Source organism: Phyllostomus discolor, chromosome 12 (genome assembly GCF_004126475.2).
Source record: "Phyllostomus discolor isolate MPI-MPIP mPhyDis1 chromosome 12, mPhyDis1.pri.v3, whole genome shotgun sequence".
NCBI lineage: Eukaryota > Metazoa > Chordata > Mammalia > Chiroptera > Phyllostomidae > Phyllostomus > Phyllostomus discolor.
In genome coordinates, this window is record NC_040914.2 from 56877724 (window position 1) to 56949812 (window position 72089).

Genomic DNA, 72089 nt, shown 5'->3' on the forward strand with positions numbered 1-72089 from the left:
ACACAGCACAGTGTGGGGGGCTGGGGTTCCACCAGCAGACCGAGTGGTACTTGTACCCTTGTGTCCATTCTGGCTGCCATCTTTCACACACACACACACACACACACACACACATGCACACACACACGCACACAGCTCCTTTTTGCACAAATTGCCTAAGGACCTATTCAAATTGGGCTCTTTTATTTACTATACAAACCAGCACCGGCCAAATCTCTCCTCATGCCGTCAGAAAGAAGCCATTCATAGTTCTACCCCCAGGGAGTGGAGCCAGTGAGGTGGACTGGGAGAGCCAGGTGCTCCACCCCGATAGCTGCGGGTCCATTTTCGGCATGAATACAAATGGCTCTGGGCAACCAAGATGTTGCCTGAAACTCTGCTAGCACCGAGGTTGGTTTATTTTTCCTCCCTTCCGTGCGAATGTAGTAAATGCATTTCGATAGAATTGATGTCATTAATTTATAATTATTACTTTCTTTAGTTGGAAAATATACATGCGAAAGTTTTGGCCGTAGTGCAATCTCAGGAGGGGAATTAGAAGTCTGGGTAATCAATAGCACAGGGCATTCTGAACCTCTCCTTGGTTTTCATTAGCTGGAAGGGGAGCGCATTTAAAGGAATGCTAACAAGTATCGATGTTTACATTTGATTTATCAATGCTATTTAAATGTCTGTCTCTGTGCTGAGTTTATTTTTCTACATTGAAAATTATTCTGTGATACCTCCTGGGTTAAGGCAACTTCTAAACAAGATAAAGCACCCCGTGGATTAATCTGTTTCGGAGAAACAAGAAAACGTAATTTGTGTCTTTTCTTTCATTAAATTATCCTTTAGTATATCGATTGAACAGAAACCGAAAACTTATTTAGCTAAGGAAACAAAACATAGATGGAGCGCTCCGTCACTTTGCTGCTCCTTTTGTGCTGAGAAAAAGGAGGTAGGTGTGGGTGTGTGTTCGTGTGTGTTTCTCTGTATTTTCATGGTATTACAGGTGCTGTTTTATAAGAGAAAAGCACTGTTGAGTTCCCTTCAGAAACAGACAAAAGAAGCAGTCAGTTAAGGCTTACCACCTGGCTCTTTACATTTTGACTCTACTATACATAAACAATGCAATTATTGTGATTAGGCCATCAACTCCAGTAATACAGACTGAAGAGCCATTTGCAAGTGGAAGGTGCACAGACACCCTAAGGGGCCAACTGAGTAACCAAATAACTGCAATTTCCCAACCCTTTAAATCAAGTCGATGGCGAAGGCTGATATGAGAGAATTTAAAAGCTGAGACAGACTTAACGCTGTAAGAAGGGCTGTTTCTTTTGTGTGTGCACGTGTAGGAAGACTTCATTAATCTGTTAATTTTATCTGTGCCCGAAAAGATGTGAATTACTATTTACCCAGGACATGTTTAGTCTTGTGAACCTGAATAGATGAACGGTTATTAAATTTGGTCTCTGAAGAGCCCTTACGTTCTGATGGCAGCACAGAGACTGAGCCTCTATAAGCTATCATTACATGTTGAAAAACTAACCTCTGTAATTAACTTGCAATATTATACATCGGGCTCCAGTTACAGTAAAATCCAATCTTCCATAGTATACACACCAGGCAGCTTTGCTGAATATTAGATTTTAATGAGATTTATGACCTTATTCATAATTTATTCTTTAAGTTGGGAAAGTTTTGGTTAAAGTTCAAAACAGTATCTCGAAGCAGGAAAATAAAATCTACACCAAGCTTCTCCTGGAGACATTTATGCATGGATTTTGAAACCCCCCCAAAAAGGCTTATCTGATTCTTGGGGCAGTTTGTAGGAACCATTCTGACTTGAATGGGAAATGATCCCCTGTCACTGAGAAGGTGTTCCCTGCTCAGTTTAAGGGTGATTGTTTATGACTGTGCACTTTCATTGGTTACCGGCAACTTTAATTCATGGCATAACGTATTCCAGCATGTCTGAATCTTCAATGGACTTAGAAATCACTTGGAGATATTGCCAACATCCTGATCCCAATTCACTAGGCACTGGTGGGACCCACAACTCTGGTGTTGCTGGCTCATCACAACTTTGATTCTCAAAGGTCAACTCTAATGGAGTTGGTTCATGATTTCCTCTTCTATTTTCATGGGGAAAAAAGCGAGGCTCAAAGGTAGGAAATATTTTTCCTTAGGTTAATAACTCTTAACCAGGGCTGATTATTGGACTTGCCTAGGGATTTGTTAAACCTTAAGATGCGTGGGCTCCATCCCAGACCAATTAAATCAGAAACCCTGAGGATGTCGGTGTTTTCAAAAGAGCTCCTATGCCGGGGAGGTTAAGGACCACGGCTAAGGTCTCACAGCCAATTAGTGGAGGGGCTGAGTCTCGTGCTAGGCTGGCTGGCTGGCTGGCTGGCAGACTGATTGAATCCATGATTGATCCCTGCTTACACTCACCTCAGGGCACACTTGGGGAGCCACACCCAGATGGTACTCTGTCCCTTCACCACACACAGCCCTCTCATTATGTGGGTCTCAGAGCAGATGCTATCAACTCAGAAAAGGCCTCCTTTGCTCCTGTCTTATCAGGCTCTCCTATGGTTCTGCTTTTTTTCCCCCAAATTTGTCAACCCTAACTGAAACTATGTTGTTTGTTGGTTTCTTTCCTATTTGAATGCAACCGACATTCAAAAGGAGAGACTTTGTCCTCTTCACCTCTGTGTCCTCCCATTAGTAGTCCCAGAACAAGTGTTTGTTAAATGCACTGGATGAAAGGGACACAATACAGCTCAGGCCTGTGAGGGTGAACTTTGAATCTAGGTCGCCTGGCTGTGCTTCACCGGGAACTCGGCTCCCACAAAACCCTGATATTCTCATTGATAAATAGACAGTAGCTTCTGCTTCGTAGATTCTTTTTGTAATATTAAATGAGATGATTCAGGCACAGCACTGAACCCAGTGCCTGACACACAGAAAACATTCAGTAAATAGCTCTGTTATAGTATTATTTAATATCCACAAAATTGCCGGGAGTTAGATATTGAGATTTGCATTTAGCAAGTTGGGAAATGAACTCATCATTAGAAAGAGATCATTCGCCCAAGACCACAAATATAATTGTTGAAAAGGCTGGACCAGAATCAAAATGCAAAACTTTGTGCACAACCCTTCCCCAGCTGTTGCCTCTTATAGCCACACATCCAGCTTTTCCGCAGGTGCACCAATCAGTGGAGCCACCTGCAGTCGTCCAGTTCCAGGATTCACTTGTGAAACCAAGGGTTGACTGTGCTGGCCAAGTAGTTTGCTATAACATATTCAACTTCTGCCACATTTCAAGCCCCCAGTAGTGCTCACTAAATCCCTGTGCTATGAGTCAGTCATTCCAAATTTAGAGATGAAGGTATCAGATGTCAGAGCAGTGAGGAAAACCAGGCAGGCAATTAGAACTTGTAAGACCCAAGGTGGGACTGGAACTCACAACTGAGTAACAAAAACGAAGTATGGAACCAGGGGGGCATGAATGCCCTGCATGGATAGTAATGGTCTCCTCTTTCTGAGATGGCAAACATACTGGTTTTCCTTTTTATTTATTTATTTTTTTAACTCTGGGGTGACTTTCTCTAGAGCTGCTTACAGTACAATAAAATCCTTATAAAATGTGATTGTCTCCTGACTAGAAAGCCAGGAGGGTCCAGGAGAAGTGTTGAAACTCATTCATCAGCATCTGTGTGTGTGCGTGTGTCGTGTGTACATATACTGAGTTTACACTAGTTGTCAGCCCCAGAAGACGGCTAATGTAGGAGACACAATCCTTGGACTGAGCAAACCCAGAGGAATGAGCGCTACATGATCGAAATCTATCTGGAGTGCAGATGGAAGGATGCGGGCTGCTACAGAGGCAGAAGCAGAGTGAGAGAGCATGTCCGGTGCAGTGAAGGCTTTTGGGAAGGTCTGACAGAGGAAGTGACATTCTCTCTGCCTTTTAAATTTGGAGCTGGCAGAGCTCCTGGTAAGGGTATCTCCTTTAGGAAAAAAAAAAACATGTGCAAAATCACAGAATATGAACGAGTCTGGAGTGTTTGGGGAATGGCAAGAAATAGTCCGTGGCTCGAGCAGAGGGTACGTGGGGGGCGTGCATAAAAATGAAAGAAAACTCAGAATTTCATCAAAAACGTACTTTTTAAGTTAAAAATAATTCCCACTGCAAACTTGTAAGTGAGATGCTTCCTCTCCTTTCCTCCTGCCTTGAACAGCAGGAAGGCTCCACAGGAAATGTGCCTTGAGCTCCGCACGCATAGGTTAGTGTTACTTCACAGTTTCGAGAGCTGCTAATATGGCAACATTTTAGAATGTCTTAAAAGATTTTTTAAAATTTATTTTTCATATGTAAGGGATTGACATTTCCCCCTTTTCTTTGCTTTCTGCTTGCCGTTGAGTGAGCATGTGTCAGTATTTACCCAGCATGCTTACAGTTTTGAAAAGTCAGTTTACATATGCCCAAGGAAGAAGAGAAAGATTTAGGGAGTCCGTCCCTGAAGGAGAACCAAAAACAAATCCCACTTCTCGCAGATGCTGAGAAGGTCTGCAGCTGGAGGGTAGTGGGAGGTGGTTCTGAGAGCTCCGCTTGCCGGAAGAGGCCACCTCGCCCTGAAGCCCCGCCCCAGCGACTGCCCTCGGGACATCCCGTTCCCGAAGGACGCCTGTGTGTAAGCAAACGGCCATCCTCATCCCTGTGTGTGGGTTCTGCCATGAGCCCCACTGCCGCTGCGCGGAGAGGCAGCGTCCCTGGTGGGAACCACATTTTCTTTGTCTCTCCAACCTACAATAATTTACTTTGCTACCAGAAAAATTAAGGTTTTAACTATGGCTATTCCATGTTTTTTTTTTTACTGGATGATTTCAAGCAGCCTGAATAACTACTCTGGAATGTTGTTTTATTATCTATCAAAATAAGGATGATACATTTCTTGAAAGGTTGTTCTGAGTGCTAGCTCATAAGGAGAGTGAGAGTGTGTGTGTGTGTGTGTGTGTGTGCGTGTGTGAGAGAGAGAGAGAGAGAGTCTAATGCACTACTAGTCGAAGAATAAGGTACTCAATGGTAATTGTAATGAGAACATACTGAAGATAATGAGAAGGATGAAGGCGGAGGGAAGGGTGAAGAAGAAAGAGAAGGAGGTGGAAGAAAGCTGAGTACTAATGTAGTACTAGAAGGTGAACTTATATTTTGATAAATGTTTGTGTAAACTGGACTTCTGCCTTGGTTTCTGAGTATCAAGAGCCCCCAAGAGTCTTGTCCTGAAAACCAGAATATGCTACATTCTCCTTACCTTCCTCCTCTTGCCGACAATCTGTTCTCTTCTTCTCAGAGGTCGTATCTCAATCTCTGGGCCCATAATACTAGTTGGACCACACAGCTCCTCTTCCCAAAGGCTTCTGAAAGGCACAAATCATTATTCAAATCACTTTCTTATATTAGGTATTATTTTAAGCCTGTTGTAGAAATGAATCATCTGATTATCACAACAACTTGTGATCTGCCCATATGTGTAAAACAAAGGGACTCGCTGGCATGCAAAACTGTGACACCAAAGAAGTTAACACCCTTTCATTTTATCATCCTTCACCTTTACTTTCCTATAACTTGCTTATTCATAATAGGTTTGCACCTTCTCCTGGAACTGAGCTTTATGTCTTTTGAAACCAATGTATATATATTATACACATATACATATATATATATATATATATATATATATATATAGTGTATAACAAAAGTAGGTTTTACAGTTGTGAGCATACAAACTATAATATATTCTTATATTATTATTTCATAATTATTATATTATTTCCCACATGAATAACCATAAACCCACTTTTGCCCCACCTTTTATACATATATGTGATAAGGTATCAATTCTTTGCTATATTACCACACTACTTTTTCTCATTTTAAGTGTTGAATTTGAGACAGAAGGATATTAAGAAGCTTCCTAAAAATCACAGGTTGATCAGTGGAGTGGCGAGTCTACAAAGGGAAGTTCCAGACAATGGACAGGCCACAGCTGCATGGCCTCGGTGAGGCCCCTCAGCACTCAGTGGCCAGCTGACCTTACCGTACCCTCTGCCTCCACGCACCTTTCTTTCCAACAGCATCGGGAAGGCGAGTGACCCATCTTAAAAGAGGCATTCATCTTATCAACATGCACACTGATACAACAAGACTTAAAACCCCCACAAGAGTTTGAGATACTGCCCCTGTTAAAGACTGAAAATCAGTTCCGCAGACCAGTGTTCTCTGTGGGTGTATTGGTAGTTTTGAGAGTGGGGGATGAGGTGACAATGACCATTGTCGTCAAACACCCGTCAAGTTTATTTTAGGAAGCTTTGTCTTATGTCATTTGATTCATTGGTTCTTGATCATTAGAGCAATGCATTTGCATTTTAGAATTGTTGGAAAGCAGATAATATATAAATATGAAAATACTTATATTACCATCCAGAGTCAATCACTATAAGTAAACCTTGTTTACACGTAGGACACATTATTTTTTCATTTTTAACAAAGTATGATTCATAAAGGCAAGCTGCGATAAACGCAAACCCATAAAACTCCTAAGGGCTCCCTATCCTTTCATGGCCAGCGCTAATGGGGCAAGCGTGGTGGGAGAACAGGAAATCGTTCATCCAGCACGGCACATCACCCAGCCTAAACAGCTCTGTTTATTGTTCCCTCTCTGATCACTTCAATGGCTGTGGAAATTTCTCCGCCCCCCAAAGCTCCATTTCAATATATTATAAAACTCTTGGCCTGCTGAAGGAGTGATCCTTTCTCAGCGATCCGGAGCCATGACACACAGAGCTCAGGTTAGTAGACAAGTCTGGGGAGGCCCCAAAGTACCTTAATAGGAGTGACAAGAATTAGATCCAACCAGAGTGGAGCGGCACTTAGAGGTGGCTAGTGTACAGTCCACCCACCGGCTGAGCACAAAGGAAGTAATCTTAAGCTAATAAGAGCCCGCATGAAATAGCTGCTCAATATTGCGGGGTTGGTGGGGGGGGAGCTGGATCCACTTAGCAAGGAAAAGAGATGGTGAGGCCATATCATTTCATTCCGTTTCTGTTTTGATCACTACCCGTTCTCAAAAACCAGAGACCCTTTTAACATTCCCTTGACCATGTGTCCCCAGCATCCCTTCACAGATATTTGTCCTGGCAGGTTGGGTGACTTTCCATTGTCCCATATTATACCCTGAACCTCTTTTTAGGCCGTCCATGAGAAGAGAAAAAAAAAAACAGCCATCTGGGGCTGGCCAGAGGTTTAGCTCTGAACCACTGTCCTGGTGTGATTTCTTCCCCCTCACCTGCTCCTGCTTCTCTGCAGGAGGAAGATAGCAGTCCACTTTTCAGGCCAAATGTCTTTCTGTCAATGTCCTTTACCCCTCTTTGCGCATGAGCTAGGCTCTCCTGTTCCACATGCACGCACACGCACACACGCACACACACTACCCCATTCTCTTCCGTCTCGAAACCTCTGAATCTCCAAGTCAGCACCACGGACAGAACCCACATGGACCACACAGTTTTTGACACCAAATCACACATGCACATTCCCGTAACAGAAACTTAAGAATATATTCAGTAAGAAGTTACAAATATATTTGGCTGGAATAGCAATCCTATTCAAGTTCTAGATCAGGTCTATATCATGACAGCAAATTCACGAGAATAATTTCTGAGACATATGCGAGCAAAGAGTAAAATGAAATACTGTGAAGTATTAGCAAAGCCATTTGATTTCCTGTGACTCCTTGCATCTGACAACTCAGCTGCACTATGCAAGGGGCACACAAGGGGAATAAATATCTTTCCACACGTTAGTTTAATAAAGCTATGTATAGATACTTATTCTGAAAATCCTCAATTCGCATAATCCATAGAAAGAGTCCCTACCACCCAAGGAGAAATCATACTGTGACAGGCAATTTTACAAGGAGAGGACTAACTGAAGGAAGAGGGAGAATTTCCATGTTGAACTGAAGCATTTACATCTAATACTGGTTTTCTTCGCCCTGAGGATCATGGAATCATTCTTTTTTAGAGGGGACAAAGGAACTTTGAGATTCCTCTGGAGTTTATAATGCAGTCGAGAGGCAGGATTTGAAAGCTGTATTAAGTTTTTTGGTTTGTTTTCAAAGAGGTGAAAGTCAGGATGGCCAGGTGCTACCGAGAACTATGCTGAAGGTGAGAAGTGTCACAGATTGTTAAAACTAACAAGAATTAAAGATACAAAATGAACTCAGGGAGTGGGCAGAGGGAGAAAGAGTGAGAGAAAGAACAGTGAGGGAAAGAAAAATACAATGTTAAAACCAAGTCAATCTATGTTCTTTATTTCTATTATTTACTCATAACTAAGTCGCATAACATATATAAATCAGGATAAGACTATTCAAGGAGGGAACTGAAGATAATAATTTAAATATTTCAATTTATTTTTAAACTTCAAATTTACATTTTTTAATTTTAAATTAGATATATTTTTAAATATTTAGATATGGAAATTAAATATATTACTTAAATGTAAAATATTCCTACCCAAAATGCAGGGCTCTGCCATTTCTAGCTAACAAAAACCTTTAGAGATTTACAGCAGAGGAAGGAATTTAGGGGATACTTTTCTTCAGCAGAAGAAAGTCAAAGTTTTTGATCACACATTGAGAGATAATGAAATCTTAGGGGATGTCAAAAAATCACTCTCCTGGGAATAAAAAATCTGGGTGCTAGGTTGGTTGTATCATGTTGGGCTGTAGGTTGCTTATCTGCAAGTAAAAACTGGAATACAGAAAAGCTTGTCTAGCTTTAGGAAATGCTTGGAAATTCCTCTTACCATTCCCTGTCTTCTGCTGCTTTGTAACAGACCTTTATTTTATTTTCATGGTGAGAGAACCCCCAAGAGCAACTGGGGAGCTGTGAGAGTTATCCAGACATCAGGTATCAATCACCTTGTGTCCTGTGTCTTATCCAAATCTGATTCTCTGGCTTCTTCCTCACCTGGAAAAATAGAGTCTTCTGTCTGAGCATGAGCATGAGCAGAGATGGACCTCTCAAAGGCGGTCCGCTGGGGAGAAGGGTTAAAGGATGAACAGCACATGTCTTTACCTGTTACTGTATATTGGAGCTTCCTTCCAAAGTGGCCAAGAGATGTATGCAATTAATGTGGGAATGCCATTAGTATAATAAGCACAGCACAGGCCATTAATACTAAAAGCTAGCCCCAACTAAGCATCAAAAACTGGTTCTATAAAATTAAGAACTCGGATTGAATAATCTGCACAGGTATCTCCATCTTTCTTTATATTCTACACAGTGACTCATCTCATTGATTTTGCCCTTTGTTTTCATAAAGTTGATGATGCCAGATGTTTGCCCACCCTGTCGATTTGTTTCTTCAATTCCAATAACCCACAAGTGCCCATACCTCCCCCTCACACCCATCCCGGTCAAGAGAGACTGAGGGCAAGGACAGCAAAAACCACCTAGGAGTTCATTCTTGTGGTCAAGAAAGTCTGTTGTCTACACAAAATAGTAGAATGCAAACTGTTTGGCTATTTTAAAGAGAAAAAGTGTGTTAAGAATAATGTGACTATACAAGGCAAAAGGTCAAGAAGCACCTGAGAATGTTCTGAAGGCATGCTTAATGGCTCTGTTGAATCATAAAGCTGAATATTCTTTCAAATGTGGCTACAGTTCCTTTATGCATACCTTTAACAAGTTTGTAATGAATGCTCCCTATGTGCCAGCCTGTGAGTGTATGTATGTATCAGTTATCTATCTGTCTGTCTATCCAGCCATCCATCCACCATCCATGCATGCATAAATAAGGGAAGGGATACAGCTTAAATCAGAGGGTGTTGTGCTGGATCTTAGAACACTTCATCTGTCTGCAAAATGATAGCTGACAGCTGAATTCATCAGGCTCTTTATATTCAATCATTATTTTTTTTCAGCTCATTGCATTTTATGCCCCTACCTACCAGGCATTATGCTAGTCAATGAAAAATGCAGCAATAAATAAAAGAAAAAGGAAACAGGGTAATCACCAAAGGCCTTTTGAGGGGGGGAGCTATTTAAAGACGCTGCTTAAAGCATGAATAGGAAATGTGGAGAATGAGGGGACTATAGACATATGAAGTGTGATAGAGAATGAATGAGTGCATGTTCTCTTGAGCACACAGACAAATGAACTCTCCATGGTATGGGAGGTAAGAAAACAACCTTTCAGGCAGAATTGCCAAGTCTTGAGACAGGTGAGAAAATTCTGGGAAACAAAAGACATTAAAATGAAAGATAATGAAAGAGCCCGATCAACAGTGAAGAAATTCAGAAACATGAAATTAATGGAAGAGTTTTCAATCAAGCTTACAATTAGCTTCTGTCTTTTAACTTAAGTGGAATCCAGGCTATTAAGTAGAAAACTATTGATATATATATAAATATATATATATAAAATATGCTATATATCACATTATTTTTATAGAAATTATTTTTAAAGTAAGGCACAGAGGTCCTTGGGAGTCCTAACATCATTTTAGGTGGCTTGTGAGTTCATAATTATATTTATAAAGCAATTAAAGACACTATTCTCTCCTTTTACTGAATGGACACTAGTAGAAAGACAATAATGGGTAACACTCCTGGGGACTTGGCACAAATGAAGGCAGTAATATCCAGCTATACTCGTGACCGATGCATTCTCTACTGCCATTCATCTGTAAGACCACCCAGCTTGAGAGAGATTTCAAGTTCCAAAGTCCTGAAGACCACCCTTAGTTTCAATAATTTGCCAAAAGGAATCTCAAAGAACTAACTAAAAGTTGTGACACTCATGGTTACAGTTCACTAGCACTCAAGGATGCCGATAAAAATCAGCCATGAGAGGAAGCACATACTACGGCAGAGTTCAGGAAAATTCCATACACAAATCTCCCAGCGTCTTCTCCCCATGGACTCAAGGGCAGCATTACTTTCTGACATCAGTGTGTGGCATCATGAATGGGATATTTCCAACTAGGGCCACCCTAGCCTTAGGGTCCAGACTTCACTTGGACTTGGTCATGCAAACCTGGTTGGTTGTCCATGTAGATAACCTCAATCTCCAGCTTTTGGAACTTCGAACAGATATGGCATGACCCAAGGCTCCCCAAATCACTGTGTGAGCGTGCCCCAGAGCCCTGACCTGAATCACATGTTATTATGTGGCACAACCAAGGCCCCAAAGTAAACAAAGACACGCATGTAGGCATGAGAGTCCAGAGGTTCAGAGATTATTTTCAAGAACCTGAGGAAATAGGTCAGACCTCTTTGGGGGCAAGGTTGAATTCTTTACCAAATATAAATAAATTATGGCTGTTCAGATGTGGGTATATGGCTGATAATTTCTTAAAATAAATAAAGCAATCCTGGCACTTCAAGAAAAATAAGTGACAGCACCTTATCAAAAAAATTTAAAAAATCAAGTTTCAAGTAAACTTACATGTTAGTTAGAAAATGTGTATACACTCCTGTGAGGTTCACAGCTTCCTGATATTTAGAGAGATCAGTGATGATATGAACAGATGTTCATTAATATGGTTTTCAAACTTATAACTAACATTTAAGAAACTACTATTTATTAAATTTTAGTGAAGTATCACAAAAGGATATCCATAATTATCTGATAAGGCTATTAAAGTGCTCCTTCCTTTTTCAGTATATATGAGTATAAGGCCGTTTTCTCTTCATATCATTTAGCCAAAATAATGGGCCATGCTTCACCAGAACGAATGAAAAAATAGAAACAAGAATTCAGCTATGCTCTTTTAATCCAGATAATAATGAGATTTGTTCAAAGTAAAAGCATGTTGCTCTGTTCAGTAATTTATTTGTGCTTTGTGAAACAATTATTTTTTCATAAATATATATCATTTCCATTAACACAAAATGTATTATTAAAAATAGATTAATAAACAGATCTTTAAATTTCTCAGTTTTAATTTCTGATATGATAAATAATGATAAATATAACCCACATAAACATCAGTTTGTTTCAATAATTTTAAGAGTATAAAAGGTTCTAAGGCTGGATGTTGGAGAATAGCTACTTTTTGAGCAATATTTTTCAAACTGAGCTTTATGATTCCTTAGTCACTATGATCCACAGTGGGAAAAGTACTGTTTGTGAGTCAGATGTGATCAACTGTCTGCTTTTACAAATAAAGTTTTATTGCAACAGAGCAATCAATGTCCAGTTGTCCTGATTGATATGGCTCACAAAGTTGTAATATTTACTGTCAAGCCCTGAAAATATTTTTTCAACACTTGATTCTGTGAGCTATGAAATTAAATTGATCGTTTTAGACCAATGGTCACAAAATGAAGAAAATAATTAAAGAGAATGGAAAAATGAAGTAAAATAAATAAAAATAATGAGACAAAAAAGAATGTAATGGTGAGAATTACTATTATTGTAAAATATTTGTCTTAGTGAAGTGTCTGTAGGTCTTGGGTTTGGATTAATATATTTTCTTAACATATTTTTAAATTATATTTTATTGTTTATGCTATTACAGGTGCCCCAATTTTCCCTGTTTGGCTGCCTCTAACCAGATTCTCTTACTCCCTCAGGTAATTCCCACACCATTGTCCGTGTGCGCGGGTCAAGCATATATATTCTTTGGCTACTATATTCCCTATGCTGTACCTCACATCCACATAACTATTCTGTAACTACCAATTTGTAATTCTCAAACCCCCAACTTTTTCACCCATCCCTCCAACTCCTCTCCCATCTGGCAACCATAAAAACATTCTCTGTATCTATGAGTCTGTTTCTATTCTGTTCATTCATTTATTTTGTTTTTATTGTAGATTCAATTATGCATAGATATGTATTTATTGCCATTTTACTGTTCATATTTTTTACCTTCTCCTTCTTCTTAAAGAAGACCCTTTAACATTTCATATAATACTGGTTTGGTGGTGCTGAACTCCTTTAGCTTTATCTTGTCTGAGAAGCTCTTTACCTGTCCTTCAATTCTAAATGAAAACTTTGCTGGGTAGAGCAATCTTGGTTGTAGGTCCCCACTTTTCATGACTTTGAATATGTCTTGCCAATTCCTTCTAGCCTGCAAAGTTTCTTCTGAGAAATCAGCTGACAGTCTTATGGGAGCCCCCTTGAAAGTAAAACTGACTACTTTTCTCTTACTGCTGTGAAGATCTCTCTTTGTCTTTAACCTTTGGCATTTTAATTATGATGTCTCTTTGGGTTCAAAGTCTCAATACCTGCTGGAAATTACAGTCACAAGTTATGGGGACTTATCTTCCTGGCACTTGAGCCCTGGGCTTGGTGGCCTGGTGTGGGGCTGGGACCCCTTGCACCTGAGTGATCCCTCCCGATTTTAACGTGCCACACATGGGTGTGGGACCAGCTGATTCCGTGTCCCTGTCCCTCCTACTAGTGTTGATGTAGTTTCTTCTTTAATTTTGTAGTTGTAGGATTTCCATTCAGCTCAATTTCTGGTGGTTCTGAATAATGGTTTACTGTAGTTTAGTTGTCATTTTGATGTGGCCAGCCAAGGAGGCAAGCTGTATTACCTATGCTGCCATCTTGAAAGCAGAGGTATATTGTTAACATTGTAAACTGTGTATTAAGTTCTCCAAGGCAGTGTGAAGCATATAAATCCAAAATAAATAAACTTACACAGTTGCCATATTTTTTGGACCCTAAGATGCACCTAGGTTTTAGAGGAGGAAGACAGAAAAAAATTTGAAGCAAAAAATGTGGTAAAATATTTAATAACATAAATAACATAATATTTCACCAATGTGAATGTAAACAGAACTGAACAGCAGCACTAACAACCATTATTCCTCCCAAATTTGGGGTGTTGTGTCTTATTGTCTGAAAAATACGGTATATCAGTCTTATGAAAGGTGTTCGTAGATATTTATGGCAAAAACAACTTCAATATTTTTATAGAATGTAAACTTCCCTGAACTTTACATTCTTCATATGGTTATGGTTATGCTTCATAGCCTGTTATTTTAAGAACTCCACAGATGTCCTGTTCTCTACACATCATTGTAGATACAATGTTTGTTCCTAAACCTGAAATTGGTCTTTTGGGTGGTATGTTATGTTCTTATTGTTAATATGCAAATGCCTTAAAAAATGGAATACTTTTAACTTTATTCATTGATGTTTAATAAACATAATTTATATACAAAACTCAAAAGTATATACTTCCATGATTATTTTACAAAACTGAACAAATGTATATAACCAGATAGAGTGTGGATCTTTCATATCACACATTGGAACTTGGAAGAACTGCATTATTTATTGAGATTGTTCATTTATTGTTAGGTATTTTGAGATATAAAAACAAGCACAGAGCTGTTCTCTATCACCAAGGAGTTTGAAATTTGATACACCGGGATGACAGTTAAACTACAGTGTGCATCTGTGTTCGTGTGTACCATGCACAGTGTAGTTTTGAAATCTCATGTCCAACAGAAAGAGAACACGTTTCGGACTCAGTGTTCTCGATCAAAATCCCTGCTTAAGGACACACCTGTGAGGCCTTACAATGTGTGTAGCACCGAGCCTGGTACACCTTGTGCAAGGGACCAAATGTTTATGTCCCCCAAAATTCATGTCAGAACCTGAATCCCACCGTGATGGCATCAGAAGGTGGGGCCTGAGGCTGGGACAAGGTCATAAGAACGGAGGCCACATGAATGGAAGTAGTACCGTATACAAGAGAGCCCAAAGAGCTCCCTCACTCTTTCTGCAGTGGGTGTGATGGCCTGTGTGAGGAGGTAGGCAGTGCAGCTGTGACTGGCCTCTGAGCTGTGTTTAATTTATGGGCCAGATTGAGACTATACAACCCTGCTGTTTGCAAGGATATGTGAGAATGGCCTTCTTAACTTATAAAGAGAAATTAGGGGCATCTTCATTTTGTCATCACAAGCACTTATGCTGCAATAGGCAACCAGAACACATCAACATACCTGATACAAAAAATCACCACCACTATGGTCTCTGGTCCATATAAAATATCATAGGGGATAGATCAAATCACTGATGGACAAGTAGCATCTCACTACTTGCTTTGGAAGTGTAGCACCCGCTGGTTTAACATGCCCCCCGCTTTACCTTACCTATTTTCCGTTTCACTGAGGGTTTGAAGCAGGAGAGTGCTATTCGGTTCCTCTTTGATGTGCATCAGGAAAGAATATTAATTGCGGTGGGCTCCACAGGGCAAGGACAGAGGGAGGCGGATGAGACTGGAGATGGATCAAAGCTCAAGCTCCTGTGAAGGAAAATCTGCTGCTGGCTCTACAAGCCTGCATTTTGTCATGTTTTATTCCAGAGGACGACACAACTCTAGTGGGAACTGACTCACTTCCGACTGGCGTCTGAGGTCGTTTTACAGACGTAACGTGTTCTGCCCTAAGAACAGACTATACTGGATTATAACTAACCAGTCTGATCACATCCATTTCCTTGAGGAACCCGACTATGAGACATACAGGGAGATATTTTTGCATCCACAGCAGCAGAGAGACATATGGAGTTACGGAAGTAAGCAAAAGCCCTAAGATAACAGGACAACGAGTGAGCCAAAACCGTCAGATGGTTGTGGCAGGAAAGACTCAAATAACAATATTACTGACAGCTAATAGTTGTAGAAAACTTACAATAGCTGGGCACTCTTCAAAGAACATGTTAACTTTATTCATCTTTTTTAAAAGAATTTATTGATTTATTTTTAGAGAGAAGGGGAAAGGAAGGAGAAAGAGAGGGAGAGAAACATCAATGCGTGGTTGCCGCTCATGCGCCCTGCTACTGGGGACCTGGCCTGCAACCCAAGCATGTGCTCTGACTGGGAATTGAACCATTGACCCTTTGGTTCACAGGCCCGTGCTCAGTCGTCTGAGCTATACCAGCCAGGGCACTTTGTTCATCTTTATCGCATACCTATAATGCATGCATTACTCGCTCATGATTCTAATTTTAGATGCAGGAAAATAGGAGTCTAGGCAGACTGAACGTTTTCCTCAACTTTAAAGAATGGTATTGCATGACTAAGCTTCACATATGAGCAGCCTTACTCTTACTTGTTCCACGGCATGACCTCTCAGGTAGCCACGTGGGCAACGGAAACTGGCTGTGGCATCTTACATAGTTTTCTGTAAGTGATCCCGACCTGACATTTTCCGTGCTTCCTTGTTTGGCTCCTGTTTCCCTATAATAAGCCCCAGAGGCTTCCCTTCGTCTTTGCAATACATTTACGAGCTTCTGGACCAAGTACTGCTGCTCCTGAGAGGTCTGACCCTGGACATCATTGCCACACTCTGACCCCTGGCTTCTCCTCTATGACCCAGGTGCAACGACAATAACAACAAGGGCCTGGGGAGTATGTTGTATCCTAGGTGCTCAGCAAACTCTGTGGGATGTGGCTCCTTCGCCGTCTAACTTGAGACTTGGTAAAGGTGCTTCCCGCAGTTCTTTGATTAAACTCAAGAGAACTCAAGATGCTGAAGAAATAATAATAAATGTTCACTGGGAAACCAGAGCTGTTTCTTTGAACATCTTCTCTTCTTTTTTTCCCCCCTAATACATTTCAGCTAGAGAGTACTGGGGATTACTTCCCCTGGTACGGAATGAATCTTTCACTCAAAGGAAAAATGGAAAGTGATGATGTTTGTCACTTTGCTGGGCTGAGGCTTGTGCTTTCATTTTGTAGTGGATTTTTTTTGCGGGGGACAGGTGGGGAGTTTGGTTGTGCATTAGCTACATGGCATCGATATCACATTTTTTCCTGAAGGGACAGATCTTACAAATCACTCCTCAGTTTTGAACAAATATTGCAGTGAGTGAAGCTGCTGGGAAGAATCTTGCCTCAAGGGACTACTTACTGTCAACTAGCTTCCGGAGTAGCTGAAATAATGTTGCTTTGTTCAACTAATATCACCTTTAACAACATATTTTTGAAAGTAGAGGTGTAAACACAGTGGAGCAAGGACACTGCCTTCCTGGATTTCACAAACCTCTCCTCATGCGTGTGCGATCCCCCACAGTACACAATTCTGGAGCAAGAGCCTGAAGCTCTGAATGAGTTTTAAGATTTTCTTCATCTCTCCTAAGTTAATATAATTTTATTTCAGATAAAAATAAAAAGTGGCCATATCTATCTATCTACCTACCTACCTACCTACCTATCCATCATATACAGGCTCAGCGGAAGTAGGGTTTGCTTGAATGTGGTTGGTAGGGTATATGAATGTCTCACACGAGATGGACAGCAATTTGAACATTTCACCTAAAATGTCACACAGTGGGCTTAAGTAGGATATTGTTAGGTTACAGAATTACATGCTTATGATTTTGTCATAAAAACTGTGTAATAAAAAGGGGCAATATTTGTGCTGGACCCCGTATAAATGTACACACGCACAAACACACACTTATGTGTGTGGGCGTACACATGTGCCATTTTAAATCATCAGCACTAACGGTAACACGAAGTGACCATGGTCAGGGTTAGATTTTCCTGAGAAAATAACAATCATTTTATGCCCTCTTTGGAGCATCTGTCACTAAGCAGACGATAATGTTAGATGTCCTATCTTACTTCATTTCCAGAAATACTTTGAGTGAAACGTTTTAAACTCAATTTTACAAATGGAAAAAAAATGGCTGAGGAATGTTACTCCAAACGACATCAACAGGATAAACACAATGTTTAGAATCTGAATCCGGGTCTGTCTGACTCAGTTGTCTGCCTTCTCTCCTCATGACGTTTATTGATTTGCTAATTCATGTATTCAGGTCATGCACCGTGTATTTGTTACACAAACAGATACAGAGTTTTTATTTATAATCCAAATCAACTCTAGTCACTCTTCTGAGCCGAGTAGCACAATTTATATCATGAATAATTATAACATATAATACTGTCCCCAAGTTACCTTCCCTGCAGAGAATCAGAGGTGAATCTAGAAATTTAGAATGTTTGCCATGCTTTCCCTGTATGTCCTTTTTTTCCCTAAGGGACTAGGAGATAATACACACAAAACAGATGACCACCGCTGAGCACAGCTCCTCACTGACCCCTCTGGGTTCACACAGGGAGGTGTGGGATGAGTAAGGAGCTAAGTCTCTTAGCAAAACGAAGTAAAGGGACTGAGTTTCAAGTAAACCCAGGAGAGGTGTCTCAGTCACTTCTGGCTTCCATAAAAAAGTACCATGGACTGAGTGACTTAAACCAAAGGCATGTCTTTTTTGGAGGCTGAAAACCCAAGATCAGGGTGTCCGTGTAGTTGGCTTCTGCTGAGAGTGCCGTCTCGCTGCGCCCTCCCTTGGCTTTGCCTAGGTGTGCGTGGGAAAGCGGAGGGGGCGAGCGCTCTGCTGTGTATTCTCATCAGAACACTCATCTCACCGTAAGGGCCCTACCTAATGCCCTAAACCTCTGGCTCCAATGCCATCACATTGGAAGTTAGGGCTCCAACGAATGAATTTGGGGGGACACATTTCAGTCCACAGCAAGAAGGAGTACAGGGAGAAATATGGGGAGGGCATGGAATCATAGAGAAATTAGGGACCAAGTGAGATGCTTGAGACTAAAACCTACGAACCAAATGGGAAGGGTGAATTTAAAAAAATCCTACTGGCTGACATCAACAAAGGTCACGACAGTTTAGGACGCCTGATAGTTAGTCTGAAGCTCTTTACGGTGACTATTGTAACGTGATTTTCTTTTGCCTCAAATTCTCAGGTTGCCTTATATACGGATATCGTGGAGAAAATTGTAGTGAAAGGGAGTATGTCATTGGCAATGCCAAGAAGAGTACTCTCTAAATATGGAGAGAACAAGTCAAGCTGTATATCAAGTTACCTAAAGCAAGAGATCAGGAAGAACCAAGGAGGCCCAATGGACTCCATCCCTCTGTTCTTTAACCCCTGCATCTCTGGAGAGTCAGGAACAGTAATGTGTGTTCCACAGCCTTCACTGGACTTCAGAACAACAACAAGGTACTCAGCTGACATTTGGGTTATTCCTTTAGCATCTACTATTTTTTTTAGTCTAGTGATATTAGACCTAGAAGGTAAACTGGGGCTCTTCACAAGGAGCTTTCCTAACACAGAAGGATCTCAGCTTAACAAAGGTGTTCTTTAAGCTTAGGACCATTTTAGAAAAATACAGAGACAGAAGTTTATAACTGCAATGTCGTAGGAGTATTCATTTGCTAGGGCTGCGGAAACAAAGCGCCACAAACTGGGGGGCTGGCACAAAGAAACTCATCACCTCACAGACTTGGAGGCCAGAGATGCGCAGGGAGGGTGTCAGCTGGGTCGGCTCCTTCTGAGGGGTGAGAGGGCGAGCTCTGCTCTAGGCCCCTCCAGGCTGAGAGACGGCGGGCAGTCTCCGCTCTGTCTCTTCACATCAGTTTGCACACTCCGGGTGTCTGTCTCTATGTCCACACTTCTCCTAAATAGGGACACCAGTCTTACTGGATTAGAACCTAGCCTGATGACTTCATTTTAACTCCGTTACTTCATTAAATGCCTTATATTCAAATTGGGTCACATTCAGAAATACTGGGTGCTGAGATTCCTACATACCTATTTTAAGGGACATAAGTCAACCTGTCACAGCAGAGAATGAATATCACTGCAGAAAATCACTCTGCGTTAGAAAGGCTGCTTTGCAGGACCTTGCATTTACTTCATTGGACAAGACAGTGCTGAATGTAGAAAAAAATAAAGATTTGTCCAGGTATTAATAGATAAGAGTAATTTCTTTACCTTCCCCCAAATCACGAGACAATCATTTTGTTTCCGAAATTCATTTCTTAACACAACCCAAGCACTGCATATGTAATTGACTCTCAAAATTATTTCAACAGCACTAGAATGGGGTACATTGGAAGGAACACATCCATCTGAAATTCAAATTATGGCTAGTTTTCTGAAAGTTAAGGCCTGTTATTTTATACCGACACCCTGAATGCTGTGGCTTTCTCAATGAGGTTTCTGAATATATTTTGTGTTCCTGGAAATTTTAGTTTTGCATTTAATTTTTCCAATCAGGATTGCCTATCATTTAATTAGTGAGGTCTGCTCTTAAAATTTTATGATTAAAATTTTACAATTATTAGAAAACTTTACAAAACAGGGCATATAACAGTAGAGTGAAATTCTTTTTAGGTACAATAAGTGGTAAGATTAAACTTCAATAATTTTGTGTCTTTAAAATAGATTTTTTTTAAAAAGAAGAAGGTAATAGCTCATTGTCTTGGATGCATAGGAGCCGTCATATTTAAAATGTTAAAGTGAAAAATCTGCATTATAATGAAACTGGTATCTGCTCAACGTCTTATTCTAAACCACAAAGTTCAAGCATTATACCTTCAGGGCCAAGAAGTCAAATTTTCTACCTAAGATAAGGAGTTGAAAAAATTATAACATTTAAATGCCTTTCGTTTAAAATTTTTTAAATAGGTCTATCTCATATTTTCCTATTTCTACATTGTCTTCATCAATGTAAGCCTGTGACATAAATTTAAATACATGATTTATGGTTACAAATTTATTTTTTCATTCTCATTTATTATGGGGTGTCACATTTTATCACGCCTGCATTTAATCATCTCCTGTCTGCATATTAATGGTTACAAATATGATACCTGTGTAGGCCCAAGAAGCCAGGAGCTTAGCTGTCTCAGAGTGCAACGGTTGAGTGCCTTGAAAAGTGGGTTTGGAAGAAAAAAAAATAAACCTTTAGATGTTTTTGCACATGCATGTGCATTACAGAATGATTCATGTAGTGAAAAAGAGGATGCCCTACTATATAGAGTCAATTTGTGTAAATTGATTTTTCATGAGCCCTCATAATTTGTACATCTATAACTGCATTGCACATATAATAAGTTGTGCCAAAATCAGGAGAGATCATAAACGAGGCACTGCTAAGTTTTAGTGTCAAATGTACACAGAGACAAACAGCAAATACACACATGCCTCTAGGTGCATTCGTTCATACAGGCACATTCTGGGCACCATTGGCAAAAATACATAAATGAAAAGGCATGTTTTTAGGAAGTTACAGTTTATCTAAATTTGATGTCTAGAGAGCTCAGAAAGGAATTTGCAATTAAAAACAACTAGAAAACCTATTGCTACAAAAGTATGGGTGCTAACAAAAGGCATGTACTAAATATATGTTTGATTAATGAATAAGTATTTTATTTTCTCTTGCCAACATATAATACCTGGGAGCCACAGTTGGTACTAAAGCAAATGGAGCTGAACTACTGAGGTGGGAGAGAAAAAGTCAGGGAAAGCTCCCAACTAGTGGAATGAGGAAGTAGGAGTGGACGTTGCAGGCTGATAAGCCACTAGATCCTCTCCCCAGAGCCCCCACCTCTCATCAAGGGGAAACAGCTAATGGCAGGAGACTCCTGTGGGGGTCACAGAAGTCAACAACAGCAAGGACAGGCCCAAACCAGGTCAATCCAAGATGGAGGAAAAACTGAGTAGAGATCAACCCTTTGATTCCATTATATAATCATAACAATGAAAACTGACACCACAAGGAGAGGGGACCAATGGGTATGAATACCATGACACTTCCAGAATGTACCATATAAGGAAAAAGACCCACCTCCTTTCAGCCAGAAGGTGGAGGCAGAACTTGGTGCCAAAAAGTTCAGAAACAACCCACCCCTGGAAACACATAAAATCCCAAGAACTGACTGACTATATGTGCAACTCACTAGCAAGTTCTCCTACATCTACTCAGACATGTACTTTGGCTTTTTTCACAGTGGCGCCCTGTGAGACTTGCAGCTAGGCAGGCAGAGGCAGCCAGTCCTGGGCTCACCCCTCTATCTTGTCTCCAGGATCCCGCATCCTAGCCTCTTCCTTTCTCCCTACCGAAGTTAAACTTGCTTTTGCTCTCCCTTAGACTTGTTCTTGAATTCTTTCCTGCACAAGTCAAGAGCCTGGAGGTCCTGGACCATGCTAGGGCAGGACCAGCCTTCAGCATGGAACCTGTCTTGTGACAATACCATCCATAGAGCATAGATGTGGTGGGCTAGGTGTAGAGGAGGGACTGGGGTTGAGTTCTAAAAAGATAAACCTACAAGTAAATGAAAAACAAATCATGGGCAGAACATCAGGTGCAAAGAACAAAACTACACTAAGATCATGAAAAGCCAGAAATATATAGGAAGAAAAGGAGTTATGGTAAACTGGGGAGGGGAAGTGATTTGGGAAGTAAAGTACAGAGGGTTAATATAGTCAGGAGACAAAACTAAGTCTGTGATCTGCCACAGAGCACGTGCTGTATGCAAATTGAGTACACAGAGTGTGTATGTAAATTGAGGTTAAATGTGAGAACTTCAAGAGCCTAGGAGGGAATGAATTAATTAAGAGGAACTGTATGCATGATTGGTATCGTAGTAGAAAAACAGAAGTTGGATAATTTGTCATCCTTGGTTTTGAGTATGGCTGCAACAGACAATTCTTCTAACTCACAAAGCAAATCAGAAGGCTTTGAAATTATTGGAGATGTTCTGAAGTGTAGACATGTATAAAAAAGAGAAGGTGGCTTGTCATGGATATTTAGCAGCTATATTTATGGATTGATAATACAGGCTCCTTAAGCTCTGTTTTCAAAATAGAATATTGGTCTTGAAACAAACTGGACCAGTATCCAAAATTTGTTTCTCTAGTTTCTAAAATAGAAAAACTTCCTGACAAAACCTTTACTACTGAAAAATAAGGCCCTTGGCCAATCTACTCTTGATTATATTTTTCTGTCTTTTTAGGGAGGACTTTAAGGTTAAAACAACAACAGTAGAATAAAAATATTGTTTATGAAGCTGGTAAAGCTATTCTACTTACAGAAATGTAGATTTCTGAAAAAAAAGAGAAATTGTGCTTTCCTTGAGGTTCCTAATATTTATCTCTGTATTTTTAGAAATGATGAAGTGCATATGAATAATAATTCTTATAAATGTTAACAAAATCAACAATAGCTTTGCAAGGAAACAAATGGTACAATTAGAAATATCAACAGCTATTAAAAATATAACAGTGTTGCTCTCTAAGCAATGTGGAATTGCCCAACATATAGGTAATATGCATTTTCTCACATCCTATATTTAATACCTCTCCTGTTGTCTTTAAGAAAAAGCATCATTTTCACCTTTGCAGTTGATTATTATTATGACATTGATAACTTGAATCTGCCCTACTGTATAGGTTAAATGACATTGATTTCAAGCAATGTACTTGTGCCTATATAACCTACACCATAATATTAATGGCTGAATGCTTCCTCAAAGTTTCACTTTTTTCTGGTACAGAACACAATGAGATTTTATTAGACTTATTAAAGCAAATTGTGGAAAATATTAATATTTGTTTACTTTGGTTGACAGGTATATAGGTATTATTAAATATCATTAGATGCTTTGCCTTAAGCGCTTCAAGAACATACACACAGAAATATAAACACATCTTTTTATAAGAAAACAAAACTAAAAAACATCATTGAAATATTCATGCTTAAATATATAAAATATTTATCATATAAAATATTCCTTGAAATCTATTTTACCATATCCCTGTTGAATACAGATGCAAACATTCTCAACAAAATATTAGCAAATAAAATTCAAGAGCGCATTAAAGGGATTTTACACCCTGATCAAGGGGGATTTATCTCTGGGAGATGAGAATGGTTCAATATTACACAAATAATAAAGATAATTCATCATATCAATAAATAAAAATAAAAATTACATAATCATCTCAATAGATACAGAAAAAGCATTTAACACAATACAACATCCTTTTAGGATAAAACGGCTTAACAGATGGGTGTAAATGGAACATACCTCAACATAATAAAGGCCATAGACGACAATTCCACAGCCAACATTACACTCCATGGAGAAGAATTGAAACGGTTTCCTCTGAGATCAGGAATAAAACAAGGTTGCCCATTCTCACCACTTCTATTCACTGCAGTTCTAGAAGTCCTAGACAGGGCAATTAGGCTAGACAAAGAAATAGAGGAATCCCAGATGGGAAGAAGGAAGCAACACGGTTTGTTATTTGCTGATGAGACTGTCTTTTATAGAGAAAATCCCAAAGAGTCGATAAAAAAAACTGTTGGAAGTAATAAATTCAGTAAACTGGCAGGTTACAAAATCAACGAACAGAAATCAGAGCCTCAGTGATACAGAAGTGATGTTTGAGAAAGAGTGGCCTAACAACTATAAAAGCCAGTCCCTTAGTCTATTGGCCTATCAAGATAAATTTAGAGAGGTCGGACTCTCTAAATGAAGGAGCGAATGGTCGTTTCCGCTGATCCAAGCACACATGGACACTGACTCTCCTTTCCCCCAGGTGCCACATCAACTGATTCCTCAAGCAGCAGAATCCAGGCTTGCCCGACCGTCTAGGATGTGCCTCGCACACAAAACCACAGAAGAAGGGGCAAAGGTCACCTAACAGTCCCTGCGCCTTCGCCAGTGCACACACGCAAAAGCGACACGCCACAAAAGTCACTGAGCACACAATAATAAGCTACACAGTTAAATTCCTTTGGTGAGGAAACAAAAAAAATTAAAAATACCATTTCCTTGAAGCCTGTTTTAACAACAACATAAGCTTGCAGGAGACCTCTCAGTACCACTGGGCTTCATTAAGTCTTTGTTACTACTATAGAGGATAAGGAGGCTTATTTTTATTATTAATTATTTTGGATGTGCAGATAAAAATGTAGTTTAAAAACACAGAAAGCAATTCCCTGGCCAGGCAGCACAGTTGGTTAGAACATCGTCTTGATAAGCCAAGGTTGTGGGTTCCACCCCTGGTCAGGGCACATGCAAGAATCAACCAATGAAGGCACAAATGAGTGGGACGACAAATCTCCCAATCTCTTTCTCTCTCTCTTCCCCCTTCCTCTCTCTCTGAAATTAATAAAAATGTATTAAAACAAAAATAAAAACCCAGGAAATAAAAGAGGGGCAGGTGATTAGCCAATGAAACAACAAAACAACTTTTGATTTATTTGGCTCACAACAGAATCAAATGTATTTTGTAAGGCAGACTGATAACATATTTTTAAATGATTTGGTGGTGACCTCAACTCCAAAGCCTTTGGCTTTCTCCTTAGTGAATGGAACGGTGAGAGATAGCTCCAGAATCCTTTTGAGAACTCAGCGTCTTGGTATTAGGATGCAATTCGTTTTCATGAGACTACATCTGACTCTTTTTCCAGAAAGGCATTTCCTCTTGAAAGAGGTACTATTAGATGCTGTATCCTTTTCCCACAAAACAATAATATTCCTTTGACTGTAGGAGATTCTAGCCCAGCGCCAGAAAGCTACATACACACCCACGCACACCCTTGTACACATACTCACTACAGTATGTTTATAGGTATTTTATAGTTTCCGGGTATATAATACATATATAAATTATATATTCTATAACTTCCCGGTATATAAAATATAAAAAAGTTGTATTTTATAACTTCCAAATATAAAACGAATATCACGGGGATGTAATTCACAGCATTGTGACTATAGTTCATAATACCATATTGTATATTTGCAAGTTGCTAAGAAAGTAGACCTTGAAAGTTCTTACCATAAGAAAACAAGTATTTTGTAACTTTGAATGGTGACAGATGGGCACTGGACTTATGCTGGTGATCCTTGCACAGTATATGCAAATGCTGAATTACTGTGCTGCGCACCTGAAACCAACCACGTGGCACAACTGCCCCAGCACAGCGACCCCTTCTCTCCACTTGATTTTCCGACCAGATTCTGGCTGGGTCATCCGTTGCACTGACAGTCAGCTCATCTAGATTCTATTTGGCCGTGTCTGCTCCATGCCTTTGGGACCCTGGGATACCCGGGGCCTGTGCTTTTCACGGTGAAGGCAGAGACAAAACAAGACAAGAGAGGCTAAAGGACTGTCTGACAATAACTGATGCGGTCAGTTTCCTAGCATGCGGAGTAATTGGTCCTGTCCTCTTTTTTTCCCCAATTTTACTTTGTATTGCTTTCAGGTGTAGAGCTTAGTACTTAGACAACCATACACTTTACAGACTATTCCCCTTGATATTTCCAGTACCCCAGCTGGCATCATACATAGTTATGGCAACACCATGGACTGTATTTCCTATGCTTTCCTTACTCCCCTGGGACTATTTTGTAGCTGCCAATGTGTGCTTCTTAGTCCCTTCACCTCTTCCACCTATCGCCCCAACCCCGCCCCTTCTCTGGCACAGTCAGTGTGCTCTCTGCATCCACGTGTCTGAAAACTAGGGAACGCTCCACGAATCTGCGAGTCACGCACACGCAGTGGCCGTGTTCATCTCTGCATCGTTCCAATGTTGGCACATGTGCTGCCAAAGCAGCCACAGTCCCGTGACTTTTTGAAGGTTGGAAGATTTGCTAATAGGTGTACTGGGTACCACCAGGATGTCATCTCAGGTTCTTCAACCATAAAATGAGGATGATGATAACATCACTGGGGGATTATTTGGGGCATCACCTGTGAAAATGCTTCAGAAATTGTAAAATAAACCTTCAAGTACAACATGGCTGGCCCTTTGACCCATCTACCTCTCTATTACTTTAATAACAATTTTGCAGTGGAATGTAATAGATATGACATTTCAGTTTGATCTGTCTTGTTATCTCTCAGTTGTTGCTAATAGCATGCTACACATGAAATAAAATCATGAACTCAGATAAACACATATTTGAATTCTGCCTGCACCATTCACTTGTTTGAGATAATGATTAATTTCTAGCAATGAGCCTTGAAGAAACTTTCTCACAAAGATAGCAAACTAATGCCTATCTCACAATTATTTTAAATAGTAAAAGGGGCAGCATTTTATTTGCAAATCACTTAGTACCATATCTGGTGCATTAACATATATAAAACCATGAGCTTTCTTTACCTTCAGTTTAAAATATTTGTAACTGTAGAAGTGAATAATTTGTTGCATATATGTATTCAGGTAATAACTCAAGTCATGTCATCCCTGCATGGTAAGTTATATGTAGAGTTAAGTCTATGTTACGATATTACTTTTTTGCTATCAGACCAGCAAAGTGCTGAAATTCAATAGAGTTTTACGATGTGTTTTCTTTTCTAGGTTATGGATCTAACAGAAGCCTGATGAAGGCTGTTTGTCTTCCAAAACCTGCTGGGGAAGCAGGAATGACTGGATACTGGGGAGGGAGGGGGGGCTGTCACATAGTGACCAGGGAAAGATGCAAATCCATAAAGTCAAATAACATTCTAATTCCATTAGATGCAATATTATGCCATGTAGCTGAATTGGTTGCAACTTAACAGAGATTCACAATAATGGCACTTAGGACAATGCTGGGATGTTGACGACCATATGCTGAATTCCTCAAGGTGCAGGGAGAGGGGGGCTTCTGTGCTTGTTACGGATGTGGTAGGCCATCAGCAACATACGTGTTAGATGGCTTCTCAACACATGGACCCTCAGGGGAATCACACGCAAAAAAAAAACTCTGTAAGAGAAATTGGCATCCTCTCTCATACAATTGGAAAAATTATAGTTTTGTATTAAAATTCGACAAAGCCTCAAACTGCTTATTCTTAAGGGTAGACTTTTTCAGGCGTGTCTTTAGAAATCTTCAGAAAGATTGCCTACTGTGTTTCTCCCACATTGTGTCCATCTTATTGTTGGATGCAAGTGTGATGAAAGGTATTGCCCCTGTGAGTGCAGAGGTCATCGCCGTCATCACGCACATCACCCTCAATTTCAGGTCATTATTTACTTACTAAGAGCAGCTGCTCTGCTGGCCATTTTATGTGCATTATTGTATGTAATGCTCAGAACACCGTTATGATATTTTCATCTCCATTGAGCAGATCAGGACTGTCTGTAATCCTTAGAGAAATCAGGCAGCTCCCTCAAAGTCCCACAGCTAATAGATGACTGAGCCTGGCTTTTGCTCCTGATTCTGTACCACAGGGTCTTGTCTGTGTTCTATGTGAATAACTGAATAAAATACACATTTGGAGGAATTTTATGCATAATACAATGACAGTTAAACATGTCTATATCATAGTTTTGCATTAGGACAATGAGTCTTACAGAAACTTGAAAAATACAATTGCATTTGTTTGTCATGTACGTGAAAACATGTACGGCAGCTCTATGGTGATGAGAGGCCATGAGATCCTCAGAGTTTTACTCCCACAACCCCACTGTGTGCCTCCTGCCCTCACAGTCCAAGATAGCTGCCAGCACTCCAGCCATCAGATATGTAATCCAGGTGGCTGGGTGGAAAAAAAGTAGAGAAAGGGCAAATCATTCTTTTTAATATCCTTGATAGCTGTACCTCATAAAACTTTCCCTGATAATCTCTCTTGTTGGCACATGGCCTCATCTAGCTTCAAGAAATGTTGGGAAAATGCCAGGGTCGTGGCTTTGACTCCTGGTCAGGGCACACATGTGAAGCAACCAATTAATGCATAAAAGGTGGAACAAACTATACTATAAAGCATTGTGTAGCCTTGGTTGGAGTGGCTCAGTGGATTGAATGCCAACCTGCAAACCAGAGTTGCTGGTTCAATTCCCAGTCGGGGCACATGCCTGGGTTGCTGGCCAGGTCTCCAGTCGGGGCCGTGCAAAAGGCAACCACACAATCTCCCTCTTTCTCCATCCCGTCCCCTCTGTCTAAAAATAAATAAATAAAATCTTTTAAAAAAGGATATCTTAAACTCTTTACAGTATGGAAGAAGCAAGCAAATTCAGGCGTTGTAGAGAACAAAGTAAGTGAACAAAGCCCAGTAGCTGGCTAGAGTGCACATCCAACCTAAAGGGGCAGCTCCTGCTCAGCTGTGGCAGGTGATAGGGTCAGGGAATGTGAGGATAATGTTGCCAGATAGTTCCAGAAAGAATGAAAATGCATATTTGTGTGTGAAGTCTCTTAATTTTTAAACACTGGGTACTAATTATTAAAAATTTCCATCAACTGTGTCTGCTTAGCAACACGTGTCAGGAATTCAAATCTCTCCCACCAGATACCAGTGTAAGACCACTAAGCTAGAGTTTATATTTGCTGACTTTTTAAAAAATGTGGTTTCACGTGTATTTTCTGATTAGTTGATTTATCACATCTTTGACTTAAATTCATGCATTTATTTTTTCATGTGGCTCATTAAATAAAAGTATGTAGCCTAAAAAAACAGAAAAGAAACAAAAACAACATGAGAGAACTATTGGGGAAAATGCCCTATTATGAGAGAAGCATGGTGCCCCATTAAAAAGCATGACGCTGTACCTGAGGATGAAGGGGAGGATGGGTACGGGAAACCACCAGCAACAGACCACCAAACCTGGAGAAAATAGTTCACCCCCAAATCATCCAAAATTATTTTCATTTTAAGAATAACTTAGAACATATTAATGGCTATATAGCATGGATAATCTGGATGACTGGTTTATAAAAATATTTCCCAATTCTTAAAGGCTCATTGTACTCTTGCTTATGAAACTGTCAGTAAATGGCACAGTTTTGCTGGGCAGCAATAAAGGACTGTGGCATTTCTCTGTGCATATGAGTGATACCCATGTGCCAAGTGAGGCCAATCATGCCCCACCGCACTATGGGAACAATGGTTGCATGATAATCTGAATAGAGAAAAATGATTGCAATTTTGATTCCTTGTTAACGTGGATTTTTTAATATATGGTGTTCTGTATTAACTTTAAGTTTGTGGTTTTATATTTATCAGCTAGAAGCCCATGAATGTTCTTTGTTTTAAAAAAGATTTGTGTTTATTTATTTTTAGAGAGAGGGGAAGGGAGGGAGAAAGAGGGAGAAAAACATCAGTGTGTGATAGCCTCTTGTGTGCCTCCCACTGGGGGTCATGCAACCCAGGCATGTGCTCTGACTGGGAATTGAACCCATGACCCTTTGCTTCACAGGCTGGCACTCAATCCACTGAGCCACACCAGGGAGGACAGAAGCCCATGAATTTTCTAACTGATGTTCTGCGTATTACATAAATACTCTTATAGTAAAGTTATTTTAAATCAGAATGGATTCTGTTTTTCCTCCTTTCCTTTTAAACAAGCTTCCTTCCTTTTAAACAAGTACTTGCTAAATGTACATAGTTACTTCTAGTCAATGGTAGTAAAGTCGAGTTTACTCCCGTCTCCTCGGAAACTTCCTACTGCACTATGCAATCAGGCACTTTTCCATCTCATTCCCTCTCCTCAGCACGCATCATCCCCTTCTGTGCCTCCGGCCTGCCTGTGTCACTGACCAGGAATGCTTTAATACCAGCTCTCCAAACTGCTCATGTCGAACCCCTGTAAAATGCAGCAGCCCTGAGAGCCCATTCTGGTGTTTCATGGAAGAGTGACCCATGGACTGACTATGCCGTGAATGAAAGCACATGTGCCAGACAGGCTGTCCTTTGAGGAAGGACTTGCTGTCCAGTGTGGTCAGCTCCCCCTGGTCAGCCTCAGGCCCGCAGAGCTGCTTCATTGGATCCCCCCAGTCCCCCGCCTGGGCTGCCTGTGTCTCAGTGACGCAGCGAGGCAGGCTACAGAGGTCGAGCCAATTAAGTTTGCTGCAGAGTGACACTGGGTTGGCTGGCGTTTCACTGGGCTTGTGTTGCAGCTCAGCTTCCTCTGCCCCATCCTCCTGCCTTCACCTTCCTTCCTCATGGAAGGATCCTCAAGCTGCGTCCCATCCCCTGCCTCTGAGGAGCCCGAGCTGTGGTCCCGAGTAACTGGTGCGTGACAGGTGCGAGGTGGTTCGTCTTTCACCTCACTCTCCATTCCTGTCCTCTGATTCTCTCCCAGTCTTTTACACTAAGCACTGGTACTGTATTTTCCACTTTACATCTCAGGGTAGTGAAAGTCGGAGAAAAATCACTTAATTAAATGACTGGCTAAGCTGTAGAGCAAAAATGCAGTCGAGACTACAACTCCAGGAGCCCAGCTCTCATTTATTTATTCATTTAAAAATATCAGAGATAATTTAATCTGTTTAATTTATGCCAGATGCTCCTCTTGCCCTTAAGCAGGTGAACGGGGAGCAGTAATGAACGTGGAAACATACCCATGCCTTCCTCCCTCTAATTTTTTAAAACTTATCATCTTGTGGGGAAAACAAACATGTCCCAAATAATAAAATTTCAAGAAATCACAATTTGTGCCTTCCAAGAAGAGGCACATAGGGTCAGGATAACCTATAAAGGAAAACTGAGTTTATATAGGAGATTATTAAAATGTTTTGGTGAAAAAAAGTACTCAGGTATCTAATGGATGAATAAGATTTGTCTATGAACATAAGCAAGGAAAGAATATTTTAGACAGAAAATGGGGTGTGCAAAGGCCCTGTGACAGAAGTTAGCATGGTAAAAAGGGAGGCCCCCTGTAACTGGATCGTAGAGATGAAGAAACAAAGTGAGACCACAGAGATACACATGCAGGTTAAGGAAGCCCAAGGTAAGGAGCTTTGTCTTTATTGCATGCATTCTGAGAAGACTTTCAGTAATTTTAAACAGAGTCACATTTTGAAGTCGTCACTTTTCTTCATGGTGAAGGAAAGCCGTTAGAAAGGGTGAGGATAGATGTGAGGCCACTTGGAAGTTCAAGCAGAGTTGTCACAAGCTTAGAATGGGTAGAGACGATGGAGCAGACAGCCAAAGGGTCAACACTGAGGAAGTGGGGTGTTCAAGCCACCCGTGAAACGTGACATGAGGAAGTCTCCAATATGCCACTGGAGCATTGTAGCGAGGGCAAATCCCCACTGCAGGGGACAGACGGACACTAGAAGAGAGAACAAGCTAAGGTGGCAAAGCCTCGCACTCATGGGGAAAGGTGGATTCTGGCAAATAACCAGCCTTGGAGAAACGGTAACAGACATCATTCTTTTCCCTGGTCCAAATATGCTCAGACCTCCTCAGACTATGTGGATTGCTTCAAGTTTCCTTCTATTTTAGAACCCAACTCATTTGATTCATACTGGTTCCTGTAATTTATAAATGTGAAGTCTGTTCTTGATACTTTTATCAATCTCTGGCCAATAACTTAGGAGATGCTTTGATTCGTAAGATCGTATGGATAACTTTGCCCTGCTGCTAAATTATATCAGGGCTGCACACAGATCAATTCCTCAAGTGCGGAGCAGCACGCTTGTGAGGCTCCTCTATGGACACTTCCCTTTGTTTGCTGCGCATTGCTTATAAACTTGTTTATCAGGCTCGTCCAAGTGCTTGCATTTTCAAGTATTTTAGAGATTGTTTGCTCTCATAAATTACATTTTATTTCATTAAGCCACATAACAAGCTGGCTAAAAGCCTTTTCTTTTTGAAGCAGCACTCACATTTAAACTAATATGAAGAGTGTGGAAGAGCTACCAGGGATGGCTCAAAGAGATAAATCAATATTTTTCCCCAATAAATATGTCACTTTGCTCTCAAGAGGAGAATGTGATCATTTTTTTTCCTCTTCCTTCCTGTCTCTTTCTCTGCTGGCCTTTCCTCCACAAAGCTCCCAACTGATCTTTTCAAATCAATCTATCTGATCATGGCAAGCTCGTGATTAGACAACCCTACTATGGTGGCCCACTGCCTACGGAATGAGGGACCAACATTTGAGCCTGGAATTTAAGGCTCTTCAAAAATCTGATCCCAAGCAATGTTTCCCTTTTTGCCTCCTGCCATACCTCCCTGGGGCACTCTCTGTTCTCCTCCCAGAATTGCTCTGGGGTTCCCCAGCAAACTATACCAACATGCACCTCTTTGGTTTTGCATATGTTATCCCTCCTATTTGGAATCTCCTCCTTTTTCTTCTCTTCTGGAAAAACTTGCTCACGATTTAAGACTTGTTTCAAATGCCGCCTCCTCTGAAGAGCCTTCCTGGGTATTCCCATGCTTGCTCCTTTTCTTATCTCTACAGAGCTTTGTGAATATTTCTGTTATTTCCTTCCCCATAGCATTTTTTTATGTCCTCTTTATATGTCCGTCTCCCTAAAGTGCTTTTGGTGGATTAGAGAATTTGAGGAATAGACAACAGATACACTTTAAGGTATTTAACTTGGGGTGTAAATTACTTAAACTTTCTAACCTTGCAAATATGGATTAAAATAACTACTTCATTGGGCAGCTGAGGACCTTGTACACAAATGCTATTACAAAAAGGCTAATGGTGAAATACTATGCTCACAAGAACAAAGAGGCAGTGTACAAATGTGTGTAAAAGGTTCTCATTTCTTGTGGACAGTGATCGAAACTAAAATAAGATATCTAGCTATTTTTTTCTCAGAAACTTTGTAAAAACAACCCTATATCATCTCTAGCCTGGTTATTGGTCTCAGGGCAAAAAAAAATCAAAGGAAACCACTGTTTGGTTGAATTTTCCCAAGAGTTTGCTTCATTTAGACCACCAGGGTCTAAGATAAGGCACGGCATGTACTTAGAAGCAAAATCCTGAACAGTGTAGGTGCCCTCTTCCCTAATAGAAGTCATAAATTAAGTCAGAAAGTATCAACTTGTATGATGTCTGTCCTTCCTTCCTTCCTTCCTTCCCTTCCTTTCTTCCTGAAACATCAATCAATTGCCTCTCATATGCACCCTTACCAGGGACCCAACCCGCAGTCCAGACAAGTACCCTGATGGAAATCCAAACTGTGACCTCTTGCTTTGCAGGATGATGCCAAACCAACTAAGCCACACCAGTCAGGACCTTATTTCCTTTTCAAACTGAGAATTTTGACACTACTCAACAACCCATTAATAAATTGTCAATGGTGAACTCTGGATTATTATGGTGGGAGATGGAAAGATCTTTGTGTGCATAGCTAATAGTGAGCATTCCCCAAGTCATACTGTTATTATTATTATTCTTAGCTGCAAAGTGCTTATAATAAGAAATCTTGCATAGAAACATAATTCACACAACAGAGCGAATGGAAGATTCAAATAAGTGATACAAGATCCTTTTTGTCTTGGGTTTATTGATTTCTCCTACCTACCTCCTGCCCACACAGAGGACATCCTTAAATTCATTTTCTGACCAACAGGGACCCTCAGCAAAGAGTCTGGAAATGCCCCCTGTGGAGGAAAAAGCATGGAATTTGGAGGCAGAGAAATCAGAAATCTATTCCTGCTATGATCACACATACCCTGTGTTCGTTTTCCATGAGTACCTTTGTCTCCCTAGGCTCTGGTTTCCTTCTCCACAGAATGTGAATAATCAGAGCACTTTTACAGAATTGTTACCATAACTGCAAACTCATAATGAGAGCCAACATCAACTGAGCGCTTACCATGTGTCAGGAACTTTTAAAATGTGCTCCTATGTCTAAGGCATGCCCACGCTTTTGGCCCAAACTTTCACGAAAAATATCTTCCATTTTAATTTTTTAATTCAATTTTGTATTCATTTATATTTAGAAACTTCTTTTTTGTATTATAAAGGAATTTTAGCATGTATTGGTGAACCTATTATGGTACATGAAATTTTGTGTAGCAAACAATTACAAAACACAAGAACAGATACAAGGTATTTCAGGTACTACCCATGTATAACACACTTCCTTATTTTCCTTTCAAAAATGTGGGCAAAATAGTGTGCATTATACACAGCAAAATACAGTACTTCAATCCTCACAAAAGCTCTATGAAGTACATATGTTATTTTCTCTTGCCCCCTTTCTGTCTGCTTTACCACACCAAGGAGAGCCTTGCTATTCTTTAGAGAAGATGCCAAGGTAGCAACATTGGCATTTGCTGGGGTCAGGGTTCAAACACAGGCAGCTCTACTCCAAATCCCTTGCTGCGACCCAGGGGCCCCTCTGCTTACCCAGAGTGCTGCACATACAAAGCCCAGACTCTGGGACATTCTCAGTAAGGGAAAATTTTTCTCTCAATAGCTATTTTATGTTAAATAAATTATGGCAAGTAGTAATAGTTGTCATATCACTTATTGACATAACATGAGAATGACACATAATGAAATATCCTAGTTCACTATCATACTTCAAAAACCTTTGACTATTGATGGAATTATATTTGATGTGAAAACTATGTCAATTGCACTACCTAGAGTTCTACATAAAGGACTATTTTTATGAATATTCCCATGTTGAAAAGAGTCCATCCTATTTTTTTTTTTACAGAGATCAAACTAAGGATTCCAAGAGAGGATATCCAGAATGACATCATACTATACAAAATAAAGCTAGCATCTGCGGTCCTCAATGTACTTGGCCTGTCAGCGGTCTCAGATAGAGCGGACTGTCCACTGCGGCCCCTCTGGGTGCTGCGTGTTTTCTCCTGCATCCCCACCTTTTCCACCTCTGTCCTCTTTCCAGACCCTCTCCCCGCACATGTCCTTCAAATGCTCGCCTTTCACAGGGTTCGGCCTGAGGATTTACTCTCTAAAACTCACTCAGCTTGCTGTCGCCACAAGCATCCAGACCCCGCCTCGGAGACGTGAAGCCGTAGAGCCAGAAATGGGGAGTCCTCCCTTTAATCTGGCGGTTTGAGCACGCTGTGCAGTGTGCACGGTGGCTGGCACGGTACCGCCTGAATGTGTCGGGCTGAAGGTAGTAAGAAAGGTTTATGGGGGAAACACATCTAGTAAAAAACTCCATTTCAGATTAAACTGGAGAACCTGTGGTTATTTCTTCCTTTCCTTTCCATTCCTTTTTACCCTGCCCTTCCTTGCCCCTCCCCCTCCATTTCCATCTTTTCCTTTCCCTTCCTCCCCCGCTTCGCATCTCTCTTATAAATTCCATAACTTCACTTGATATCTAGTCTCTCCAATTACTTCAGACAAGCCAGGGATTAGTCATCTAGAGACGACCCCCTGTGCTGCTATGTCTCATTCCTCTCCTTCCTTTTGAGGACAAGGGCAGGTAACCCTTCCTCTCAACCACTTCTGCAGATAGGAAATCCCACCCGTCACACATTCCTGCCTCCTTTCTGATTTCCCATGGCTCACCCCATTTACCCCGAAGACATACCCCAAGCCTCCAGCCAGCCTATCCCGTCCCTTTACAAAGGCTGTCTACCTCTAGTCATCACTCAAGCTGACTTAAAAGAAAACTTCGCCCCCTGTCCCCCAGTTTTTAGTCCTTGGGGATTCAAAGACCATCTTTGAAGTCATCTAGTTTTACGCCACTTCTCAAATAAAATCCTTCTTGGCATCTGTTTGTCTCCAGAGTAATAGATAGTTAAGTCTCACTTCCCCCCACCCCAACCCAGAACCTATTTCCTTGCACTGCAGTAACTTCAAGCTAAGTGCAGCACTAGATGTGATGCTTGTTTTTATTTTTATAACCCAAACTAGATCATTCGCCATGAAAGCATTTTGCCAAGAGCTCATCAGAGTCCCGCACTAGGATGTTCCAGGGGAGATGGATTTCCCCGGGGAGCCCAGACTCATTCCTATACTTAGGAGCTTGCATCACTCACTCATCGCTTCTATTGGAAAGAGAGCTTCCTTCAAATGTGCAAAATCACAGGCTTGTGAGGCCATGATTTAAAGCTGCTTATGGTTCATCTGTACCATTGGCATTAAGGAGGAAAGGTAAGTGGCAGGAGTAGATGAAAGTGGAAGAGACAGACTTGGAAATCTGTCACAAAACTTTGGGAGGTAAATTGGGGTGAGAAAGGCTCATATGCATGGAAATCTCAAAAGCCAAGCAAACCACGATCAATAGCACAAAGAAAAGGGACACATCCCCAACTAGGATTCGAATTGTATTGATGGCATCTACTTTTCCTGCAAAAGGCATGACTCCAAACTAACGTGCCCAAGTGGCTATTTGATAATACCAGATGGATTTCTAGTATTTTTTCCCAGCCTTTTGAAAAAACACAACCACATGAAAATAGAATAGGCACCTCCCTATAAACTTACACTGTGATTTTGGTATCTTAGGTACCACCTGATGTTCTACAGTTAATGAGAAAATTAAGCTCTGGCTACAATGCCACACTCTCCTTTGTTCCTAATGAACACTGGCATTAGTGCGCAATTAACAATGACACGTATGATCATATGAGCCTTTGCTCTGAGTCCAACTCAGTGTGCGTGGGCCAGAAGGAGAGCTCCCTGTGTGATCAGATCAAAGCCCCTATGCAGTGTGTCTTTTCAGAGCATGGCAGAGACAAATTAATCCTATCCACCTGATTTTAAGTGGCGTGGCTGAAGAGCCACGGGGCAAAAGTCATGGCAGGGGCGTGGAGCGAGCCAGATGCCGAACAGGTTTATGTCACACAAGAGACGAGGTCGCGTGCTAGGCCATATCTGTTTGCGGTTTTCTGCGCTCTATTCTTTTTCTCATATTTAAAATTAAATTAGCACTTTTCTTTCTTCATCACAGATATAAAAAAATGTTCTTTGGTTATGATGCGTAGCACATTAAGTACAATTACATCAATATATCTTTCTCTGCCTCTTTACAAAGTTTTTTTTTTAATTTTTCTTCTTTCCAACCTCTTTGGGGAGCTCTTAAGAAGGAACTTTTGCTAATTATTAATAATGAGAGGATTCTCCAGAGGGAATTGTTTGAAACTGTTATGCTATTCTAATCATCATTTCAGAATTCTTATCAGTAAAATTAGAATTCCAAATGGTGATTACCCTGGCCCTCTGCATCTGGACTGACTGATATGTAAATGTACCTGATTCCGTCTTCAAAAGGCATAGAAAGCATCACACATACTTTTGCGCAGAAAAGGATTCACGCGCTTGGGAACTTTGAAAGAGGACCTGAGATTGAGATAGTAAAGGCGTATCTTGCAATCTCGGCATAAAGTGGTTTCTTAAATTCAATTGCACTTTATTCTTTCATTAGTCTCTGCCATAGCGGCTTCAAACACCCCGGCTCTTTCAACAATGTCACAACGCCTATGCAAATCACATCAGTGTTTATCTTTGTCTGAAATCGTGAGAGCACAAAGCTGCTGTCAACAGAGGAGCTGTAACTATTGTGCCGGCGCTTAGGAAAGGACCTCCAGTGATCCACAGGACAATGACCATCAGCAAAAGACCCAAAGGTTCAATAAATGGGCAAAAAAATCAAGGTCAGGGTATCTGAAGTGGACAATCCAATCCAGGCTCCTTTTTCATTCTTGTTTTGGGGATCACACACACACACACATTCATATAACAGGCTTTATTTTATTATACATATATATGACACTTTTGGTGATATATATACACATATACATGTGTGTGTATATATATACATACACACACACATACATACACACATACATATATATTTATAGATAAAATGGACTTTTCCAGTTCATTACGCTTTGCAGATTCCCATGGAGGCAAATTATAAACTTTATGTCCAAACATCATTCCATAAGATCTTAACAGCAGATTTCTCTTCAGCTCTTTCTGGAATGGGCAAGGTAGGCTGGTAGCTGTCAAATCTGGTTGCATGCTAAAAACACGCAAGGAGTTTATTGTGTTTACTTACACTGTTTGTTTTTATCTTGGCTCAAGTTCTACCCACGGGGAGTCTGCTTTAATTGGTGGATGGAGTGCTGGCATCTGCGCTTCTAAAGCTCCACTAATCATGTTATTTTGCAGCCGTGTGGAGAGAACCACTTTTAAGTTAAGAGATTAGTTTACTGTTTCTCAGATATGCCGAAGTGAACCTAAGATTAGGCTAAGCGAGGATGAATTCCTCACCTCGGAGACAAGACAGGACAATGTTGAAGTGAACATCCACCCACCGTGTATTCACTCAGCAAACATTCATTGAACACCTGCTGTGTGCCAGGCATGTTCTAGATGCCTCCCATAGAGCAGTGAACCAAGTAGGCGAGCCTCCTGCCTTCAGAGAGCTTTTGCTAGCTGGTGGGAAAGACAGAAAGTACACTAGTCAACAAACCAATGAGCCAACTGACCAAATCACCTCCAGAAAATGGAAAGTGCTGTGGACTGAATACAACACTTTGGTGAACATGGCACATGTCTGAGACATGGGTCTGCCGTGGGGAAGAGAGAGGGAGGGAGGCATCTCAGCACAGTGAGATGCACGTGAGCTGCAACTTGAATGGTGAGCAGGTGCCTATCAAGCGCAGTCTGGGAGAACCCTTCCAGGCTGGAGACACAGATGCAGGCGCCCCGAGGGAAGATCTGAGTGAGCACTTTAGAGGAAATGCTTCGGAGACCAGTGAGGACAACGTGAAAGAACAAAGCGGACGGTGGTGGAGGTGGGGCCATGGAGGAGTCATAGGCCTGTCAGGCAGAGCCTTTTCAGTGACGAGGAGGGGTTTGGTTTTTGTTCTGATTTGCAATAGGAAGTGTTTCGGGATGGATTAGGTAGGGAGGGCATCAGACCCATGTTGAATCAAGGTGGGAGAAAGAACCATGCAGGGTGGATCCATACTTTTCTATTGGTAATAATAAATAAAGCAATGGTTACAATCTGAAGAGTTTTTGTCTGAGCTTCAGGTTTTGTGGGGGGGTGTTTTGCCCCCAGCATCTTCAGAAAGGATGCTTTTTATGCCCTGCCAGTTCCCTCTAGCAGTTCCTTAGAAGCCAAAAGCATATGAGGGAATCCCAAAATCTACATGAGTCCCATCTTCTGAGTTCCTAATATAACTCCTTTCAGCAAGAAAAGATCGCGTCTGTCTCACCCCACATGTTTTGCAGTATTCCTCATATATAATTGAAGAGAATTAAATTTAGGCTTTTTTTCCATTGTCAGGAGATGATTAGGGAGATGCCGGGTGGGAGAAGAGTAGTCATCTCAGAAGAGCAGGAGAGAATTTATGCAGCCCCGAGAGACAGGTTTTTCTATCTTCAATTTATAGACCTGGTAGCTACTAAGAGTGGATACCGCATTGGGGCCCGGAACTTGGATTCTTTTCATTCCAAAAGCCATGCTATTAACCAGTGGAGCGCACTTCTACCTGGCAGGCATTTCGGTCTCCAGTTTGACGACATGAAAGGATCTCCAGGGGAAAAGGCACGTCCCCCTCATGGACTTTACTTTCCTCCCTCACCCAACCACAAAAATCACCTTCTTCACAGACCCATTAAGCAATCTGTGATGTATCTGAATGGGAAGATGGAGCCCACTGCCTCCCATTCCACAAGCAAGGAAACTGAGTCACACAGCTTGATGAAAGCAGAATCAGAGGAAGAAATCCCGTCCCCTCACTCTTCACCTAGTGCCCTTTCAAGCACGCTGGGCTGTCCTGGAAGTGATACACACTTCAACTCAGACTTGACCCCACCAACGCACTGTCAGTTCTACCATGAAGACCTTGAAATCTGTTTGTTTTCTAGATCATTACCACGCATGGATCCTGATCTAAGCATATTAGGATTCTCTACAGCCTCCACTATTCAAGAGTCAGAGATATCCCAGGGCTCCTGAATACACCAATGCTGAACCATGTAAACAGTCAGGGGGACTATGCTGTCTAGTAACACTGTGCTTGTCCACAGCACGTGCACCAGCCTTCTCGGAGCCGTGCCTTCTCCATGCCGCTATCCCCGCTGAGAACGCCCTCCCAGTTTCTCTTCTGCAAAGCAGGCATATGACCCAGGCCTTTGTCATTAGTTAACATCGTATGTTACATGGTCTTGGTCCGAGGCAACCAGTACTTTCTATGATATAATCCACTTTTCTCTGCCCGCAGGAGACGTGATCATTCATTTGTTTTTCATATCATCTGTTTAGGGCCTTTTATATGTTGAGTACAGGGTTAGGAATGTGGGACACTAGGAGTTGTTCAGGTGCAATCCTTGCCCCCAAGGAGCCAACATTCAAGGGAAGGATGAACAGCTTAACAGATAACTACAAATAATTTGACGACCCTCTGGAAACCTATCAGGACATGTTTGCAGTCAATTGAAAGCCAATAAATATTTAAAGCTATATACTATGTCAAGGGCAATTTACATTGAAATTTCCTTTTGGGTTCAGATGATGTCCTCCTGTGTGATATTTCTTTATATATCATTTATTTTTGCAACCTATTTAATAATATGTTGTGCTATCTTTGTATTATTTAAATATACTTATTTAACTTGATATAGTTGCATCTTATATCTGAATGAACCTTTGAGAAGAGGTATTGTATGTGCTTATGCTCTAAAAATAATTTACAAAATAAACACTATGGGAAATGTTCAATATTCTTGTTTTTATTTGAAAGTACACCACACAATGAATTCATCCAACTGTACATAAAATTGCATATTTTGTAAACTTAACAACCATTTAACAATGGTCTGAACCATTTATATGTCACAAATTTGATTTTCATCTCATAGTAACTTCTATCTGGTTGGTACTAATAGCTACGGATTTTATTTTCCCTCTTTAAAAAGTGTATTTATATTACATAATAAAACCATTAGTTAAACTACATTATCTTAGAATCCTATCTCTGTTATAACGTAATCTCCAGCCCCTCTTCAAAAGTGTCCATCACAATTTAGCAAGCACACAATAATCTGAATATGGGACACACACTAATTCAGCTGGAAGAAGTCTTGCATGCTAAAGCAATATTGTAATAAAAAATATCTTGTTTTTGTTTATTCTAAAAAACTTAAAAACACTTGATATTCAGTACTCCCCTCTCCCCTGCCCAGCTCTTCCAGTCCGGCTTTCCTTGGCCATACTTGTATGCCATGGGAGTTTGCAGTAATTGCCTACATGCCTCTTCCAATGTAACTCCCCAGGGTTGCTTTAGTAGCAGTCTATGCTTATGAAGGGAATCACAAGAGGACTCATGGTGTCTACCTCTGTATTTGAAGTTAAATGGTGTCGCAGGGGTGTCCAACCTTTTGGCGTCTCTGGGGCACACTGGAAGAAGAGTTGTCTTGGGTCATGCATTAAGTACATTTAGGCATATAATCGCAAAAAATTTTCATAATGTTTTAAGTAGATTTACGATTCTGTGTTGGGCTGCATTCATAGCCATCCTGGGCTGCACACAGCCCAGGGATTGGACACCCCTGGTAGGGAACACTGACCATCATGCCTTCAGTAGATTCTCAGGCCATGAACTTACTACAGAGTGATGTAGGAATTAACTGTCATAATTATGACCAAATTATAAAACAATACCTTTATTAATAGCTTTTGTTTAAATCAATGGCAGCAAAATTCCTGGAACACGGGCATGTTTGCTCTCTATATTTAAAAACTTAAATTAAAAGAAATGAGTGATTGGCCCATTAAACCAGTCAAGTAGAAGCTGAAACACAAAGTTTTCAGATTCCAAATTCATCTTATTTCTTCTGCTCTTGGAACATATAAGAAAGCATGGAATCCTGTTATGTTTCAGATTTTTTTCATGAGACATTTAATACTAGTGAGCAAATTAAGAACTAGGTAGAACAATCACCCTTAAATGCAGCCAATTCACTAGTGTGTATTTCTTATAAATTATATCATATGAGACGCACATTCTTCATTTCATCAGCTCGACTGGCATCCCCTATTTAACCAATGCTAAAATGATCTGACTGTGAAGGGACAGGGTCACTTGCCCTGATTCAAGGCCTCTGTCTTCTCCCCACTTTCTATGGGATCGGCTTCAGAAAATGGCAGCACAGTGCCTTCATTCAAGATGTAGCGTGCCACCCCTTTCTGTGATGAAAATGAGGAGGTGGTACTAGCTCATCCTCCAAAGTTCAAGATTCAAAGTGGGAGGAGCCATGCACCTCTGCTTAAGCACACTTGTGTGAGCACATCTCTGTTCTAGGTCATAGCCGCAAATCATTAGCAAGTCACTCTCTTAAGACAAATATTCTGTAAGTTAGTGGCAGTATTCTATATAATACAATTTGGAGCTTCAAATACAGCTTGTCAGCGAAATGTCACAAAGGGTTAAGGATGAAGTGATATTTCCAACACTTTCAATTTCATTTTGGCACTACCTTCTGAACCTTGCACATTTCATTTCTTTTCCACATTGAGTGACTTTGCAAGTGGTCCTGTGGTGAGCCAGTAGAATCACTAAGAGGTTTCTGATTTCGTAACTATTTTTTATTGTATTTGAAAGCTGGTCCTAAGTAGCGCTAAAACTCCAGGGCCACTCTTTTAGAATAGTAAAGGCTGACATGTAAATTACCATCTAAGGAATGTCCCAGCCATAGCTTTCATTGAAGGCAGAAAGAAGTAAAAAAGGCATTTGTCTCTGAAAATATTGGCTATTTGATGTGTTTGAGAAATTTCCTAGCATATTAAATTCCAAATCTCAGCAATGAAATTATAATAGACATTTGGCTTACACCTATTACTCTTAGCTAATTCCCCGTTAAAGTTCCTTAAATCTAGCTATAAGTGGTTCTGTCTTGCCCTGGGGAGAATATGCTGGCATATGATTTAAAAGGAAAAAATGGCTATGAGTTTCTATAGTTCTTAATTTACTACTGAAATAGGGGAAATAATGTTCATACAGTCTCTCCCAGCTCAGGTTTTCATGGGACACACACACACAGTACAGCATTCAAGTTCAGAGTCATTTTTTTTGTGCATATTCTTTTGTTAGGTCAAATCCTTAGCCAGTAACAACGTTGCCCAGATTTTTTCCCCTGATCTTAGGTACTGGGGCAAATAACTAAAATTGTTCCCATTAAAGAAGCATCACCTACATAACTCTTCACCATCACTGGTACTGCTAATGTATTACTAATTTTGGAGATGCCTTTTATGTCTGTTAGCTACCCCAGTAGCCTACCATGACTATTTATCCTTGACAGGAATATTCTACGTTTTGCCTTTGTTCCTGCAAAATTACTAGTGCTCATCAATACTAAAACTTTTACTCTCAGATGCATCCTGGTTTTGTCACCTTACATTCTAAATACTTAGTACTCTAACTATTGTTAAGTATGCCATGGTATTGTTACGGTTTTACTGAATATTCTTACTAACTACTGCTAAGTAAACCCACTATGAGCCTGGATGAGAGCCGAGACATAATGCAAAGGTGAGGGTGGTTTCAGAGGCAAGTAGGAGTGTTCCTTTCTATGTATTCCCCTGGCTCACGAAGGACAGAATAATATAACCTTCAGGTTATTTGCAAGCTTTCTTCCTTCATAATGAATCCTATTAGCAGTATCTCCCTGTGCTTCTATTATCCCAAATGAAATATATTCTTAGACATTATAACCCTTGGCGTGCCACAAGAGGCACACTGGTGTGCCATGAGAATTTTTAAAACATGCCACACCTGACTATGTGGACCTCTTCTCCCTTAGATTGTCAAATAAAAAAAAAAAATGACAACAGCCAACACAACAATAGCTGTCTGGTACAAATGAATCAAAATTACACTTTTTTATCAGATCAGCAAAAAGTATATTTTTGGTGTGTCACGGAATTTTAGTACTTAGTTTATGTGTGCCATGGGATGAGAAAAGTTTGAAATTGCTGTCCTGATGCCTAGAAAAGAGTATCGCTCTATCTTCTAAGCCTGTCTTGGCGGCATGGGTTCGTACACGTTCAGAAATATTTGAAATGTGAAATTCAACAAAAGAAGCATGCAGATATCAAGTGACTCTATGTCAAAAAGGCTTTGGCACTTTGTTTGCAATGAAAGTACTTCTAAATATACCTAGTACAATTCTGCTTCCAATTAAAAAAGAAACAGAAATGTAACTGGTGGCATTTTATTTTATTTTCTATAAATAGACGACATTCCTTTAGTTTTTTACCCCCTGAGAGTCTACAATTACAACTGGTTTCTAGATAATGACATGGTTCATAAATTAGGCACATCAATTTAAACATATTAGAGCTCTGACAAAACAGTTCAAAATAAACTAATTTATTTTGCCATCTGTTTTTTGTGATTTATTTAAAAAAATATAGATTTACCTATACATAGACATAGGGGTTACTATGAAACTTCATTTAAACCAGAATTAATCTCTTTGTGTTGAGTAAGATGTCCATTTATTCTTGAAATCTCAGCAAAAAGAACTGAAGACCGAGATGTGGAAATGAGAGTATAAACTGTAATAATCTCTGGCAGAATCTATCAGTTAAACAGTTTATTATTTTATAATGAAAAGACACTATCACTAATAGGTCAAACATTCTCCCGTTCTGGTATTATTTTCTCTTTTTTTTGTGTGTGATGGTAAATAAGTGTTGTTATCTTTGGACAGTATGACAGCTTCAGGCAAGAGATACAACCCCACGGACTCGTGCTTTAGTTTACAAAGCCAAGAAGCAAAAACAGAGGAGGAAATCAGCCAAGGCAAGGCTGGAAGCAAAAGCTACATTTCCCAATCAGAAGTTTGACAGAAAGACCCCGCTAAGCTGAAGCGGACTCCATCCAGGTTGCACATTCAACGGCAGTGACAGAGGAAATAGGAACAAATGGCAGAAACATTCGTGGTGAGGAGCTGTGGACAGCCATTCGGCATAGGATGGTCCCCAGGAGACTGCTTTCTGGAACAGAGACATGAAGTACAGGCCTCGAGTGTTCTGCCACTCTGGAGATAAATACTGTCTCTTCCTTTAAGGGAAGGTATATTTATAAAGAAAAGACTGGGGTCAGTAGCATGTCTGCCATGCCTTTGTCAATGGAAAGCATTTCTGAGCTTCTGCTACATGGTAAGCACAAGAAGACAGAGAGATACAGAGGCAAAAAAGTAATGTTTTGATTCTGGTTGCGAGAACAGATCACTTGGGAACCAAAATAGTAATCAAGTGCTTGAGATATTCATACTGGACCATGAATTCTTGTAACATATGCATGACCAGGTGTATATGCCTGCTGTCTCAGGGCCTAGCACATGGGTGACCTCTGGTTAGTACTCGCACATATTTCTTCAGCCAAATCACTGAAAGATATGATGAAGAAAATCTTAGAGCGCTCAGGGAGTATTTAAGAGGAGCAGGACAGCATTTTTCGAAGGCAGTGACTCTTTTAGCTTAGTCTTAAAGAAGCAAACATTAACTAAACGTGGAAGGAAAGGTGACTAGCTTCCAACAGAAACAAAGCAGTAATACACGCAGTTACAGGAAAATTGTTCTATGTCTAAGAGCATGAAACAGAAGTAGAGGAAAATGGTAACTGAAGATGAGGGTATGATGGCTATGGTGATGATGATTGTAATGACGATGATGAGGAGGAGGAGGAGGATAAAATTGTCAACACTGAAAATTCTTATTGGCTTCAGTGACTGTGTTAAACTGTTCACAAAGTTAGCCACCGCCCATTAATCTTCATAAGAATCCAACACAATAAATGCAATTCTCAGGACAAATGATCAGTATTTTTAAAAGCCTGGAGGAGAATCTCAGTGTAGTTACACAGGTTAAATAAAATCACATCATTCAAATTTGAGCGAAGAAATTATATCAGTTTGATATGGAATCTCTGGTTATCTACTTTACAGTAATTGAATGTTCTGAATGATATATGTACATGCTTTTGAAAAATAAGAACGTAGAAAAATACACATTGATTTAAAATATAGTTCATTTGCTTGACAGAACTAAAACATGACCTTATGAAAAGATCTTTCATGGTGAAACATCTGAAAACCATAAATTCTATATAAACCTTTTATTTTATAATCCCAAAACTTGAAATGAAGAGGCCTCATGAATGAACATGATGCCAGACCCTAAATTTGCTGCCTAGCATCCAAATTTTCTAGCCTCTCAATTGCACAACCGGAAAATACGGTCTTTTTTTGCAAAGTTCCTAAATCAATTGTGTAGGTCATTGTTTATGAGCTAGTCAATGGAGTTAATTAATTTTATTTAATATGTGAAATAAAGAGGCCTTCTCCATTTGTGTTACCTTTTGTTACAAATTAGCAAAGTAACAGAGCCACTTACAAGGGTTCAATAGCTTTACTTCAAAATCCAGCTTCTCCCTCTCCTCCCTTAGATAATATTGATTTTTCCTTATCACGGCCTAGTTCTTACCATGTGGAAAATTTACACAGTTACGGTCTACTACCTTTCACTCACTGCTTCTCAGGAACAAACCATTAAGCTAATGCAGCCTCTATTTTATTTTAATGAACAATATTTAAGATTTAGAGGATTTTACAGGAAAATTCAGTGGATGGTATGAGACTTCTCATGCACACCCTCTTCCATACAGTTCCACCCCCATTACTAATATCTTGGAAGAGTGTGGTACATTTGTTAAAAATTGATGAGCTAATATCAATATATTATGTATTAACTAAAGTTCAGAGTTTAGATTAGGGTCCCTCCTCTGTGTCGTATATACCATGGGTTTTAACTAACATAAAATTATGTGTATCCATCAATCCAGGACAATACTGAACGGTTTCATCGTCCTCCTTCCTCCTAAAAACCCCCTATCCTCCACCTTCCCATCCCCCACTTGCACCAAACTCCTGGCAACCAATGATCTTTTTACTGTCTCCAGTTTTGCCTTCTCTAGAATTCCACATAGTTGGAATCATGCATTAGACTCTTTAGACTGGTTTCTTTTCCTTAGAATAGATTTAAGATTTCCACATGTCTTTTCATGGCTTGACAGCTCATTTCTTTTTGTTATTGAGCAATACCCCATTGGATGGATGAACCACAGTTTATTCACGCATTTGCCTATTGAAAAAAAACATCTGATTGCTTCTAGTTTAGGGTAAATATGAATAAAACAGCTACAAACTTCTGTGTGCAGACTTCTGGATGAACATAATCTTTCAATACATTGGGGGAAATACCAAGAAGCTTGATTGCAGGATATTCTGGTGAGACTGTTTAGCTCCATAAGAAACTGGCAAACTGTCTTCCAAAGCGGATGTACCATTGTGCATTCCACCAGCAATGAGAGCGTATTCCTGCTACTCTGGACCCACACCAGCATTTGCTGCTGTCCGTTTTTTGGAGAATAGCCCTGTAATGGGTGTGCAGTGGTATCTTGTTCTATTTTTTTCCCTAATGACACTTAATGTTGAGCATGCATTCATACACTTATTTGCAATTTGTATATCTTCTTTGCTGAGATGTCTGTTCACATCCTTTACCCATTTTTACATGGGGCTCTTGGTTCCCTTACTGTCGAGTTTTAAGTTTTCTTTTTATATTTTGGTTACAAGACCTTTAAGAGACATACACCAAAATCTTTGCCTAGCCCTAGATACTGAGAGATGTATCCTACTTCTCAAAATAAAGTTTACTTTTTTATAGTTAGTCCATAATCATTTTGAATTACTTTCGGTGTAAGGGTGAGATTCACCTTGAGGTTCTATGGCCAATTGTTCCAGCATCACTTGTTAAAAAATCCCTCTTTCTTCCATGGCATTGTGTTGGCACCTTTGTTAAAATCAGAGGGTCATATCTGTATAGGTCTGTGTCTTGGTTCTGTATTCTGTTTTCATTTATCTATATGTCTCTCCTTCCAACAAAACCACATTGTCTTTTATTTAAACATTTTATTATTTTTAAAGGATTTTTTAAGACTTTATTTATTTATTTTCAGAGAGGGGAGGGAGGGAGAAAGAGAGAGAGAGAGAGAAACATCAATGTGTGGTTGCTGGGGGCCATGGCCTGCAACCCAGGAATGTACCCTGACTGGGAATCGAACCTGCAACACTTTGGTTCGCAGCCCGAGCTCAACCCACTGAGCTACGCCAGCCAAGGTTACATTTTATTTATTTTTTAGAGAGAAAGGAAGGGAAGGAGGAGAGGGAAACTGCAATTTGTGAAAGAACTATTGATTGGCTGCCTCTCGCACGCCCCCTACTGGGCACCTGGCCCACAAACAAGGCATGTGCCCTGACCAGGTCCTCAGGCTGGGACTCAGCCCACTGGACCACGCCCACCAGGACGCAATACCACAGTCTTGATTGCTACAGTTACAAAATAAATATTGAAATTAGGTAGACTGACTCCTCCCGCTTTATTTTTCCTTTTCAAAATCATTTTAGCTATTCTAATGTTTTGAATAATATTGGCTGTATCTACAAAATTTTTGTTATAATATTGATAGAAATTACACTTAATGTACCAATTGGAAGATAAATGACACCTTTATTATGTTGTTTTCTACCCAATTAACATGGTATATTTATTTACTTAGATCTTTTTTAGCATTTTCTTTCATTAGCATTTTAAATTTTCCAACAAAAAACTCCTGTACATGTTTCTAGATTTACATCTAAGTAAATATTTCATTTTTTGACTAATGATTATAAATAGCATTGTATTTTAATTCCTGTATATACATCTTCATTGCTACAGACATATACTTGATATCTGTATGCTAATCTTGTATCCAGTTATCTTACTTATTACAGCTAAATCAATTTTTTTTCTGTAAATTTCTTGGGATTTTCCATGCATGCAGTCATGTCATCTGCAAATAGAGTCCCATTTCTTTCTTTCAAATTAGCAAACTTTTATGTCCATTTCTTGTTTATTGCAGTGACTAGAATTTCCAGCACCAAGCTAAATGAGAGTGCTTAGAGAAAACATCCTTGCCTGATTTCTGAGCATCATTAAGTGTAACGTCAGTTGCAGGATTTTGCAGATGCTAGTTATCAAGATGACAAAGTTCCCTCTCTATTTTTCTGAGACTTCTTTCTTATGAATGAGTCTTAAATTTTGATGAATGTTTTTCCATATTTTAAATATGATCATGCAACTATTTTTTAGCCCATGGATTTCTTTAATTTTTGAACACCAAACCAGACTTAATCACAGGAATAAATCCCACTTGATCATTGTGTATTATTCTTTCACGTATTTCTGAATTCCATTTTCTAGTAGTGTGTTACTAATTTTTTTCTATCTGTATGTAATTTTAAGTGCTATTGATCTATGATTTTCTTATTTTGTACTATGTTTGTCTGGATCGTTTATTAGTGTAACACTAGCTTCATAAACTGAGTTGGGAATTGCTTCTTCTACTTTCTCAATTGGTGTTAATTATTTTTAACATGTTAAAATTCTCCAGTGAAACCATCTGTGTGTGGAGATTTCTATTTCAAGAGATTTTAATTTTGGATTTAATTTCATTAATAGATATTAGGCTATTTAAATTATTTATCATATTGAGTGAATTATGGTTGTTTATGCTTTTTTAGAAACTGATTAGTTTCGTCTAAGTTGTCCAATTTATATGTATAGAGTTCTCAGAAAATTCCTTATTATTGATCATTTGTGTGGTCTACAGAATCTGTAGTGATATTCCCTGTTATCCCAGATATCAGTAATTTGTATCTTCCATTTTTTTCTCTTTATCATATTTGTTGGAGATTTGAAATTTTGTTCATTATTTTTCAAATAATCAGCTCTTTGTTTCATTGATTTGCTTTATTGCTTTCTGTTCTCAGTATTATTGATTTTGAAATTTCCCTTCATTATATTCTTTCTCTTTTGGATTTTGGGTTTATTTGCTCTTTCTCACTTCGATCTTAAGGTATGAGTGAGACCATTGATAGGAAACTTTGCTTCTTTTCTAATGTATGAATTTAACACCACAAACTTCCTCTCAGCAGTGCTTTCACTATGTCCCACATATTCTGAGGCTGAAGTTTAATTTTATTCTATCTATTTTTTTAGTGTCCTTTAAAACTCCTACTTTCATACAGGAACAATGTAGTGGCTTGCCATTTTGTTTCCAAGTGGTTGGATATTTTTGTATTATCTTCACATTATTGATTTCTAGTTTGATTCCATTGTGATTCAAGAACATACAATGCATGATTTCAGTTCTTTTGAGTTTGTTATGATTCATTTTATGGCTCATAACATGGTCTATCATGATGTGCATTCTGCAGAAACAAAATAAAAATGCATGTTCTTCTACGGAGTGCCATGTTTTATAAATGCCAATCAGATCCTGTGGTCTGAGGATGCTGAGTTCTTTCACACCTTTGCTTTTTTCCTGTCGGGTTGTTTTACTGATTGTTGAGTGAGGGCTATTGAATCTCAAACTATGATTAAGAATTTGTCCATTTTGCCTTCATTTCTATCAGTTTTGGCTTCACCCATTTTGCTGCTCCATTGCCTATGGCATACACAATAAGGATTGCTATGTTTTCTTGGTGGTTTGTATCATGTCTCTGTCTCATGTAATTTTCTTTGCTTTGAAGTCCACTTTATTAGACATTAATATACTCACTTTTACATTCATTGGATTACTGTTTGGATGATATATCACTTTTTGTTCTTTTACTTTCAAGCTGCTTATTATGATAAATATGAAGTTACTTTCTTCTGCACAGCAGATGGTTGGGTTCTGTATTTTTACACACCCTGCCAATCTTTGTCTTTTTATTGGTATATTTAGACCATGTACATTTATTCTTATTATTGACATAGAGGGCTTAAGTCTGCTATTTTATTTTTGAATTCTATTGGTTTCTTTTTTTTATTTTCCTGTTTTATTTTTCCTGCTTTCTTATGGGTTACTTGAACAACTTTTAGAAGTCCGTTTTGATTTTTCTATAGTGTTTATGAGTTTCTTTTTATAGCTTGCTTTTAGTGATTGCTGAAGGTATGACATTAAACACAAATACACACAAACACTTTATCACTATCTACTGGTGCCATTATTTTACCAGTTTGAATGGAGTGTTCAAACCTTCCTTTCTTTTATATCTCTTTCCTGTCTTTGCTTATAATATCATTTTTCTTAAATATTTCCTTCACATTCATTTATAGCCACCTCAGAAAATGTGATAGATTTTCCTTCAATTGTCAAAAATAATGTTCAAAAGTCAAGAGGATTTGAACTAACTATTGCATTTATAGATATTTTTGCTGATTGAATTCTTTCTTCCTTCCTGATATTCAGGGGTTTCTTTTTTACTTTCCTCCTGCTGAGAGAATTTCTTTCATTCATCCTTTTATTGTGATTGTGTATGTGTGTGTGTGTGTGTGTGTGTGTCCTTCTGCTAGTGTCCAATGCTCTTAGATGTCCCAACTGCTGAAGTCACTGCCCCTTTATTCCTGGAGGATATTAGGATATTTGCTGGAAACAGGCTTCCAGGTTGACAGGCCTTTTCTTTCAGCACTTAAAACAATGTTTTACCTTTTTCTTCTGGCCTCCATTGTTTCTGATGAAAAACCCTCTGTCGTTTGATTTGTCCTTTTTTTCCTCTATGGGTAGGGTGTTAGGTATTTATTGTTGCTTTCACAATGTGCCTGTGTTTTTATTATTCGTAAGTTTGAGGGTGGATTTCTTGGTGTGTATTTCTCTGTGTTTGTGCTATGCAGGGTTTGCTTATCCTCTCGATTATATATGTTTATGTCTTTTGCCAAATTTGGAATGTTTCAGACATCATTTCTTTGAGCTGTTTTTCAATCCCACCCTCTTTATCCTCTCTCTTTGGACTCCAATGACAAGAACATTAGACCTTTTACTATAGTCCTACATGTCATTGAAAATACTGTATTCTTTTTCATTAAAAACACATTTTTGGCCCTGGTAGGTGTGGCTCAGTAGATTGAGTGCCAGCCTGCAAACCAAAAAATTTCACCAGTTCGATTCCAAGTTGGGGCACATGTTTGGGTTGTAGGCCAAGAGGCAACTCATCAATGTTTCTCTCACACATCAACGTCTCTCTACCTCTCTTTCTCCCTTCCACTCTAAAAATAAATAAATAAATAAAATCTTTTAAAAAATTTAGTCTATAGCATCGCTGTAGTTTATATTGAGTAATTTCTCTTTTTAATCTTCGACAGTACTGGTTATTTCTTCTGACCCCTCCATTCAGCGTTTGTCCCCTCTTGTTGAACTTTTGATCCTTGTACTTTTTTAGTTACAAATTTCTCATTTAGTGTTCTTTATAGCTTCTATTTCACTGCTGAGGCTTTCTTTTTTTTCCCATGTGTTCATTTTTAGGTGTATGAGTTTTTTACCACTGCCCAGAGGCCTGGAAGTCAGCAGCCTCTACTTGGCCAGTCTGACATCACCCTGGTGGGGGGCAGAGTGGAAGTCCGTCCAAGCGAGACTGAATGCCCGTCTCTCTACCTGACCTGTTCTGCCGTGGGTGGAGATTAGGGCTATAGACTTTTCTGTGCTATTTGACATAAGTAGAGAAACTTTTTCTAAATTTTTTTTCTTTCTTTCCAGGATCCCCCTTTCCTGTTTACTTGTCTAGAGTGACCAGGCTTTTGCTGGGGATATTTTCTCCCTCTCCATCTGTTCACATGTTGGATGACTAGCTTTATCAGCTCTAATTCTTGGATACATGAAGAGAAATAAAATCCAGGGAATTCACCATCATGTCATCACTTGGGGCCTGAGGTTGTAGCTAGCCGGTCTACCGTTTTCACCTTTTGAAATGTCATTATCTTTGTTTTATGTATGATGTCCACAGATATGTTACTTAGTGGGAAGAACCTCTCCAGTGAGATAAGGGCTATCTGTTTTTTTTTACAATCTCCTAAAATTAGAAGAAGGCAGACTTTTGAGAAGTCATATCACAGATTTGTTCCTCAATCTGGAATATGAAAACAGCAAGCTGTGGATGTAAGGAGACACTTTTCCTTCCAAGGCCAGTAGAACTAATATAGTGATAAAGATGTGATGCACTAACCAGTCTCTCAAGGAAGTTACTGTACATGGCTCATCTCTGATAAGCCCTGTAATCTGTACAATTCATCATGCTATGGCCCCTTTCCCCCAAATAACACATGAAATTCGGATTGAGATTTATTGGAAACCATATTTGGAATATAAATTTCTACAGTCAAGAAGAATGAAATTAGTTATAATAAGAAGCATAACTGAGGAAATAAAGTTCAAAGATGAATGGTGAACTGTCTAAACATCTTGTTTCTTTGATTTTGTTTGAACTGTAGGATTTATGGGGAGAAGAAAAACACATATGTTTTTGGAAATAATGGTCGTAAGTTCAAATTTTGGTGACCTCATGTTGTAAACTCCTGTCTTACACACACTCACACACATACAATAATACCTTGTTGTCAAAAAATGTCAAATTTTAATAGGAATCTCCATTCCCAATACAAAACCTTTAGTTCTGAGTGTTTTTACAAGGTGAAATAGGCTACACACATTTATCAACTTGTTAAAATGTACAACTAATTACTTTTTTCTATAAACAACTAGTTCTGAGGCAATTTGTTAAATTTTATGTCTTTTGATGCCCCCCCCAGAAATCTTTTCGGTCATTGTTATATAAGCTAAAATTAGTATGATGGACAGAGGCCCATTAAACCAAGTCGTACTTCAAAAAGCTGTCATTGGATGATACTTTCCTTTATTTTTAGGTACATCCAGAGACCACTTCATACATTTTAAACTTTCTTCCTTTCCCCACCATGCCTTTCATATGACCAGAAATAACTTAATAGCAGATCCCATGGACTTAGCCCACCATTAAAGACTCTGAGCACCGACAGCTTGTGAATGATGGATGGGCACCACATAACCGAGCTTCCTGAGGACAGTCTGAAATCCGCCCCTTCCCCATGTCCCCATGTTCACAGAAATTCTCTCACAGAAAATGGGACGAGGAGTGTCAGCTATACCGTGAAGAGCAACAGGTGGCCCTGTGAGCAATGGGGGATGCGTGTCTTTGTGCTCCTGCTTGTGGATCTTTGGCTTCACGACCTGTCCCATAGGTCGCTGAGACTCAATAAAGATGCAATTTTGTTTTGTAACGATAGCTGTGCTATGAACAGAGGCAAACACGGAGAACTGACTGTTTGCCAAACAGCTGCTATAAACTGAGTCCAGAGAGCGATGCTGCAGAGAACACTTGCATTTCATCACTCAGCATAGCCCTAGGACATGGTCTCTCACACCTTTCTCACAGATAAAGAAACAAACTCAAAGGACTTAGTCAATGTTATCAAATATCATATATACTTTGTTTACATATACTTTTTAAATCCTCAAGTACTATCTCTTTATCACACATGACACAATGCAAAAGTATGTTAAAAAAAAAAGGCAATCTCCTTAGAAGCTGCTGCTACACAAACATGTTTGGGAACCAAAACCACGACTGAAATTATAGGAAAAATTCAAAGAATGAATTCAAAGTGTTAATCTTGAGATATTCTTCTTTGAGTAGGAAGAACCAGGTCTGAGCTTACAATAGTTTCTAAGATTATGGCAGAAAGAAATATAAGATATTGAAACTATATAATACACTATGAACAGAAGCCCAAGATAAACATAGTTGAACATTATAGAAACTGACATTATTGGACACATACTATGTTTGTTTCCCTGAATCTTCAACAAGAAGCACAGAAATTGTTCTCTGCCTTTTGGGAATGAAATCAGGCACCTGATAAGTCTAAGGAGCAACTAACTGGCAGGTCCAGGGTTTTAACACAGTAATTGGCCGTCTTACCACAAGCCTTTGGCCTTAACTGAGGGTTTGCTAAGGTGACTGTTAAGAATTTAATGGCACTAGTGATCAGTGTCATATTATGTTCTTGACTTCGTTCTAACAGGATCAGATGCCATTTTGCAGGTAGTGAGATGTGCTTTGTGGTCTTTGAACTTGGAGTGGTATGCTCTGAGACAATCTGGTGGTCATATGCAGCCTGGATCTCAGCTGCTGGTCCCTGTGCACAGGAAATGAAGGAAGGGGATTACTGAAGGAATTCAGACTACGGCAGGAAACACACTGCCCTGGAGTGGGATTAGTGGCTGAAGAAAAGAAAAAGGACCGTGGAATGCTTTGCAAGAAAATGGATTAGATGGACCACACTCATCAAAAGGACAGGAACAAATGTCTCACTTTTCATGTCCTATGATATTTTTCCAAAAATTCACCTAAATAGGAAGGTTAACATTTTAAATATGGTAGAAAATGTGGCTGAGCATTCAGCCCCACGTAACTGATAGATTTATTCACACTCATACAGTTTAGATATATTTGATAATTATTGTAAATTATGTGAAGGAAATGTGATATTAACAAGATGGAGTACTTCATAAAATTCATAAAAATCTCTGATATTTTATTAAAACAGTGCACTAAAATTCCAAATAAATATATGGTCGTTATTAGGGTGAGTAATAAAACCTGATTGTTTTTATAATATATGTTGATTACAGCAATATCAATTTTGTCTCATTTGTGTTAGCTTATTGAAGCTATATATTATGTACCCTGGTTACTGTTCAAATTGGCATATTTATAACTTTTCTTGTAGTTATGTAATTGGCTTTATTTTTATTATACCACATTGCTGTTGTGAACTTTTTCCTAACCATCGACTTTATTTTATTATATATTATCCACCACGGGGCCTTGAAATAGTCCATGTAATCTAGACAGACGGGAGAACAGCTACTGGTGAAAGCAAAAACCATATTTTTCTTATTTTCCATGTAGCTTCTTGTATTTCTCTGTCAGATCCAGACTCAACTCACATGAGCTGAGTGCTTACTCTGTGCTTTTGCAGCAAGCAGGGGCACAAAAGGCAGCCCTTTCAAAGTCAATGTCTTTCAAGCTGCCCACGAACAAGGACCTTGAATTCACCGATTTTGAGGAGACAGGGATGGGGGCAGGAAATGCAGGCCACATTTATGAACCAAGTAAGGGAAAAGTTGAGACTGGCTTCATTCACTTAGAAATAAATCTATGATGTTTCCTCTCTATGCGCCACACCTCCACGTGATAGTGTACTGCAAGCTACCATATGTTACGGAATGAGGTTCTAAAATTCATTCACACTTTTCTCCCCCGAATTAATACATGTTATCAGTCACACCTGGTTACAAGAAAAAAATGTCTCTGTTTGATATGTACACTTTCATCTCGTGGTATTTAGGTCCTGCTGATCTTCAGTTTCCCTGCCTTTGTGCTTGTCTGTCATCAGAGAGAGAGAGAGAGAGAGAGAGAGAGAGAGAGAGAGTGTGTGTGTGTGTGTGCGTGTGTGTGTGTTATTATCACCATATTGGGGGAGATGTCATAGTCTGCTTATTTTTTTGTTCCTTAAATTGACTTTTAAAATTCTTTACATAGGCAAATATTGAATCATTATGTTGTACACCTGAAACTAATATAATATTGTACCTCAATCATATCTCAATAAAATAATGCAGGCTGACTGGCGCACATCCAAATTGCAAAGAGAAAAAAAAACAACTCTACCAATAAAATTACTAAGGTTATTTTTCTTTTCCTAAGTGCTTCCAACACTTGGGGGCTCCCTCTTTCATGACAGGCCCTCAATGATGCCTCTCCCCGCAGAAGTCTGAGAGAACCGTGAGGGCCTCCTAGCTGCATACCTTTTCTTTGTGATCTGGATTGCCTTTGCCTTCTCTCTGGGCTGATGGGTTAGTCTACTTTAGCCACACCTTCTTGGCCCAGCGTCCTTTTGGATTCGGCCAATGGGGGGCACTGACAGAGATGAGAAAGTGATGGAGAGGTAGGTCAGAGTATTTATCCCCCATGTTCCTGTCCCACTGGGCCACATGTTCTTCCATCAAAAGCCACTGCTGCTGTGGGAAGCGACCCTCTCCCAGAGAGAAACGCTGCAACTGACTCACAGGGCCCAACCTGCATTAGCTTCCTCGGCTGTCATAAACTAAATACCACATTTTGCCATGTATAACGCACACCTTTTGGACAAAGATTTAAGGGAAAAATAAGGATGCACATTATACTTGGGTATGGTGATTACATGTGATAGGTTGGTGCACATTATACACGGCAAAATATGGCGCCATGATTTGGCCTGCTTAAAACAGAAGCTTATTAGTTGGAAATTGTTAGGGAAGACAGACGTCAGAAATCAAGATATCGGCAGAGCCACGTTACTTCTGAAACTGAAGGAAAGAATCTCCTCTTGCCTCCTCTCACCTCTGATAGGCCCAGGCATCCCACACTCTTCACTGGTTTCAATTTGCCTCCAGCATCACATGGTTCTCCCTGTGTCTCCGTCCCACTCTGCCTGCCTCCACAAGGCCATCTCTCTATAGGGACCTCAGTCACACTGCACAGGGCTCCCCCTACCCCAGCATGTCATCTTAACTAATAGCATCTCGAAGACCCCATTATTAGTCCAATGGTGAGGTACTGGAAGGGAAGGCTTCAACTTATGTTTTTGGGAGGGACACAATTCCATCCACCACGCAATCACTCCCCTTGCTCATTTGCATCTCGAAGGGCTAAGAGATACCTCCTCTTGCCCCTGAGTTTCACCACCTTGTTACTTTCTATTAACTCCATCTATGCCTCTGCATATTCTCCTTTCATTCAACTTTTTTGTTAATTTCTCTTGCATGTGCCCCTCTGGTTCCTGCCAGGACCCTCATCACGGTAAACTGCTGCCCCCATTTTCCTAAAACGCAGGGTGCAATTTGTGCAATTTCACCAGCATCAGATGTGTCCACATTTCAGAGGTTTGGCAATAAGAAAAAAATTAAAAAGTAAAAGCTATGGATGGATTAAGAGCTAATTAAAGGCTTTAAAATAAAGGCACCATTAATAGCCAACAGCAAGACACAGAGCTCTTTGATTTGACCTTTAGAAGTAAAGCGGTCATATTTGTCTGAGAAGCTGGTGGCATCATCAAAGCAAGTTGTAGCAAAATGTTATTTTTTACTGAGTGCTCCATCTGTCCTTTAGACATCGGCTGTGATAGAAACTGACAGCGAGTGGTAGAAAGGGTAAAGTCAAAGTTTCAAAGCCATTTGTGAATTATAAATAAAATATAACACCATATATTGAATTGTCACTCCAGATCCCTTGCTCGATGATGATAAGGAGATCCGAGCCAGCTTTAGAGTTTAATATGACCATCATTCACCAAAAGTCACGTTGAGCTGATAACACACATCCTCACTGGCACCCTCTCCTCAGAGTGTTCCACACCGTTTCGCTTCCCTTGTCTAGATCCCACAGAAACACCAGTTTAACGATTTGAGAGATGAATGTCAAGTTTCACTTTCAAAGGATGAAAATTACATATTTGGGTATGGCATCTCTGCCATGCACCCAAAAATGTTTAACTAGGGATGATGTTAGTTACTCTGAAACTGCATGAACATGTGTACATGTGTGGACACACATGTATCTGTGAGTATGCATGTGTTCTGCTGCAGCTTTATCAGTAGTCCTTCACGTTTAAATCTTCTGGTACGCGTGATGAAATATTAAAGTCTGAGAGTAACCTTGAGATTTTGCGCCACACTTTCCTTATGCAGAGACCAAATTAGTTTATTATTCCAGCTTAAGGATCCACAAATTCTCATTTTACTTTAATGCATTTCTGAGAATAAATAATGTGAATGTATTTGACTGAAAGTAATTTCTATCAAGAATATCAGAGCAACATTAGCGAGTGAAATTGTTTATTCATAGAATTTTAAGTCGCACATTTGCCTGTCCTTTCCTCGGTCTGCACCCATAAAAATGACTCCTATGGAGTTTCAGCACCCTTCCTGGTTTTTAAAGCGCAGCAAAATGTAACATGTTAGAAAAAGAAAATCGCTGGAACTTCAAGAGACCTAGGTTCTAGTACTGGTTCACCTCCAAATTTTAAAATTCTAAACAATGAGTCATTTGATTTCTTTCTGAGGGTATCCTCATCTAGAGAACATGAGCATTCTACTACATTACCTGTTCCTTCTTGTTCGGTTCTATAGATGTGTGATTCATGATGCACAGAACTCTAGGAAGAAACTGCCACGTCATGGGCTATGGCTCATTATTCATGTAATATAAAGCCCTTGAAGCCTGGATAGGGAGCGACAAAGCCATTTTCCATTGGCCTTTCCCCCCATTAGCCTTTTAGAGGGGCTAAATATGCATTCAGCACAAATAAAATACTGGCTCGTGTAATGCTTAATCATTTCTGTCATTTCAAAGTCCTTCTAACTTCTTTTAAGTTCATTTAAAAGAAACCATGACAGATGTCTAATATGGGAAGTACTGGAGAAATTTGTTAGGGTAGACAACTTCTAAAATGGTTCCCCATGATTTTACCTCCTGCTATTCGTGTTCTTATCTAAGTCCCTCCCTTTGCACATAAGAAAAATCTAGTGTTTTGCTTTCAATAAATAGAATATGGCAGACATGATAAGCTTTCACTTCCAAAATTAGAACACAGAAGATTTTTTCTTTTATCTTGGTTTACACACTACGTCTCGCTGCCTCTTCTCACTCCAGTGCTGAGAGGAAGCAAGCTGGCATGTTGGACCTGCTCTATGGAGAGGCCCATGTAGCAAAGATCTGTAGGTCACATTCAACATACAGCCTGCAAAGAACCAAATTCCTGCCCTGGTCTGTGTGGCACGGTGTGGCTTGGTTGGTTGGAGCACTGTCCCATAAACTGAAAGGTCACGGGTTCGATTCCCTGCTCGAGGCATATATGCCTAGGTTGCAGGGTTGGTCCCTGGTCAGGGTGCATGCAAAAGGCAAGTGATCAATGTTTCTCTCACACCTCAATGTCTTTCTCTTTCTCTCTCCTTCCCTTCCTCTCTCTAAAATCAGTAAGCATGTCCTTAGGTGAATATAAAAAATGAGGCTCATGAACTGAAGCTTTCCAAGCACCATGTGAATGATCACAGGAGAAGATCCATTTCTTTAAAGATTCTATTTATTTAATCTTAGAGAGGAAAGGGAGAGAGAAGAGAGGAAGAGAAACATCAGTGCGTGGTTGCCTTTTGTGCGCCCCCTACTGGGGACCTGGTCCACAACCTATGCATGTGCCCTGACTGGGAATCGAACCAGCGGCCCTTTGGTTCACAGGCCAACACTCAATCCACTGAGCCATACCAGCCAGGGCAAGAAAATCCTTTCCTTGTCAACCCTTGAGATGTCTCAGCCTCATCCAAATCCTTTGCAACCTGTAAAGACCCTAAAGCAATGGGGCCCGCTACCCCACACCAGAATGACTAAACTGCAGAAAAGGAGAAAACCTTAAGTTATCACATTTTAGGATCGTTTGTTATGCAGCAGTAGATAACTAATATGCTTTGCCTTTAACATGAAGAGTGACTTCCAAGTCAGTAGGCTAAGAACCTACATTTTGGGAGGAAGAAAAGAGTAGTAAAGGAAACATAAGAAATACTTGCAAGGAAGATTGGTGGCTTTGCATCCTGAGAATCTTGGCTTCCTTAGCAGGAAAAAAAAGTCAGAAGCCCGTGGAATTAGGGAAAAAGCTAAGTAAGTTTTGCACAAGTCTCTACATGTCTCTCAAATGTCATCTTGTATCGCTTACACAGCTGGTATTCTAAATCCGTTGATTCAGAGTCCAGCGACATCTGTCTTCCAGGGATGCAAACAGATCACACCCTTCCTGACACATGGTCATTGTCTCTGATGCTCTCTTTGCCTAGAATGTTATTTCTGTCCCACTCCACATTTCTGACCTTTCCCTTGTTACTCAGATTAAGTATCACCTTCTAAGGGCACCTTTCAAAGTAGGTCTTTCTCTTGTTTTCTCCATCCAAGCTCTTTCTTTTTCCTGTGTAGATTAGTCACAATGTACAATTATTCATACTGTTGTCTTCTTTCCTATCCACTAGAATATAAAGTCCAAAGAGCAGGGCCTGTGTTCCTCTTACTCCCTCTTCATCCATCAGCACCTTACCTAAGTGTCTGGAACAACCATTGGAAACAGTAAATCCTTGCGTGGAAGAAATGGGGGGAGAGGTAGCGGGGAACAAGCCAGTTAGCAAAGGGATGGGGCCAATTTCAAGATGACTATAGGTATCAAAAGCAATTAGGCAGATACATCAAGATGTGGTAAACATGAAATTTTTCTGTGGAATGTGTGCTCAAATTCATAAGTCTGTATTAATGCACTGAGCTAGTAGTCACATGTAAAAAGGTGCTTTTTGTTTATTTGTTTTTGCTTTCTTTATGAAAGCAAAATTAGAACATTTTGATACTGGTGCTAAGACAAAAGTAAATAATTGTAGCTGAATGAAAGGAAGAATGAGTAGAGGTATGATTCATTATACTTCATGCGGAGACACACTTCCTGTCTGGAACTACCCAGAATCTGTGATGCTGGGCAATGCACGACATTGATGGGTCTCCTTACCAAAGGAGAAGACAGATGCATTCATAACATGAGACCCTCCTAAATCTAAAATGCTTTACTATCCTATTTCAGTCTCCATGTTACTTTTCTTTTTACACATTCTAAGTTGTACTGTATTGTTATTTCAGGACTATAGCCACCTGAAACCATCTGTCAAGAAGTTTACCGTGAACAAAAAGGCGAAAGATTGTAAAAACGTCCCAGTTCTCCACTACCTCACAGATGCGGTCACTTTGATATGTCACTTTGCAGCCCCGTCTGGCTCTGGGGTGGGCCATGTAACATGCTTAGGCCCATGAGTTGTTAATAGCAGTGACATAAGATGAGGCTGTGATGGCTCCCACTTTGGGGTTTGCTCTTAATCTTAGGACTCCGCCACCACCATAAGAAGGACATACCAAGCCTGGCCTGCTGGCATGAGAGAGAAAATGAGAGGCAAGGGAAGCATAGCAACGCAGCTACCCAGCCCACAGACGCATGTGGAGCTCAACACATGTGCAGACATTTAAGTGAGACTAGCAAGTGTCAGCAGCCCCTCGCCTCTTTCAGAGATCTAGGAGAAAGAAATCCTTCGTGGTGTGAACTGCCGCAGATTTGGAGAAGCTGATTGCACAGCAGTTCCTGGTTGGTATAACAGGAAACATGCTCCACGGAGAGGAATGGCATACGTTGTTTTTTACGTACTGTGTTAACGCAGTGCAAAATCATCATGTCAGCGAGCAAGCAGTCGGCTTCGGAGTCCATGAAATCACTCTGTAATATCTGGATTTTGATCTTTACTGTTCTATTATGTTAAATGAAACTACACACAATTTCCATAAGACCTGTAATTTCAAAAGTGCCCACATTCGAAAACCAGATAGAAAGACATGATCCTCCCCACTGAATTTCTCAAGTGATCTCAGATGCCAGGGAAGCTGCGAAGGAAGCGTGGTTAAAAGAAAAGGAAATAAAGGAAGCAGTGGAAATATAAGAAGACACTGATTTTTGAACTTTCAAACTACTTCATGTGTAAATAGTTTTGCTTTGGCAATTTGCAAATTTGCTATTACCTTTTTCTATATCCTTTAAGTATTTGTGTTCACTGAGAACCCATGAGGAAAAGTATAAAAACACATACTAGTATTCTCTTGCTTGACATGCTTAATATACGTGTCAGACAGCGTAGATCAATTCAGATAATTTACTCTTCGTGTCTACATGTATCTCCAGCACTGGGACGTCAATTTCTTCAGGACAAGGAACTGTGTCCCTTTCATTTTAGTATTTCCTAAAGAATGACACCTGACTCATAAGCACAGCACAATAACTGGCAAACTAAACCAAATGAAATTCGAGATCTACTGAAGCCAGCAGCTGTGTAGAGATGTGCACAGAGTCACGACCAATGAGCACGAGCGTGGAGGTACAACAGGAGCCTCTCTCCCCAGCCACTGGTCGTGAAAAAAAAGTTGGTATCCAAGAAAATGCTGTTGATAATAAGTTCATTGAAAACGTGCTTTACTCTAAAACACACACTGATATTTCACCAAAGAGAATGAAATCAAATGATCATAGTTTTCACATAAGATTAAAAAGAAAAAGCAGGTAAGCACAGAGGTACTCGTTCATCCACCTTGACCACTCAGAGCATTTCACGGGAGAGGCTGGGGAATTCTGATGTTCTCTGATTGTACATCTCATTTGTCCCAGCGGCTCCAGTGCTCATCCAGAGCCAGGCACGTTTACCAGAGTTAAAGTTTGTCAGATGCATAGATGCATGAGTAGATCAACACACTAACACCTGTTGGCGGAAGTAGGTGAGAATGCCTTCAAATTTCATAATAAATATCACACACATGCAATAAATTTCATGCTGGAGACACTGATTGTTTCCCTATGAGTCACTGCATCTTTCAAAGTCACAACCTCATTTCTCATTGCATTCCTTATTGTCTATTTTTAACTCCTAATTGTTTTATCGATACTTCTTTTTGACTACTTCTTCATTTTTTAACTTCATAGTTGACAAAATTGTAAGAGAGTTCCATTGTATTACATGATGATCTGGACTATTTCTGCATTATATTCATGCATCTGAACAATAGAACCAAATGGCGTCTATATGAGCCCGGCACTATCCTAGGCATCGAGGATGACGTGAGACAAAAATGGATGTAATAATTGCCCCACTACACGTTACAAACAAGTAACTTGCACTGAGACAGGGAAATACAGACAGTTCTGCCCATTTTCAGACAATATTGCTTAGGAATCTAGTCATCTTTAAGCTGAAGTTTGAAGACTTAGGAAGGATTAAGTAAGGCAAAATATGGGATTCAGAGGGTTCCAGAACCCAACCCCCTAAAAAAGAAAAAGGTAACAAACTACCTCCAAGCACAGGGTATATTATAGAATAAGGAGGATGATCCTTTAGAAAGAGGTAGGGCCAGCATCATGAAAAATTATAATTTACCAGTTGCCAGGCACAGGGATAATTATCTTAAAGATATATCCTATGATTATTTCCTTTTTTAAAAAAATTAATTTTAAAGAGAGACAGAAACATCAATTTGTTGCTCCACTTATTCGTGCATTCATGGTTGACTCTTTCATGTGCCTGGACGGGGGATCAAACCCACAACCGTGGTGTATATGGACGATGCTCTAACCAACTGAGCTTCCTGGCCAGGGCTTAGGCACAGTGGAAAGCATTTTAAATAAAATCTCATTTTATTCATACATCTATCACTTGAAAAAAGTTGTGTTATTCATTCCTGTTTCAAAAACAAGAAGATTAAGGCTTTGAAGAGCTAACTTGACCAAGTTCTAAAAAAACTGTAAAATTTGAATTTAAGTTATCGGTTTCAAAAGGCTGCTTTCCAAAACTACTTTGTAAGATAACGGTACTTTGTACAGCAGTGAAACTCACATGAAACATAGCAGGTAGATACAAGAATAATGCTTTTTTAAAAAGAGCTTAACAGGAGCAAGCAATTTGTTCAAGTTTATAAACCCAGCTAGTGGTGCACTTTGAACCTGTGTATCCCAACTTCAAAATCAATGTTATGACTGCTGAGCTATAAAGAGATGCTTGGATCCCACCAAGCCTAGATGTAACGTTGAGGATTTAACTTCATTATTCTCAGTCTATCGACAGCATATACATCACTATAGGCATTTGGTTTTGATAACATCTTCCCTCTAGGACAGGATCTTCTCTAATTCACAAGGCCATTGTGCAGACTGGTAACGCTGAGCTTCTGCATAAAGTCTGAATCTCACTATAACACACACAGCTCCTCCAGCCTTACCACCATGTGTCCTTGTGGCCTCATTAACCAGCCACCTGCCCTTTGAACCCGAGATGGGTGTCACACAGAACTTCTCAAACCATACTCTTTTCCCCTGTTGCAGGCCTCACTGAAGTTCCAGAAATTAGTCAACTTAACCTGGATTTAAAATCAGCCTATTGATATCATAACATCCTACTTAGCAACAAGTTCTTAAGCAAAAGGGTATGCAGTATTAATAAATGCCAGTTTTGTGCCAGGTTCATTTTTAATGCATTCACATACATGCTTGCTCATTAAATTTTCTTAACATTAAGAAACATACTGTTTCCTCCACTACAAAGACAGAAAGCTTGATGTCTGGAAAGGTACGGAATTTTCCCATGGTTAAAGAAGAAGTTAAGAGTAGAAGCATGAATTGAACCCGGGTCAGTTAGATTCCGAAGTCCATTTACATTAGAGTAAACCAGATTGCCTTGGCTATTTTTAAGTCAAAGCAAATTTTCAGAACTAGTTTTAAACTCGAAACTTATCTTAAAGCTTGCATACACTCAGCGATTGCCAAAGCATTTCCATCTTTATGTAAAAAGGGTATAATAATGCATATAAATCATCTCGTGCTCAATAGAGAAGGTTCCTCTCCCATTTTTCCGCTAGCATCTGTGGTACAGTTGACGATAGTTGTTTTGGAAGGTTGGATGGCAGATGGGGGGCAACATGTTTAGTTTCAGATTAAGAATTTAAAGTTGGAGATTAACATCAAATGTCTCCAAAAGGGGGCCTGGAAATCTTAAAGTCTGAGTGGAGCTCTGATTCAAATCAAGATTCCATTTTTTAAAAAAAGTCTTTCCATTTTAATTTGTACCTTGTTGGGGTTGAAATACAACTGCAGCATTCACTGAAATGAAGGCTGGAAGATGCTTTTCATGGTAGCAATGTGATGAGTTTTTGGCCACCGACGTGGCCTCCAAGAGCCATCTGTTCTCCGAGTCAGTGAGCAGTCAGGATTTAAAAGCTCTTCCTACCGAGCTCTGTGTGCGTGGCAGGGAAGGGCAAATCCAGCTGCTGTTTATTTGCATCAAACATCTTGATCTGTTCTTCAAACATTGCAAATTTGATGAAACCCCACATACAGTTTGTCAAACGCTTTTCTTCTCTAATTGGGAAAACGATTTGAATGTTAAGTGAAATTGCAAAAGATGGTTCTGAATCATTCATATTTGCATGAAGTCATCAATGTTGTAGATCTTATCAATACACCAGATTCCCAGGGTCTGCCAGAACAAACAAACACAGAAGAGTGTACACAGCTCTCACACGCTGACACACAAATGTGTCTTTCCTCTGTGTCTGTCCAAAATTATACAGCGGTTGGGAAGTTGGCAAAGTGTGTCTTGTTCCCCTTAATAAGACATTCATTTCCAAAGCCACTGAATCAATACTGTCGTGATTGCTAATAATTATCTTTAATAGGACATTTCCATTACTATATAAATATCCTTTGTGCCCCTTCCCCATCAATTCTACCCACCACTGATTATTTTTTTAACTTTAGATTAGTCTGGTCTTTTCTGAACTTTAATATAAATGGTAAATTGCGATATATTTTCATTTGTATCTGACTTATTTTCTTTGATGTATTTATGAGATTCATTCATGTTCTTGACTGTATTAAAAGTTTGTTATTTGTTTATTGTTGCGTATCATTTTATTGTACAGATATTCCACAGTTTGTTTACTTATTTGCCTGCTGATGGTGCTCTGTTTTCCTCCCAGTGTTTGGCTACTGTGAATAAAGTTATGAACATTTCTCTACAGATCTTCATGTGGACACGGGGCTTTATTTCTCTTGGCAACTGCGTCTGTGTAAGAGGAGATAAAGACTAAAACCTGGGTTATCCAAAGCTATCCTCCTCTAATTTAGTGTCTACATCCAACATCATCCCCAAGAGATCTGAAATATTATGGAGGATGCTTCCAATCCCTTAGAATGACTTACAGCAAGTTTACTCAGTGTCTATGCGCCTTAGTCCTCTTAGCCTTAGGGCTCATTCGAATCTCCATAAGGTAGCAGGCCTGCACAAGGGGAACGTTCTATGATGAAGAACAAAGCACATGGTCACTTGTTGTTGAAGTCAATTAAAAATCAAGCCGTGTGTGTATGTATGTGTGTATGATTTCAAAGCAGGATGAATTCACTGAGAATTCATATGGAATTCTATAACTGTGCTTTTGTCTAGATGACTGAGGAACGATCTAGAAGGTAAACATGCATCTCAAGGTTGAAAAGTGAGAAAGAGGCAGCAAAGTGAAGAGCTGCCCCAGCAACATCAAAAAGAGATTCACACCTCAAAGTCCTGAAAGACTGGGGGCTGGAGTGCTGTATGTGAAGGGGGGAGGGGGTGGAGAGGAGGCTCAGAGTCCGGAAAAGGCTTCTTTCCTTTATTTTTTTTACTACTTTAAAAATATATATTGAGCCGTGAAAATTCATAAATCTTACGTGTACAGTTAGATAAGTTTTGACAAATGTATACACCCATGTACTAAAACCCCAAATTAGGATATAAAAACATTTCCACTACCCCAGAGAATTCCTTTATATTCGTTTATTTTCAGTTGACACTCATTCCCCTACCACCGCCCTCAAGAGGGAAATACTCTTCTGGTTTTTATGGACATAAGTCAGCCGAGATTAATTTTGTCTGTTTTTAAACTACGCAGGAATCATACCATATGGATCCTTTTATGTCTGGCTTCTCTTGCTCAAAGTGATGTTTCAAGATGTATTTGTGTGTCGTCTTTATTTTTGTTGTTGAGTAGCATTCCATTGAATAAAAATAGCACCACTTTTAAAAACATTCATTAACCTATCGATGAGAACTCAGAATTGTTCTAGTTTTGAGCCAAGGCTTCCGTGAACACACATATATAAATCTTTTGGACAAATGTGTTCAATTCTGGGAGTCGGGATGCTAGGCCACAGTACAGTAGGGTGTTTAATTTCAAAAGGAACTGCCAAAGCGCTTTCCAAGTCTCAGTACCATTTCATTTTCCCAGCGGAAATGTGTGACAGCCCCTGTTCTTGATAAAATTGCCAACGTTTGACACTGTTTGCTATGTTTCTCCTGTTACAACTTTTTTACTATGTCTTTTTTTTTTCTAATTTGTTTCCTTTGATTTTTGTCTTTAATGCTTGCTCTAGGGATTACAAAATGCACCTCTGTGTTATCACAGTAAGAGGTGATATTAACTACACTATCTTATGTATTAAATAAGAAACTTATGATGGCATTTGTATACATACTTTGAACTCCTTTTTTAAGGCACCAAAGAGTGTATTTCATTTTTAAAGAAATTATTTTATTGTTGTTCAAGTACAGTTGTCTGCATTTACCCACCTTTACTCCCCCCGACCCCAGCCATCCCCACCTCCCTCCCTTGCTTCCACCCCTTCTTTGTTTTGTCCATGAGTCCTTTATAGTTGTTCCTGAAAACCCTTCCCCCCACAGTCCCCTTCCGCCTCCCCTCTGGTCACTGTCAGATTGTTCTTAATTTTAATGTCTCTGGTTATATTTTGCTTGCTTTTTTTCTTTTGTTGACTAGATTCCAGTTAAAGGTGAGATCATATGGTATTTGTCTCTCACCACCTGGCTTATTTCACTTAGCAAAATGCTCTCCAGTTCCGTTCATGCTGTTGCAAAGGGTAGGAGCTCCTTCTTTCTTTCTGCTGTGTAGTATTCCATTGTGTAAGTATACCATAGTTTTTTGGTCCATTCATTTACTGATGGGCACTTAGGTTGCTTTCAGCACTTGGCTGTTGTAAATTGTGCTGCTATGAACATTGGGGTGCATAAGTTCTTCTGGATTGGTGTTTCAGGGTTCTTAAGATATAATCCCAGCAGTGGAATTGCTGAGTCAAAAGGCAGTTCCATTTTTAGTTTTCTGAGGAAATTCCATATTATTTTCCACAGTGGCTGCACCAGTCTGCATTCCCACCAACAGTGCACTAGGGTTCCCTTTTCTCTGCATCCTCTCCAACACTTGTTTGTTGCCTTGTTTATGATGGCCATTCATTCTCACCAGGGTGGAGTGGTATCTCATTGTGATTTTAATTTGTATCTCTCTAATGGCTAGAGATACTAAGCATCTTTTCATATATCCCTGGGCCCTCTGTATGTCCTCCTTGGAGAAGTGTCTGTTCAAGTCTTTTGTCCATGTTTTAATCGGGTTGCTTGTCTTCCTGGAGTGGAGCTGTGTGAGTTCTTTATATATTTTGGAGATCAAACCCTTGTCCAAGATGTCACTGGCAAATATGTTTACCCATACAGTTGGTTCTCTGTACTTTCAACTCCTGTAGCCACCACCCAAAGCCACCTCCTGCTCATATATGAACTGTCAGAACTACTACTGGCAACCGATTCAAAGTAGTAAATACTTCTTCTACAGACTGTGCACCTATCCTAGAACTGCTCCTGTTTCCCATTTTCCCACCCCCCTTAACTGTAGCCAGTATAAATGCTTTCAAAACAAATTACATCATTCTTTCTCACACCATATGGGTAAAATAGTCCATCAAGTCCCGGACAGCAGACCTATCTGTCTTTCCTCCTTAGCCCCACTGCTGGTAGTTCAGACCACACACCCCAGAACCTGGTCCTCTTCTCCCTTGCATTTGGCTCAATAAACCATTTGTTTCAGAAAACTTTCAGCTATGAAAGAAATGTGTACATACAACTCAGGGAGATACAATATCACGTCTAGAGATAACTATATAAGCAGAGGAATAGTGAAGCCCCACATAGGGAATTGGAGAAGTGGAGTAAAGATGATGTTGACTGTAATGAGAAATATATTCAGGGAAAGTTTATTTGATTTTAGTTTTGAAGAACTTAGCTATGTTTCAGGCAGCAGTGACGAGCAGGAGAGGTGGAACATGTACAAAGCCTCAGATATGTAAACAATAAACAATAATCCCCAGTGACACTAATTTAAGTAGCTTGATGTATCACGAACTCTGGTTAAATGCAAACACATTGACACATTTTTACATTTGGAGGAAATAAAACATCATTGGTAGTTATATATTAAAATGAGAATGGAAATTCAAAACAAACTTCAAATTTGACTTCGTGCAGTGTCAATAGATCTCAAATTATATCCTCACAGATAACTTCCTTCTAATAGATAGTGTGCTTTGAAACATTCCTTTCCCTAATGTTTTATACATATATTTCTGAAATGTTGAATGACTGTACTTGTATATTATAACTTAAAGAAGGAAATAGTCTCATAGTTCCTTGCTGTTCACAGTGTGGGTTGCAGGTCAGCATGACCCACCTCACTTCCGTGCTTGGTGGGAGTGTAAGAACTTGGGTCGTACCCCAGGCCTGATGAATCAGAACGTGTTTTACCAAGATTCCCATATAATCCTATGCCCACTCAAGTTTGAGAACACTTCTCTTGTAGATTAAATTAGAAACGCAATTAGTTCATTTGACTTGGGGTTTTTGTTATTCTGTCTTTGATAGGATGAATCTGGCCCTGACCTCAAAAGAGCAATTCAGAAATTAATTTCTAAATGTTTGTAGGTAAATAGGAATTTATTCTCAGGACTCATATCAAGTGGGAATGAATTTCATTTTTATTTATCACTGGGTATTTGAATTCAAGTTTTCAGGTGAAGGTGTCTAAGTCCCATCACTCTCTTATTGAATGAAAATGAATATTTCTGAATCCATGTCTTGTGATATCTTTTCTTCATTAATTACTTTTTTTCTTCCTATGTGGCTAAGTTTTATTCTTTTTGTGTGTGTCCCAGGCTGAGTCTGGCTTCTATTATCTCATAAACATTAATAGATATATACCACATAGGAATACATCTACCAAAGGGCTGCAATTTCATCAAAATGATTGAACCCACTACTTTTTGTACATAAATAGAAAATGTATGAAAAATGAGAATTCCCTTTTGTTTCACAGCAAATTGCCAGGGAAAATGTATGTCATTTCCTTGGGTGTTAACAGGAGGCATCTACACTTCATGTGAAAATAAACAGTACTTCAATGCACATCCTCCCCAGTGCATTTTGGTAGATTCCTGGCCATTTGGCTTTTCACAAAATGCAAAATGTATTTGTTGGTCCTGTGGAACACCTTCTTTCTGGCCTTCCTTTTTCCAGAAAGACTCCATTCTCCCTGAGAGGACTGAAGCTATAGCTTTGATTGAGACATTCATTCTGCAGCTGGGGCAATCTTGCTCTGCAAAGCAGCTGGGATAGGCATTTCAAAGGCCCATATTATTATACAAATGCCTGCATTCCCCACGTTAGAGACAGAACCCAGTCAAGTGGCTGTTAAAATGGAAGAGAAAGACATTTCTCAAGACTAGCATGGTTTTTTTGGTTAATCTTTCATCTGGAAAAACTCAGTAAAAAAAAAAAAGAAAAACACAAAACAACCTAATCATTAGATGTTATAGCTAAATCATGACATATAAGGTATTATTTACATTTCTTTGGCTCACACCAGGAAGATAATGGAAGATACACAAGGCATTTCCATAGGGAGATGGCACTTGAACTTGGAACAGATACAAGAAATGCAATCAAAATCATAACAGCTGGTTTGCCCAGTATAACTAGGACTGTTTTAGAAAATGAAAACTTTTCAGGATCTCAGAGTCTGTTCTCTTTAAACATTAAAAATCATAAAAATCATGTAACTCTTTTTCACGTACATGTTTTTGGCTCACCA